This window comes from Rutidosis leptorrhynchoides, chromosome 3 (genome assembly GCF_046630445.1).
Source record: "Rutidosis leptorrhynchoides isolate AG116_Rl617_1_P2 chromosome 3, CSIRO_AGI_Rlap_v1, whole genome shotgun sequence".
NCBI classification, from domain to species: Eukaryota; Viridiplantae; Streptophyta; class Magnoliopsida; order Asterales; family Asteraceae; genus Rutidosis; species Rutidosis leptorrhynchoides.
Window position 1 is genome coordinate 585,794,218 of NC_092335.1, and position 72,089 is coordinate 585,866,306.

The 72,089-nt window shown below is 32.3% G+C and overlaps 1 non-coding gene across 1 annotated transcript; it reads left to right on the plus strand.

The window, feature by feature from the left end:
• The first annotated feature begins 16,619 nt into the window (after positions 1-16,619).
• LOC139903738 (small nucleolar RNA R71) lies at positions 16,620-16,726 on the plus strand. The gene has a single exon (XR_011778533.1). It is a non-coding gene; the product is annotated as a small nucleolar RNA R71 (small nucleolar RNA).
• Positions 16,727-72,089: the final 55,363 nt, after the last annotated feature.

The window sequence follows — 72,089 nt, forward strand, 5'->3', positions numbered from 1 at the left end:
AGTCAACGAGCTTCGAGCTCGAGTAATGGCTCTAGAGAATATGGTGCAAAATCTAAGAGCATCAGCAGCATAACTAGCACCGACAGCACCACCAGTATCAGCAACAGCAACACCACAGCCACCAAGGAATATTAGTAATAATGAGTTAAGACGTATTGACTCATTCTTCCTGAAGAATTATATATGTATACCTTATATATATATATATATATATATATATATATATATATATATATATATATATATATATACATAGTTTACAACAATAATAAAATCTTTTCGTACTAAGCTATTACGTGTGAATCTTAACTAGTATGTACTACTTGGTTAATTCATATCACTAATATGATATGATGTACATCCTTCGTTAATGACTTAACAATCATTAATCACTGCTTCAACACAATAAATTCCATTTCATAATAAACTAAGTTCATTATTCAAATACATGTTTGATTGTATACTTTCATTTTCGATGTACTCGAAACCTTTTTGAAAATATTATTCGTGCCTTGCGAAGTTCAAAAGGATTCCACGAGCACCAACATTATATACCGAGGTATATCAATAACAATGAACGATGAAGTATTGATTCATAACTTCATTAAAGAAATATTCCGCGACGATTATGTAATCTCTAAAGTTTTGGAGATTATATTCTCGTTTCAACCGTAAATCAAATAAGTTTAATATTATATTAACTCATTAAATCCATAATTACATCTGAAGGAAGATATATATGTACGTATATTTTCATAAAGATTGTAATTAAAAATTCTTTTGTACAAAATATTGATTGAGAAAATATTTTAACGGGTAGGTAAAACCCGAGAAATATTTATATCTCACATTAATATGTTACATTGTACATTCTTTAAAATTCTTGAAAACATCTCGGATTGATAACCAATGATTCAGACTCGTTAACCTTAATAATGCTGACGAAGCAGCAAAAGCTATAGATAGTCTTAATGGCCAAAAGCTTGATAATAAAGAATTGTGTGTTGGAAAAGCTCAAAAGAAAATCTGGTATTGAAGAAAGGATTTAGCAAAACATGAAGGAAACTATTGACAAATCACGAAGATTAAACCTATACATAAAGAATCTAGATGATTCGATTTCTGATGGATATCACCAAAGATCTCTTTACGCATTCTAAATTTCTACAGAAGAATTTTTCCTCGATTAATAATTTTAAGAAATCACCGTATCTTTCGTTATAAATATCCTCTATATCTCTGAATATATCTTCATAACGATTCTTGTCCGCAATTAATTATCTCTTTGCGATATCCTTATTACATCATAAAGGAAACTGTTTTAGTTTCTATATTCTGTAAAATTCAAGTTTAAATTATAAATGTTTTGAAGTGGTGTTGGAAATTGAAGCATGAGTTAGTATAATATAATGACGTCAGGCCAACGTGGTTATATTACAGTAAGTCATGCTAAATTTTTAATAGAAGATGATGATTCATAGACTTTATAATCATTATTTACCATGTTACACGAATCTTACATTCTACTTAACCTCTGAACATATCAAGAACATATATTCTTGATAGTTCTATCCTCAGTGATTCTGATAATTTAACAAATCAAATTGTGATATTACATTCCTTTCTGCTTAGAACAATATGTTCATTTGAAACTTCATACCTACGAATTCTGGACCATTACTTGCTTTACAAAAGCATGAAGCTTCGACATAGAAAGGAAAATATAAAGCCCGATAACAACACCGAAATTACAAACCGTGTATATCAATGCGTATAGCAATATAAAGACACGGGAGAACTAAAAACACTATAAATCCAAGAGCATAGTAGAAGTAAACAAACTCTTCCGGCGACAAATGAAAAAAAAGAACGATTGATATAAAAGTCAGGACTATATCCAAAATTAGAACTGGATGAAGCATATTGAAGAATCTTTTGGAAGTATGAATCGAGAAAGAAAGTATAGAAGTGGTGAAGATAATGAAACGGAAGAAGCTAATTTATAGCGAAAATCCCGGCACAACAATCGAGGAAATTCACCGAATTTAATCAAAGAAAACCCTAAATTCCTTAATTATCGGAGAATCAAATCTTATAAAGATTTCGAAGATTTCTTTAAAATCCATGAATTCCGGAAATCAACCGTGACTACGTCAAAAGTAAGACGAATCTTTATCCTCCACATTTCAATCTTTTACGATAGCTTCGTTCATACCCTTCCTGTAATTGAATTGTTTTATCCATATTACCCAATGTTGATAAAACTCTAATTTTCAACTCATATTCATCATGAAAACATATTTATTATCAGACATGACGATCCCAATCAAATTTCGGGACGAAATTTCTTTTAACGGGTAGGTACTGTGACAACCCAGAAATTTCCGACTAAAATTAAACCTAATCTTTATATGAATTTGACACACTAAGCATAGTCTGTTATCCTGCGTATCAAAATTTTAAACTGTTTTCATGAATTCAATTACCTTTCGACCAATTTCGACGATTCACGAACAATTATTCGTAAATAATTATGCACTTCTGTAATATTATAACTATTAATCTATAAGTAATAAATAAAAAGTGACATTTATATAAATAATAAAACAATTGGGAACTAAATAAAAAATAAATACAAGTCATGAATTAGTAAAAAGAAAATAATACTTATCATGTAGTAAATGTAAAAAAATATAATAATAATAATAATAATAATAATAATAATAATAATAATAATAATAATACTAAAAATAAAATATATATATATATATATATATATATATATATATATATATATATATATATATATATATATATATATATATATATATATATATATATATAAAGTATAAACTAGTACCACCTATTGTTGACTAAAAAAATTATAAAATAAAATAAAATCATAAATTAGAACATCCTTATGTTGACTAACACTCTAATACTTGCACTATATAAACACCCCTAGACTCCTAGTTTCTCATTCACAAATCACACCAAAATCTCCTCTCTAAAAACTTGAAGAACTCTTGAGGTAATATTTCCTTTTCATTTTCTTATTTATTTTTATTCATTTTATTCATTTCTTGTATTTTTTACCCAATTATTATTTTAAATTGTTAATAAATATTTACATCAGTAGTATTTGTTTAGAAATTATTTAGAACAGTAGTAGTACTTATAAAAATAATTATGATAAGTTTTGGAATATTATTTGTAGTTAATTACGAATTAAATACTAATTAAACACGAAAACCATATAAAATTCGTAAATAAAATATACACAGTAAATAAAATAAATAAATAATTTTTGTGGGTTCATAAACTTTATCTAGGTCTGAGAAAATTATAAAAATTAATTTATGGGTCAAATTAATAATTATTACATAATTGAACACTATTATTATGTAAACAGGAGTTAAATAAGGAAATAATTGTAAAAATAAAGAAATATTTTTATAAATATTTTTCTACAGGTTATTTAACTGTAAGAAACTTATAAAAATTTTAAAAATAATTATTTATGTTTATTTGGTATTTTATGTATAATTAAACTTTTTTTGTGATTAAATTACGAATAAAAAAAACAAATATAAATACAAAATTGTAATAAAATACTTTCTTAAATTTTTCTACTAATTTTTATAATTAACTAAGACTATAAAAATTATGTATATGATTATTAGGTATTTAATTAATTATTTAGGTATTTATGGATAATATTGGGTTAATAAAGTACTATATTATTAAGTATCTTGTAAATTAAATAACAAATAGTATAACCAATTATATTATATATTGTATGTGTTAGTAATTAGTATATTATAAATATTAAATTAATCTAACTCAATATAGTAATTATAGCTTGAATAATAATGCGTATATAATTATAAAACTATTAACATTTATGTAATACTAATATAAAAAATATATATAATTAACTTAACTATATAATAAAAGTTTATACACCTATAATATGTGAAGGTTATAATTAAGATAATGTGCACTATATATGAACCTCACCGCTACATATGGCCTAGGGTGGTCCTTGTTGCCTTATGGGAACTGCTTGTGGATTTCGAATGCCATGACATAGATTCTAGTCAAGAATCCTGGGCGCCCGGTAACAACTGATCATTCAAGTGACTTGTATGATAGCAACAAGATTTGAGATAGTCGTACAATGTCTTGTTAAAGATTATAACCCGAACTTTCTATAATTGGAAAGTTACTAAAAGTGGAAACTTTCCATAGATAGTAACCTTTCCGAAAATGGAATTTCTTTTAGAAAACCATTATCATTAGTATAGTTACTATACTTATGTCTATTAGACAACATCTGATCGTACATTCTATCTCTAGGTTGAGATTTCTGGTATACCTCAATTACAGCTACTTCCTAGTGAAATCTTTGATGTGCTATTTTAAGGTGAGTTTCATTTGCTCCCTTTTTATCTATATTTTTGGTCTGAGAATAAATGCACTATTTTTATAATTGATAGATACAAGTACAAGCTATTATGCGACCAACATGAGAATTTTTATTGTGTTCATTTGAAACATGCAAATCCCTGCTTTGTAATATCATTAATTGCTAGTTGAACTAAAGAGGAAAACGGAATGATTATAAATATCGCTATTGGGAGTAACGTCCCGCACTGTTAACCTCAGGTCAATTGGTGGTATAATAATGATCTCGACAATTACATGTATTGTTACGAGGTAAAATCGTTTAGTTTTGATATTATACGCTCTTGGCATACTTTTGATATATATATATGATATATCGTCTTTTATTATATTAAACCTTGTGATCTATTACTGAAATCATTATTTATAATAAACCTATGAACTCACTCAACCTCGTGTTGACTTTTTAAAGCATGTTTATTCTCAAGTACTTAAATATTGCTTCCGCTGTATATCTGCTGCTTTGATGATGATTGCTTGCCATGCTTGGAGTCTTCATGCATTACATATCATATCAATTAAAGACATTTAATGCTCTAAATACAATGTAATCTATTTATCTTCCGCTGCAAAACTCAATAAAACGTCTCATATAGAGTCGTTCTCGATTATACAATTGTGATTTGATATAATTAGTCACAAATACCCCAGGCCCTATTTGGGGGTGTGACATAAATCGTTAACCATTTTTGAGAAACATCGAACATGCAATAGCTTCTAGGGATTTTCATAACTTCAAAATTCGTCAACGAGAGGATCTTAATAGAAATAGGGAACTTAATACGTGCATGTAACACTTAAAAGGGTAAAAAGAGGTAAAAAGACTAACATACTGTAACGATCCGCCAAAATCGCCATTGACGCAGTCGTTAACAAACTATTTCACATCACGGTTATGCCCTCTATATGAGACGTTTTAACTAATTAGTGCATTCATTTGTTTTTGCAAATGTTTAACTCTGAAATATTAACCAACAAATTCCAAAATATTAAATATCTAAAATTTATGTGTAAAAATATGAATGATCAAGTTCAGCTTAATGAAAACAGACAAGCATGCGACACATCAACATATCTAAGCTTGACTTCTAAACCACAGTGAAAGCAACAAATAAGTATATGAGAAATACATACTAAAAGACGTCAACATAAAGTTGGTGAGATATAGGTTTTAATATTTTGAATAATAAATAAAAGTAGATCACAAGTTTTGCTTGTTAGAAAACATCACCAAAATAAGTTCATCAAAAAGTTTTCCAGTGTGAGCACCCGGTAAACAAGCGTAACGTAGAAATAATATATCATATGTAATAAAATACACCGAAACAAAATGTACCAGCTCGAATACTATACGTCAGTTAACAATGTTAGCATGACTAACGCATACAGGGATGTGAAACCCTATGGATCCACATATACGAATTCGCGCCCACTAGTTCAAAAACCAGTAGTTAACAATTACCAAGCTAAGAGATTTGCGTTTCAAACTCACAGTAGAATAAATAAGTACGTGTGTCGAAAATGTAAAATAGTTTAAATATGAATGAACTTAAAATAAACTTTGAAAAACAGGACTTGCATGTATTCTCAACCCAAAAATATATATAGTTGAAAAATGGGAACTATAAACTCACTATAACTCACCTCGTAAGCACATCAATTAAATCACAATGATAGCAAGCAAAAGCAAGGCAGACCGTCGTAATCAACCTAGATATATAAGTTGGTAAAACAAAGTCTAATAAACTAGGTCGGATCAAAATGTAATCATAATCCAATAGCTCGAATCCAACTCAAATTTTTTAACAAAATTCCAAAGTTTAACGTGCTTCAGAAAACAATCATGTGATAAACGTCACGTTTATAGTTTAATAAAACCTTTGACACACAAGTGTTGAGCAAAAATAATAGTCAACTGAATTTGGATGTTCACTATACAAGTTCATAGTTACATGTTAACTGCTAAGTACATTTCAGTAATGAGTACTGCTCGGTAGTGTCACTACACGGTTTAAACCAACTAACACTTCAACATTAGACAAGCTTTATATATTTGACCACGAGCCAAGTAATATAACTCATTTTGACTGCATAAAGGTAACTGACTGAAAAATATCCAACCTTTGACTAAATAAAAGTCAAACTCTACAAGTTTTCACACACTACGCGTTTAAACGATACGGTTTTACACGAAAATACCTTTTAAGAAATAAGACACTAAACGATATAACGCCACTTGAAAAACTTTGTTTCAAATACTAAAATCGTACAAAAAGTCTCAAGTCTCAAACCCAAACCATTAATTCATTATCTCAATTTGTTAACAAATGTTCCGGTTTAAATTCAGAAACCCAGCAACAAATTTAATGTAGTACAAAAAAATTACCGCAACTCCGATTCGGTCAAGGACAATTGGAGAAGCGTCGTTTTTTAGTTGACATGCTACTGAAATTTTTTTAGGTCCTAACTCAATATAGAAAAACCGCAACAACATAATACATTAACAGTGGTCAAACCAGTTTTTAGAAATACGTTTTTAATACATTAATTCAACCATATCTTTTGAACCGTTCGTCCACTTGACGCATTTTCTATATGAAACATTATGTACTCTTAATGAATAATCCAAATCTTATATAATATCATACAAAAAATATCTATTAACCCATAAAATTAAATTCAAATTCTGAATTTTCCAAAAACAATCATACGTCAATTTAAACACACATACACATACATACAAGTAATGACTCGATCCATAGACTATATTACACTATAATTATGAGCAAAATCAAATCTTTAAAATGGTAGGTAATGATGCGCATAGCTGCACATCCATTGCGCAACATCAGAATGGTGCGCATCGCCCTATATAATCGCGCAAGACCATGTCCATACGCTTGTTCACGCGCCATTTGATTATGCCTTAATAATATGCCCGCAATGTTGGTCGCACATTTTAAACATGGCGCCATCTAAATGGCATGAACAAGGCTAGAAATGTACTATGGCGACACTGATGTGCTCGATCGTGTCCTTTTATTTTGATCGGATTTAGATTGAATTTATTACACGAATTGGTTGTGATTATATGGTGTTCTTATGATTTTGGATTGATTTCACACATATAGGCAACTTTGTCCTATCCGTATAGTAATAGTTTATTTGGTAAATCCGGTTCGTTCCACAGGGAGATGGAGTTTTCAAGATTTTTTAATTGCTAAAAGTTAATCTATTTAAAAGGGGGATTTTGGATTAGGGTTTACTACTTAATTGAACGAAATTTAAATTTAACTAAAACGAAATAACTAAATTAACGACAATAAAAATACAATTTAACTAATTTGACAAAATAGAAGAAATAAGATTTTTCATGGCAATATAGCAAAATAGTAAAAAGTAATTAAAATTTACTATATGGTAAAAAGTGAAATTGAAGAGATTTAAAATAAGGTTAAGTAGTGGCTACTAAAATATGTCCCCTCTGGATTTATGGATTGTTTTTAAGTCCGATTACGATGTTTTAATATATATCCTTATATTTTATCTTTCGATTTATAAAGATTTAATTAACTAAAACTAAATCTCACTTTCGTTTAGATCTCGTTTTAGCGAATTAAATTATACCCCGACTATTTAAATTGAGATTTAATCCAGTTTTTACTTTCGTTAAAACCAAAATTATAACGATCTTACCCTTTTTATAATTACACGATTATATAAACTGTAATATTACCCAAACCACCAAATCACACTTCTAAATTGTTGTCAATAATTTGTCCATATGTCTGTCTAGATCACCGAGGTGTTGAAGCATAATTTATGTAAATTTAATGCACTTTCGCTTATTAATTTTAATAAATTATGTGATAGGGGTGAAAATATTAAATTATATAACAATGGGTTGGTGATTAAACTTAATATTAAAAATAGTCAAAGTTACATCATAATATTATAATATGGTTCAATCCATTTGTCCAGAGGTTCTACATTTTAGTTACCACTATGGATATTTAGTTGGACATTATAACGGCGTAAAAATATAAATTATATAAAGTGGACATGGTAACAATAATAATAATAATAATAAATGATAACAATAATAAATAATAAATAATGATAATAACGACGATAATAATAAATATTACGATAACAATAAAAATAACAACAATAATAATAATAATAATAATAATAATAATAATAATAATAACAATAGAAATAATAACAACAATAACGATACGTGAAAATAAAGTTAGGACGTGGAGACTTACAGCGAGTTGGAACGGTAAAAAGTGATATAATTAGCGTAGCGGTACCCGGACAGAATTTTAACTTAAAACCCATAAATTAAACGTTACAATAACCTTATTATTAAAATAAACTTAAATTAAAATTATAATTATAAATATAAATATAAGTATGCAGAGAAGAAATGAAAATATTGTGTATAAAACTCTCGATCAAACTGCCTTTTTATAGGATTTTGGCCTGCTACAGTAACCCATGCGATCGCATGGGTTTTATGCCTATTTCCCATGCGATCGCATGGCCGCCAGATCCAGCTCACAATTTTTTGGATTTTTACTTGTCGAAATATTATAAAAATATATATAATATATAAATAATTTATATAATTATTTAAATATTATATTATATTCTTGTGCATAGTTGACTCATAATTTTGGCTCCGATGTCTCGTACATTTACGCCCGGTTTATGTCTCAGTCCCGGTTTCTCGAACGTCTTTTCGTACAATTTAATATCTTGTAATTTGCGTTCCGCGACTTGCATTCTTGTCAATCTTTAGACGTTTTTCTTCGATAATTTAAACCACTTGGAGTGTAACTTGTACGTTTGAGCATTTTGGACGTTTTCGCTTTTTAAATCTTCATTTTTGACTTTAAATCTTCATTTTCGAGCGATCTTCGTCTTTCGTCTTCGCACTTATTTATTTAAAAGATCACAACTAAAAATAAGGAAATTACAATTAAAAACATTACATTTTGGAATGATATTGCGTCTAAATATATGTTCGTTTTAAGCAATATCAAATATCCCTAAACTTGAATGTTGCTTGTCCTCAAGCAATATAGAACTTGAAATAAAACAAACTTCACACTAATCACTTCTTTATTCTTCACAATTTATACATCAGTGATTTTAATACGGTGTAAACAATGATAGTAACGATGTGGTTTACAGTCCCACATGGCTATGAAAATTTAGATCCTTTAAGGAAATTGGATCTTTATGAAAACATTTGATCTTTTGAAAATTCAATCTAGCTTTTACCCTAGATAAGTTTTCCGATTAAACCCTTTATCGGTGTTGCAAATTGTTTTTGTGGTGTTGTGGGTTTCAGATTTTAAAATTTTAGTTCAAAACTTGCGGTTTTGTGTCACCCACTAGCTAACCTTGTATTAGGAAAGCAACACGTCCAATATACTTGTCCCGTATATTATCTTTCAGTAAACTACCGTCCGGTTGTAAAGGAAAGCGATGAACAAGCAACTGTTAAGGCAATGTCTAATGACATGCTTTTGATTATGGTCCACAACTTGTCGGATGCAATTACTATCCTTTGTAGGAGAAATAGCAAAGATCACCCTATAATTTTCGGTCTGCCACAAGGTCCTGTCTTCGACCATGCTATGCAACCACCGTTCTTACGGTTGACACCCGATTTGGTTCAGGTGACCTAATGAATTCTTGATGAATTCTCAGGATTTTACGTTCAATGGTAATGAACGCATTGAAAATAGGTTTTCAGAAAACAAATCGGTTTTAATTTGATCAAAATATTTTCTCGTTCAAGCTCGAGTTTAGATATCATTGAATTCCATGAGTTTGTAATTCTCAATCTTTAAGGTCAATCTCAAGGATTGAGTAATATCAGGCTTAAATGTTGATTTTTAATCTTTAAGGAGATTACCCTTTCTGGGGGTCTGATTCATTAGTCTTATCAAGCTAATTTGCACGGCGCCCTCCCCATTTTACGAGACAGATCCTCTCATGGTTAGGATAAGTCTGACCACTTGACGACCTTGTTTGATGCTGAGGTCCGTGGATTTCTAGCTGATTTTCGAGAAAACTTTTCAAGGTTTTTCGTAGACTCTACAACTGGTTTGGACGACAACTTCCTGACCTAAATCAAGAAGCGCGTTTCTTTTTCCGAAGACTTTACTTCATTTTAATGATGGAATTGATTCATCGTGTAGATCCATCTTTTCTTTAATTTTCACAATTTAATGGGTAAAACAAATTTATACAGCCCAAAGCAAAAGTACCTGCAATAAACTTCGTACAAACATGTGATAACAGTTCATATATATTGACAAATCTCCCCACACTTGACTTTTTTTCATGCGTCTTTTTATTTATAATAAATAAATTCAAGCGTTTTAGTTGTTTCTCAATTTATATCCTTTTTTTAAGGTTAACAATAATTTCGGTACCCGCACCTAGTTTTATCGTTCATAAATATATTAAACAAGATTTGAATTCATTTAGTTAAAATTTTTTTTTAAAATTTTCACAAAATTTAGAAAATAAGTCAAGTGTATAAACCCGAGAGAATTTATAACCCCTCCCCACACTTGAGATCATGCAATGCCCTCACTTGCAATGAAATCAGACTAAATTAAATTCACGAGGGCAATTAGAGTAGAAAGGGAGTTAAAACCTCTTTAGCTAAAAAGCCATAACTTGCGAGTTTTCTGTTTAATCTGTTGATGTTGATTTGTTCGTCATCCCAAAATTTCTGTCATCATTTCATATGTTTTGCCAAAAATTGGTTGCTTTTGCTAAACTGAATTTCAGTCTTTGAAAATGCGTCTTTTACCCTTATTAGTACATAAAATAAACTACAAACATATATACATATTTTTGAAGTTTGGTATATTACCCCACATTCATATAATATTTTTGGCATACTTTAGATCAATAATATTAAAAATAATGATAACAAAATTTTTCGCCCCGTCCTTGGGTAAAGTAATTTCGGTTCTATGACCTAGTGTTTAACTCACGACGAATTTTAGAAATCTTTTTTTTAAACTTAATGAAATAAAGTAAATTTTGTTTTTAAAATCACACAAAACTTAAATTTAAAAAGCATATTAATTTCATACAAAACTAAAAAAATTAAGAATGGAGGGAGAAGACTAGTTCTTTAGTGTCTGCTAGCGGAAAAGACCAATCGGGCTCCACTCTTGAAATAATTTGAAACGTTTTAAGAAGGCGAGTGGTTAGCTAAAATTACCCTGAATTTATTTGTCCTTAGGGTAGAATGTGATGTTATCTCTTTCAGTGTTGTTGAACCCTTCATAATAGAATTTAAGTCTGTGACCATTCACATTGAAAATACCACCATTCTTGTCATATAACTCTACGTATCTGGATGGAAATGCTTGTTTTACTTCATACGGTCCCCTCCATCGGGACTTAAGTTTTCCAGGTGAAAACTTAAAACGTGATTGAAAAATTAGAACTTTGTCTCCTGGTTCAAATGCTTTCTTCTCTTTTAAGCTAGCATCGTGCCATTTCTTAGTTCTCTCTTTGTAAGATCTCGAGTTTTCATATGCTTGAAGTCTTAGCTCGTCTAATTCATGCAATTGTAAGAATCGATTTTCTCCGGCTTCCACAGGGTCTGTATTACATTCTTTTATTGCCCAATATGCCTTGTGTTCAACCTCGACAGGTAGATGACACGCCTTACCATATATTAATCGGAAAGGAGTGGTACCAATGGGCATTTTGAATGCGGTTCTAAATGCCCATATCGCATCATCTAGCTTTCGATGCCAGATTTTTGAATTATTCTTAACTGTTCTTTCTAAAATTTGTTTAAGACCTCGATTTGTGTTTTCAACTTGGCCACTCGTTTGAGGGTGGTAAGAAGTTGAGAAACGATGATTAACTCCATACTTTTTAAGTACTTTCTCGAGTAATTGATTTGTAAAATGAGTTCCACGATCACTGATTAATGCTTTTAGAAGTTCGAATCGTGAGAAAAGGTTTTTGAGAAAGCTGACAACAACTCGAGCATCGTTAGTGGGTAGAGCTTTTGCTTCAGCCCATTTAGAAACATAATCGACTGCTACGAGAATGTATTTGCATTTGTTAGAGGCAGGGAACGGACCCATGAAGTCAATACCCCAAATGTCAAATACTTCGCATATTAGGATGCTTTGTTGTGGCATTTCGTCTCTCTTGGAGATATTTCCAGATCTTTGACAAGCATCACAGGTTTTTACCATATTATGTGCATCTTTGAAAAATTGTAGGCCAGTAAAAACCTGAGTCAAAAACCTTCTTAGCTGTATAGCTTGGTCCGAAATGTCCACCAGCTGGTCCTTGATGACAGTGCTCCAGAATTTGTTGAGCTTCTTTACCGTATACACATCGACGAATAACTTGATCTGCTCCTATACGAAAGAGATTAGGGCTTTCCCAGAAGTAAAACTTTAGATCAGCGAAAAATTTCTTCTTTTGCTGATAAGTTTGATTCTTAACAAGAATTCCTGCGGCAAGATAATTGGCAAAGTCCGCAAACCATGGAATTTCTTCTTCTGTTTTAATTTTCGTAAGGAACTCGTCTGGAAAAGTATCGTGAATAGTAGATTCATCGAGTGTTTCTAAGTTAGGATTTTCAAGACGGGACAAGTGATCTGCAGCGAGATTTTCAGCACCCTTTTTATCCTTGATTTCAATGTCGAATTCTTGTAGGAGAAGAATCCAACGAATTAGTCTAGGCTTAGCATCTTGCTTCTTGAATAAGTACTTTAGTGCTGAATGATCGGTATAAACAATTTTTTTAGATAACACCAGGTAAGATCTAAACTTATCGAAAGCAAAAACTACTGCAAGAAGCTCCTTCTCAGTAGTTGTGTAATTCAACTGAGCTCTTGTAAGTGTTTTACTTGCGTAGTAGATTGGTTGAAATTTGTTATCTTGACGTTGACCTAAAACAGCTCCCAGCGCGAAATCACTAGCATCACACATTAGCTCGAAAGGTTTGGACCAGTCGGGTGATACCATGATGGGTGCATTCGTAAGTTTCTCTTTCAGAATGGAGAAAGCATTTAGACATTCGTCGTTGAAATCGAATGTACTGTCTTTCTCAAGAAGTTTAGTCATGGGTCGAGCGATTTTGGAAAAGTCCTTTATGAATCGTCGATAGAATCCCGCATGACCAAGGAAACTACGAATTCCTTTAACATTGGTTGGAGGAGGAAGTTTTGAAATAACGTCTATCTTAGCTTTGTCTACTTCCATTCTAGCTCGAAAAATCTTGTGTCCTAAAACAATGCCTTCCTTCACCATGAAGTGGCATTTCTTCCAGTTTAAAACAAGATTTGATTCTTCACAACGAATTAGCATTCGTTCAAGGTTTGAGAGACATGAGTTGAAGGAGTCCCCAAAAATAGAGAAATCGTCCATAAAGACTTCTATACTTTCTTCAATCATGTCATGAAAAATTGCCATCATACACCTTTGGAAGGTGCCTGGTGCATTACATAATCCGAATGGCATTCGTCGGTACGCAAAAGTACCAAATGGACAAGTAAAAGTGGTCTTCTCTTGGTCTTTTGGATCAATTGGAATTTGAAAATAACCGGAGAATCCATCAAGGAAACAGTAGTAATCTTTTCCCGCCAAACGTTCTAGCATTTGGTCGATAAATGGTAGCGGGAAATGATCTTTCCTTGTAGCGTCGTTTAGACGACGATAGTCTATACAGACTCTCCACCCAGTGACTGTTCTTGTAGGAACGAGTTCGTTCTTATCATTTAGAATAACAGTCGTACCCCCTTTCTTGGGTACTACTTGTACAGGACTTACCCACGAACTATCAGATATAGGGTAAATTAACCAGGCATCAAGTAATTTGATAACCTCCTTTTTGACAACTTCTTTCATGTTAGGATTTAACCTCCGTTGCCTTTGTACCACGGGTTTAAAATCTTCTTCCATTAGAATTTTGAGAGTACAATAAGCAGGGTTAATCCCTGGAATATCAGTTGTTTTCCAAGCAATTGCCTTTTTGTGGGTTTTTAAAATAGACATTAACCTACCCTTTTCGTCATCGGAAAGTTTTGATGAAATTATGACGGGTAATTGTGACGTTCCTTGGAGATAAGCATACTCCAAATGTTCCGGGAGTTCTTTAAGTTCCAAGGTGGGTGGTTCTTCCAAGGAAGATTTTATCCGGAACCTATTACCATCGGTAATTTCTTCAAAAGGTTCATCTTCCCCGGGAATTTCTTCTTCTTCGTATTCTTCATCAGTGACTACCTTCAACAGCTTGTCTAACTCTATATCGACATTAAAATCTTCACCTTCACCCATCGGGGTGAAATCTGAGGTGTCGACATTTAATAGTTCTTGTAGTTCTTCCTCAATACAACAATCAACAATGTCTATTTGGAAACATTCGTCATCAGGAGACATAGGGTGTTTCATAGCCTTATCTATGTTCAATATAATTCTATCCTCCCCCACCTAAGCTGAGATTTTTCTCTTTTACACGCACAATTGCGTCTGCAGTATTTAGAAAGGGACGCCCTAGAATTAGGGGAACCTTACTATCTTCTTCCATTTCAAGAACAACGAAATCAGCAGGAAAGATTAAGTGATTTACTTTAACCGGTAGGTTTTCAGCAATGCCAATAGGATAGTTGTATGTTCTATCAGCTAATCGTATACACATCCTAGTTGGTTTCAAATCACCTAAGTTCAATTTTAAGTACAAGGAGTGAGGCATAAGGTTAATGCTTGCTCCTAAATCAGCTAATGCATCGTACATTACTGAATCTCCCATCAGACAAGGAATGATGAAACTTCCAGGATCTCCAAGTTTTGGTGGAAAATTTTGCTATTGTAAAATTGCCGAGCATTCCTCATTAAGGAATGTGGCTGAAACTTCTGCATATTTTCCTTTGTCTGCTATAAGATCATTGATAAACCTTCCATAATTCGGCATACCCGCAAGAACATCTACAAGCGGTACATTTATACAAATTTGCTTAATCATGTCAGCAAACTTGTTGTATTGTGCTTGTAATTTATCTTTCTTCAAACGTTGCGGATATGGAATTGGAGGTTTGTATACCTTCAATGGTGGTTGATTTTGAGTCTTTGGTGCACTTGTGGTTGGCACCGTATTTTCTTCCACCACAGGTTCGTTTTCTTGTGAAACATGAATAGGAGTGAGAGGCTTTGGAATCTCTGGGTTAATGGTTAACCCAGTTCGCGTAGTGATTGAATTAACTTGCGAAATATTACTTGAATTTTGAGTTTCCTTACCCTTTGGGTTTGGTTGCGTGTTGGATGGTAAAGTTCCTGATTGCCTTTCAGCAAGCAATTGAGATATTCTTCCCATATCTCTTTCAAGGTTTTGAATTGACGCTTGATGATTCCTTTGGACTTGCTCGTTTTCCGTTTGGGATTGATGTAATTGTCTCTTCACTTGCTCATTCGTTTCTGTTTAACTTTTGACAAAATTCATCATAACTTCTTCAAAGTTAGATTTCTTCTCCACTGGTTGCATGTTATGATTTTGTTGTTGATATGGTAATTGAGGTAACGGTTGTTGTTGAAAATTTTGTTGAGGTGGAAATGGAGGTTGGTTTCTATTGAAAAAGCCAGGTGGTCCATTTCTTTGAAAAGCAAAATTCTTCGGGTTTTGATATCATGGGTTTGCATGTTGATAATTAGAATTTCCTCCTTGAAAATTTCCTTGTCTTTGATTGGCCATAAAATTAACTTGTGCTACTGAGTTCATTGGCCGATCATTGATATCACAATCTTTCGTGAAATGTGGCTGTCCACAGATTTCACATCCTACTTGCAATGCTAAAACTGTTGAATTTAGTTTCTCTATTTCTCTTCCAAACTTTTTGAATTGATTCGACAGTGAAGCTATGGTTGTGTTGTTATCTTCATTTTCTTCAAGGCTTGCCACCATCTGTCTAAGTAGTTGATCTCTAGACGGTGTCCATTCAAAAGTATGAACTGACATGTCTTCTAACATGTCATACGCTTGATTTGGTGATTTGTACATAAATACTCCTCCAGCGGAGGAATCTAATATACCACGAGTATGTTCATCAATACCACAATAAAAAGTTTGAACTATTTGCCCTTTTTGCAATCCGTGTTGCGGACAATTTCGTAACATTCTTTTTAATCTTTCCCATGCATCATAAAGAGTTTCATCCGACTTTTGTTTAAAAGTGGTGATTTCAGTTCTAAGTCTTTCGGCTTTTGCCGGTGGGAAAAATCGGGTAATGAATTTTTCTCTTAATTCGTTAAAAGTTGTGATAGAATCAGGTTTTGATGCTTTCAACCATGCTTTTGCGTCTCTGATTAACGAGTACAGAAAAGTTCTTAACTTAAATGCATCTGAAGAAACATCTTTGTTTTTGTACAGTTCACATAAATCTTCAAAAGCTTCTAAATGTTCTATCGGATTATTATTAAGTCTTCCGTCGAATTGGTTTTCACGAACCATGTGCATAAACTGCCCCTTGACTTCCCAGTTTTCAGCCTCAATTTCAGGTCTTCTTATAGGTGCAAGTGCGAGAGGGGGAACAGTTTGTCTGGTATTCCACATCGGTAGATCATTTGGATCAGGTGTTACTTCAGCCATTTCTTCTTTAATGACGATGGTTTCAGGTTCAGTTTTGATTTCTGGTTGACCACTAGTGTTTCCTACTTGTTTTTTGATATTTTTTGGTGTTTTCGGTTGACTAGTACTACCTAATTTTTTTTGTTTTTCTTGTTTTAATCTTTTGTTCAAGTTTCTTTCAGGTTCTGGATTAAGTGCAACGAGTTTAGGATTTCCTGAACGGGTCATACAATTACAAAATTGTATGTAATCTTGAAGGATTTATTCACTAAGTGTATAAACATTGAACTTTCTTGAAAATGAATTTTTACGAAAGGATCGAATAACATAAAAACAATGATAAAAACCTTTAAACAAACAGATTTTTCTTCTGATTTTGCCCACGTTTTGAATAGCCAAAAGATGCAGCAGAGGGGCAGGATTCGTTTGGTCTCAATATAATTGAGTACTGTTTGGCTCCAATAACCCAGTCCACGTATAAATCCAACTATTACTACGAATCAGAAAAATTATCTATTTATTTAACTGCCAACTTCCCCGGCAGCGGCGCCAAAAAGTTGATGTGCTCGATCGTATCCTTTTATTTTGATCGGATTTAGATTGAATTTATTACACGAATTGGTTGTGATTATATGGTGTTCTTATGATTTCGGATTGATTTCACACATATAGGCAACTTTGTCCTATCCGTATAGTAATAGTTTATTTGGTAAATCCGGTTCGTTTCACAGGGAGATAGAGTTTTCAAGATTTTTTAATTGCTAAAAGTTAATCTATTTAAAAGGGGGATTTTGGATTAGGGTTTACTACTTAATTGAACGGAATATAAATTTAACTAAAACGAAATAACTAAATTAACTACAATAAAAATACAATTTAACTAATTTGACAAAATAGAAGAAATAAGGTTTTTCATGGCAATATAGCAAAATAGTAAAAAGTAATTAAAATTTACTATATGGTAAAAAGTGAAATTGAAGAGATTTAAAATAAGGTGAAGTAGTGACTACTAAAATATGTCCCCTCTGGATTTATGGATTGTTTTAAGTCCGATTACGATGTTTTAATATATATCCTTATATTTTATCTTTCAATTTATAAAGATTTAATTAACTAAAACTAAATCTCACTTTCGTTTAGATCTCGTTTTAGCGAATTAAATTATACCCCGACTATTTAAATTGAGATTTAATCCAGTTTTTACTTTAGTTAAAACCAAAATTATAACGGTCTTACCCTTTTTATAATTACACGATTATATAAACTGTAATATTACCCAAACCACCAAATCACACTTCTAAATTGTTGTCAATAATTTGTCCATATGTCCGTCTAGATCACCGAGGTGTTGAAGCATAATTTATGTAAATTTAATGCACTTTCGCTTATTAATTTTAATAAATTATATGATAGGGGTGAAAATATTAAATTATATAACAATGGGTTGTGATTAAACTTAATATTAAAAATAGTCAAAGTTACATCATAATATTATAATATGGTTCAATCCATTTGTCCAGAGGTACTACATTTTAGTTACCACTATGGATATTTAGTTGGACATTATAACGGCGTAAAAATATAAATTATATAAAGTGGGCATGGTAACAATAATAATAATAATAAACGATAACAATAATAAATAATAAATAACGATAATAACGATGATAATAATAAATATTACAATAACAATAAAAATAACAATAATAATAATAATAATAACAATAGAAATAATAACAACAATAACGATACGTGAAAATAAAGTTAGGACGTGGAGACTTACAGCGAGTTGGAACGGTAAAAAGTGATATAATTAGCGTAGCGGTACCCGGACAGAATTTCAACTTAAAACCCGTAAATTAAACGTTACAATAACCTTATTATTAAAATAAACTTAAATTAAAATTATAATTATAAATATAAATATAAGTATGCAGAGAAGAAATGAAAATATTGTGTATAAAACTCTCGATCAAACTGCCTTTTTATAGGATTTTGGCCTGCTACAGTAACCCATGCGATCGCATGGGTTTTATGCCTATTTCCCATGCGATCGCATGGCCGTCAGATCCAGCTCACAATTTTTTGGATTTTTACTTGTCGACATATTATAAAAATATATATAATATATAAATAATTTATATAATTATTTAAATATTATATTATATTCTTGTGCATAGTTGACTCATAATTTTGGCTCCGATGTCTCGTACATTTACGTCCGGTTTATGTCTCAGTCCTGGTTTCTCGAACGTCTTTTCGTACAATTTAATATCGTGTAATTTGCGTTCTGCAACTTGCATTCTTGTCAATATTTAGACGTTTTTCTTCGATAATTTAAACCACTTGGAGTGTAACTTGTACGTTTGAGCATTTTGGACGTTTTCGCTTTTTAAATCTTCGTTTTTGACTTTATATCTTCATTTTCGAGCGATCTTCGTCTTTCGTCTTCGCACTTATTTATTTAAACGATTACAACTAAAAATAAGGAAATTATAATTAAAAACATTACATTTTGGAATGATATTGCGTCTAAATAAATGTTCGTTTTAAGCAATATCAGACACTAAAGCAGAAAGGACACCTGTGGCAGGACGCTATGATCCTGGCATGGCATAACTGCCAGAAAAGGATAGCATGGTATAAAGGAGACACCACTAAAATAATGGAAGCACTTTTACAACTTTTCGAATAAAAGAACAAGGATAAAACAACGTGGCACTAACATGTCTTTTTGTCCCCTTACGTGGCACTAAGGGACAAAAGCTCACATGTATAAATAGATGTAACTTGAGCCAAAAACACAACAACGATTGGAAATCAACTCCACTTCACCTATAATCACTCTCAATCACATTTACCACTCTAGCTAACCTGCACGACCAGAATAGCTCCTTGATACACTTTGCGATTTCAGGTAACGTTTATACAACATAAATCCTATCATCGCCCTTGAGCCATAAATTCTGGCTAACCCGAATGTTGGTGGGTCATGTTTAACCACCCTTTCTGAGATCATCATCTCGTATGAGGGGTATTCACGATACTCCAGACCGGAGAGTTAAATTCAAGGAACCCTTAAATCCCCCTTAATTGTTGATCTTGCATTAATCGAACCCCTTGGACCATTTTATGCTTGATCAAATGGCGCCATCCGTGGGACTCTAAGTTAAAAGGTTTTGTTAAAATCTTTTTTTCTTAAAGTTCTTTACCTTCAAACATTTCTTTTTTGTGTGTGTGTGTTTTAGTCCCAGGTAATTCAAAGAATAGCGCGAAGGAAATGACGAGTCAACCAGAGGTTTTGAAGGCAGTTCCAGCACAATCGCAAGCACCTCGAGTATCCAAACCAACGGGTACACATGCAAGCAGCAATACGAGTGCACTGCCAACAAGAACTACCCTTCATCCTTTACCAGATACTCCAGTACAAGGCTTCAAAAATCCTGAGACAACGTGACCTATACTGTGGTCAGCAAGCACCACTTACGTGGGAACTATTCCCATCCATGTTAGCGTGTCTGGGTTGTCTGTGCATGGTACTAATGATGAGTTTTCAAGTATCGAATAGCGCACACCCACTACGCCGGCTAGCGCGATAGAAGCTTTGCAAAAAATGAGTTTTGACACGCAAGAGTTGAACATTCAAAGCACTCAGCTGAGCTCGGGGTTGTACCAGATGGCGCCACCAACAGAATCACGCCCAACCCCGATAGTCTATGTATCTTAGCAAACACCTCTCAACGCAGTGTCAAATTCTTTGCCAAGCACCCAAACACTTGAAGAGCGCGCTCAAAACCAAGCTAACGTGATTTACTCGCTAATGAAGGCGGCACCAGATGATATGGTTAAAGAATTTGAGCAACCAGGGAAGGCATAACTAATGGTTAGGAACCTATACGCATGCATGAAGGCGGTCAGTGTTAAGCCAATATTTGAAACCGGGCCCACTTATGAAAAGTTTGCGTCTCACATACTTAACTACATCGCCCTACCTTACCTATAATCCCGCTTACGTTAGGGGTACTATGATTATCATACTTTATTTATATATATATAGATATGTTTTAAATAATAATTATCATAATATCATATTTTTATTTTATTTTACATAATTAATTTTTAATAACAACAACATATAATATTTAATATTATATTTCCAATTATTATTTATATACATATATACACACATATCTATTTACAATTAATTGTTCATGAATCGTCGAAAATGGTCGAAGGGTAAATGAATATATGAAAACAGTTCAAAAATTTTGAGACTCAATATTACAGACTTTGCTTATCGTGTCAGAAAAATTAATTCATATAGAAAAATTGACTTAAAAATAAGTCGAAATTTTCTGGGTCATGACATATCTCACCACTAGCCACAAAACTTTGGTGCTTTTATAACGTCTTGGTTTATTGTTCGAGTATTTTTACCCGCTTTTTTATTTCTCTAGATTCATAATCTTATTTTTGTTTTTGTTTCTACATTTCATATTGAATGCGAATATATGAGAGTGTAGTTTCATTTTAATGATAATTAATAGTCGCAAAACACATATTTAAAGTCACTATATTCCCCATAAAATCGAGCAAAATTTTTTGGAGAATTTTCCAAAAAAAAATTCATCTGGAGATTAGGCCCATTTTCGCAAGATAACCAGAAAACGGCACAACGAGCAAGATTTTCTTAAGGCTTTCCCTTGTTTGAAGCAGTTTAGATGCCGAAAATGACATTTTACTATTGTTAAATGTGAATTTTGCACTTTTAGATCTTATGACAAGTAATACCTTCAAATGTGAATTGTTGTGCCTATTTAAATACCACTATGATATTTGCTTTTCTTTAATATTTTATTTAGGTACAACGAGAATCATGTTGGAGCTACTATCTCACTACTAGTCTCAAAACCTTGGTAATTTTAGAACGTCTTAGTTTTATTGTTCGAGTATTTTCACCCGCTTTTTTATTTCTCTAGATTCATAACCTTATTTTTGTTTTTATTTCTAAATTTCATATTGAACGCGAATATATGAGAGTGTAGTTTCGTTTTGATGATAATTAATAGTCGCAAAACACATATTTGAAATCACTACATTCTCCACAAAAATCGGGCAAAATTTTTTGGAGAATTTAAAAAAAAAATTTAATTGTAGATTACGCCCATTTTCGCAAGATAACTAGAAAACGACGCTATGAGCAAGACCTCCTTTATGCATTCCCCCGTTCGAAGCAGTTTAGATACTAAAAATGACATTTTACTATTTTTAAAGGTGAATTTTGTACTTTTAGATCTTAGGATAAGTAATACCTTCACAAGTGAATTGTTGTGCCTGTTTAAATACCACTATGATACTTGTTTTTCTTTAATTTTGTATTAAGGTACATCGAGAATTATGTTGGGGCTACTATCTCACCAATAGCCAAAAAACCTTGGTAATTTTATAACGTCGTGGTTTTATTGTTCGGTATTTTTACCCTGTTTTTTTGTTTCTCTAGATTCGTAATCTTATTTTTGTTTTTGTTTCTAAATTTCATATTGAATATGAATATATGAGAGTGTAGTTTCATTTTAATGATAATTAATAGTCGCAAAACACATATTTGAAGTCATATCATTCCCAACAAAATCGGGCAAAATTTTGTGGAGAATTTTCAAAAAAATTTCAATTGCAGATTACGCCCATTTTTGCAATATAACTAGAAAACGGCTACGAGCAAGACCTCCTTAAGGCATTCCCCCGTTTAAAGTAGTTTAGATGCCGAAAATGTCATTTTACTATTTTTAAAGGTGAATTTTGTACTTTTAGATCTTATGATAAGTAATACCTTCACATGTGAATTGTTGTGTCTATTTAAATACCACTATGATACTTGTTTTTATTTAATATTTTATTTAGGTACATCGAGAATCATGTTAGGTCTACTATCTCACCACTAGCCACAAAACTTTGGTGCTTTTATAACGTCTTGGTTTTATTGTTAGAGTATTTTTACCCGCTTTTTTATTTCTCTAGATTCATAACCTTATTTTTGTTTTTGTTTCTAATTTCATATTGAACGTGAATATATGAGAGTGTAGTTTTGTTTTGATAATAATTAATAGTCGCAAAACACATATTTGAAATCACTTCATTCCCCACAAAATCGGGCAAAATTTTTTGAAGAATTTTCAAAAAAATTTTAATTGCAGATTACGCCCATTTTCACAAGATAACTAGAAAACGGCGCTACGAGCAAGACCTCCTTTATGCATTCCCCCATTCGAAGCAGATTAGATGCCGAAAATGACATTTTACAATTTTTAAAGGTGAATTTTGTACTTTTAGATCTTAGGATAAGTAATACCTTCACATGTGAATTGTTGTGCCTGTTAAAATACCACTATGATACTTGTTTTTCTTTAATATTGTATTTAGGTACATCGAGAATCATGTTGGGGCTACTATATCACCACTAGCCAAAACCTTGCTGCTTGTATAACGTCTTGGTTTTATTGTTCGAGTATTTTTAGCCGCTTTTTTATTTCTCTAGATTCATAACCTTATTTTTGTTTTTTTTAAACTTCATATTGAATGCTAATATATGAGAATGTAGTTTCATTTTTATGATAACTAATACTCGCAAAACACATGTTTGAAGTCACTACATTCCCCACAAAATCGGGCAATAATTTGTAGAGAATTTTCCAAATTTTTTTCAATTGTAGATTAAGCACATTTTCGCAATATAACTAGAAAAAGGCGCTACGAGCAAGACTTCCTTAAGGCTTTCCCCCGTTCAAAATAGTTTAAATGCCAAAAATAACATTTTACTATTTTTAAAGGTGAATTTTCCACTTTTAGATCTTAGGATAAGTAATACCTTTACATGTAAATTGTTATTCCTATTTAAATACCACTATGATACTTGTTTTTATTTAATATTGTATTTAGGTACATCAAGAATCATGTTGGAGCTATTATCTCACCACTAGCCATAAAACATGGGTGCTTTTATAACGTCTTGGTTTTATTGTTCGAGTACTTTTTGCCGCTTTTTATTTCTCAAAATTCATAGACTTAGTTTTGTTTTTGTTTCTAAACTTGATATTGAATGCGAATATATAAGAGTGTAGTTTCATTTTGATGATAATTAATAGTCGCAAAACACATGTTTGAAGTCACTACATACCCCACAAAATCGGACAAAATTTTGTGGAGAATTTTCCAAAAAACTTTCAATTGCAGATTATGCCCATTTTCGTTAGATAACTAGAAAAAGGCACTACGAGGAAGACTTCCTTAAGGCTTTCCTCTATTCGAAACAGTATAGATGTCGAAAATAACATTTTACTATTTTTAAAGGTGAATTTTGCACTTTTAGATCTTAGGATAAGTAATACCTTCACATGTGAATTATTGTGCCTGTTTAAATACCAATATGATACTTGTTTTTGGTTATAAACTTCATATTGAATGCGAATATATGAGAGTGTAGTTTTATTTTGATGATAATTAATGGTCGCAAAACACATGTTTGAAGTCACTACATTCTCCACAAAATCGGGCAAAATTTTGTAGAGAATTTTCCAAAAAACTTACAATCACAGATTAGGCCCAGATTTGCAAGATAACTAGAAAAAGGCGCTACTAGCAAGACTCCCTTAAGGCTTTCCCCCATTCGAAACAGTTTAGATGCTGAAAATAATATTTTACTATTATTAAAGGTGAATTTTGTACTTTTAAATATTAGGATAAGTAATACCTTCACATGTGAATTGTTGTACCTGTTTAAATACCACTATGATACTTGTTTTTATTTAATATTGTATTTAGGTACATCAAGAATCATGTTGGAGAAACTATCTCACCACTAGCCACAAAATCTTGGTGCTTTTATAACGTCTTGGTTAGTATTTTTACCCGCTTTTTTATTTCTCTAGATTATAACCTTATTTTTGTTTTTGTTTCTACATTTCATATTGAATGCGAATATATGAGAGAGTAGTTTTGTTTTGTTGATAATTAATAGTCGCAAAACACATATTTGAATTCACTACATTCTCCACAAAATCGGGCAAAATTTTGTGGAGAATTTTCCAAAAAAATTTCAATTACAGATTAGACCCATTTTCGCAAGATAACTAGAAAACGGCGCTACAAGCAAGACTTCCTTAAGGCTTTCCCCCCGTTCGTAGCAGTTAAGATGCCGAAAATGACATTTTACCATTTTTAAAGGTGAATTTTGCACTTTTAGCTCTTATGATAAGTAATACTTTCACATGTGAATTGTTGTGCCTGTTTAAATACCACTATGATACTTGTTTTTTATTTAATATTTTATTTAGGTACATCGAAAATCATGTTGGGGCTACTATATCACCACTAGCCACAAAACCTTACTGCTTTTATAATATCTTGTTTTATTGTTCGAGTATTTTTAGGCCCTTGTTTATGTTTTTAGATTCATAACCTTATTTTTGTTTTTGTTTCTAAATTTCATATTGAATGCGAATATATGAGAGTGTAGTTTCATTTTGATGATAATTTATAGTCACAAAACACATATTTGAAGTCACTATATTCCCCACAAAATCGGGCAAAATTTTGTAGAGAATTTTTCAGAAAAATTTCACTTGAAGATTAGACCCATTTTCGCAAGTTAAATAGAAAACGGCGCTACAAGCAAGACTTCCTTAAGGCTTTCCCCCGTTCAAAGCATTTTAGATGCCGAAAATGACATTTTACTATTTTTAAAAGTGAATTTTGCACTTTTAGATCTTATGATATTTAATACCTTCACATGTGAATTGTTGTGCCTATTTAAATACCACTATGATACTTATTTTTATTTAATATTGTATTTAGTTACATCAAGAATCATGTTGGGGCTATTATCTCTCCACTAGTGTGACGACTCGGAAATTTCCGATCAAATTTAAACTTAATCTTTATATGTTTTCAACACGTTAAGCGAAGTCTGTAATGTTGAGTCTCAAAAATTTTGAAACTATATTCATGTAATCAATTACCCTTTGACTGTGCTCGATGATTCACGAACATTTATGTGTATATAGATATGTATAAATGATATATAATTGTATTAATTAAAAACGTTAACAAAGTATTTGATAAATAATACTTTACATAAACGTATTAGTTATCGACAGAGATTAAAAGATAATATCAAATGATTAAATTATCAGATACATTGTGATATGATTTCGGGTCTCTTGTGTGAGGTCCACATTGATTTGAGAATTTTTTTTCCTTTTAACGGTATTAGGAATAAATGGTAAAGTGATTTACAAGTAAGAACAAAGTGTCAATTAACGGTAACTGGACAAAAGTTAGTGGAGATTCCTGCTTAATTTTCAATGAATACTTTACAATAATTTCCTCGTGACTTTTGAAAAGATAGCTGTTTAGCTTCCATATTAATTATTGTGAAAGTGAAATTATGAAATGTAGATGACTTAGAAGATGAATATCGATAGGTTAAGTAAATCGACGCTTTTACATTAAAATAATTTCATGCACTTAACTACCCATTCGACCTTACTCGATGATTCACGAAACTTTGATTGTAAACAGAAATGTAGATATAAAAATTATATATGTAAATAATTATATATAATAATTTAAATATATTAATTAACTATTATGTGATTTGGTTATTATAAAAGATAACTTAAAATAACTAAAGCTTATTATTTTGAATATATAGAGTATATTGATTATTTCGAACATAATTTGTCAACGTCAACAAAATATTTAATATATAATATTATACTTTGAGTTTATTTTTTTCAATATATTAATATATTTATCTACGTAATAAAACTTAATATTTAAAACATAATTATATATATATATATATATATATATATATATATATATATATATATATATATATATATAGTAGAGTATATAAATATTAAATATTGCATAATTAATAATTACAAGTTAAAATATAATTGTTATAGTAATATTATTACTTTCATTATTATTATTAATATTAATATCAATATCAATATTAGTATTATAAATATTAATATTATTATTATTATTATTATTATTATTATTATTATTATTATTATTATTATTATTATTATTATTATTATTATTATTATTATTATAATTATAAATTTTAGGGTTATGATTATCAAAATAAAGATTTTAAATATAGATATTATTATAAGAATAATTGAATATTATAATTTATTTGTAATTTGAATATTATTGATTGTTATCATTATTATTAAAACTATCATCATTAACATGACTACTAAAAATTATCAATTTTAATTAAAATTATTATTAACATTATTTTATTACTTTTATTATTATTAGTATTATTATGATATTATTATTATTATTAATTCTAGTATTATTATTATTATTATTAATATCTTTATATTTATTTATTATTAATATTATATAATATATATAATGCAGATAAAAACGAAATCAGTGGATATCGATATCAGATTTTTTTTTTAGTTTTATTTTCTTTTTCTGTTTGTCTGTGATTCTTGGTCGACTTCCAGCAACTCTACAAAACCAAATCGATCATCTAAAGTTTTCTGCATTCAATTCATTCCATTCTTCTATCATTATTATCAATTATCAATTTTAAATTGCTGCTGTATAAAGAATTAAACATAAAAATTAGAAAACTGCTCCGTTTCCTCTGTTCTTGATAGGCTTTAATCAACAGCTCGATTCGAATCATTTTTCAAAATCTAAAAATGCATAAGAGATCTAAATCATGTCCTGATATATTCTGTAAAGTTTCAATTTCCAATTCCTTCTATCGAGTCTAAATTTTGGAGTCAAACTTTTATTTCAAAAAGTTAACAATTATGTTCATCGTAAAATTCGAACGTGTTGTAACATTTCTGTTGAAATTGATGGTTCATAAAGCTTCCACGAATCATTTAAAACATATTTCATTTTATAATCATCATTTAAACATGTCTGAAACTCAAAATCGAGTTTGGAGTCCTTGTGTTCTTCACGAAAGCTGCTGTTTAATTTTATTCCTTTCTGTTTCTATTGATCATCGATATTACAGAGATTTGTTTATGTTTAGTTTAGGAACCCAAAAACCGCTTCATTTTGTATTTGCTATGGTTGATCCTCTGGCCGAATTAATTGGTTAGGAAGGAGAAGAAATAGGATGACAGAATAATCGGGTTGAGTATATTTAGGGTGGTATAATTTCAGAAAAGTATGGGCAGTGTATTGGTTAGGGTGTGTTTGGGTATTCGAGAGGTCGCGGGTTCGAGCCCGAGGAAGGGCGATTATTTTTTGGAACCTATTCTTGTGAGGTAGAATCTTATTATTTTTATTATTATTATTTCATTTTTATTATTATCATTGTTATTATTATTATTGTTATTTATTATCGTTATTATTAAGTAATATTAGTAATAAGATTTTTAGTATAATTAATATTATTATCATTATTGTTATTACTGATATTATTATTATTAAAAATATAACTTTATCATTAATATAAGTATTAATTATCATTTATTATTATTACTATTATAGTTACCACTATGATTATTATTATTATTAATTATATTATACGTTTATGAACTAAACTTGAAAATTAGGAAAATCTTATGATCTTGAATCAGATTAGTACTAAGATAAATATAAAATTTATATTGATTAGAATATAAATAACATAACATTGGTCGTGCATATTATAAACAAAGTATCTATATATATATATGTACGTATAGATATAAAACCGTTAAGTTCTTAAGATTTTAATAAGTATTATTATTGGTAATGTTATTGATATTATTATTACTAATATTATTATTATCATTATTATTATCAAATTATAAATATTATTATCATTGTTATTAATATATTTATTATTATTACCTTATTTTAATTAGGATATTATTATTACTACCATTATTCTTTTTATCTTTAATCAAGTATTATTACAATTATTATTTATTTGTTTTAAAACAGAAGATATGTATATAAAATTTATTAATTACATAAGTATATTAATAATACATAATATTATGTTTTAATTACTATAATATTATTTATATGGATATGATGTTAATTAAATTATATATCATAAAAACATTAGAATATATCATAAGTATTAATTATATATAAATATTAATCTTAATACATTACTAAATATATAAATTTGTTCGATTACAATTATGTATATTAATTATATACAAATGATATAGGTTTGTGAATCCGAGGCCAACCTTACACTTGTTCAATAACGTCATATGTATTTTTACTACGAAATACAGTATTGTGAGTTTCATTTGCTCCCTTTTTAAATGCTTTTGCAATATATATTTTTGGGACTGAGAATACATACGCTACTTTTATAACTATTTTACGAAATAGACACAAGTAATCGAAACTACATTCTATGGTTGGATTATCGAATCGAATATCACCCCTTTTAGCTTGGTAACCTAAGAATTAGGGAATAGACACCCTAATTGACGCGAATCCTAAAGGTAGATCTAGGGGCCCTAACTCCCCCATACTGGAAAATGGTATGCTTTAGTACTTCGAGTTATTAATATAGATGGATTTCTATTTTGGGGATATTCTATATGCATTATGTTAACGTCGGTTACCAGGTGTTCAATCCATATGAATGATTTTTAAACACTTGCGAGTGTATGATTATTGAATAAAGGAAATCTTGTGGTCTATTAAAATTATGGAAATGATTGATTATGATAAACTAATGAACTCACCAACCTTTTGGTTGACACTTTAAAGCATGTTTATTCTCAGGTTTGAAAGAAATCTTCCGCTGTGCATTTGCTCATTTTAAAGATATTATTGGAGTCATTCATGACATATTTCAAAAGATGTTGCATTCAAGTCGTTGAGTTCAATAAAGATCATTATTAAGTAAATGATAGATTAAGTCATCTGTAGTTTGGATATATTATGAAATGGTATGCATACCTGTCAACTTTCAATGTAATGAAAGGCTGTCTTTTAAAAACGAATGCAATGTTTGTAAAATATATCATATAGAGGTCAAATACCTCGCGATGTAATCATATGTTATTGTATTCGTCCTTATGGATTAGGTTGGGTTGCTTCAACTAGCCACAAAACCTTGCTGCTTTTATAACGTTTTGGTCTTATTGTTCGAGTATTTTTAGCCGCTTTTTTATTTCTCTAGATTCATAACCTTATTTTTTATTTCTCGCGATGTAATCATATGTTATTGTATTCGTCCTTATGGATTAGGATGGGTCGCTTCAACTAGCCACAAAACCTTGCTGCTTTTATAACGTTTTGGTCTTATTGTTCGAGTATTTTTAGCCGCTTTTTTATTTCTCTAGATTCATAACCTTATTTTTGTTTCCGTTTCTAAATTTCTTATTCAATTCGAATATATGAGAGTTTAGTTTCATTTTGATGATAATTTATAGTCGCAAAACACATGTTTGAAGTCACTACATTCTTCACAAAATCGGACAAAATTTTGTGGAGAATTTTCCAAAAAAATTTCAATTGCAGATTAGGTCCATTTTCGCAAGATAACTAGAAAACGGCGCTACGAGCAAGAATTCCTTAAGGCTTTCCCCCGTTCGAAGCAGTTTAGATGCCAAAAATAACATTTTACTATTTTTAAAGATGAATTTTACACTTTTAGATCTTATGATAAGTAATACATTCACATGTGAATTGTTGTGCCTGTTTAAATATCACTATGATACTTTTTTTTATTTAATGTTGTATTTAGGTACATCGAGAATCATGTTGGGGCTACTATCTCACCACTAGCCACAAAACCTTGCTGCTTTTATAACGATTTGTTTAATTGTTCGAGTATTTTTAGCTGTTTTTTTCTATGGATTCATAACCTTGTTTTCGTTTTTGTTTCTAAATTTCATATTGAATGCGAATATATGAGAGTGTAGGTTTGTTTTGATGATAATTTATAGTCGCAAAACACATATTTGAAGTCACTACATTCCCCACAAAATCGGGCAAAATTTTGTGGAGAATTTTCCAAAAATATTTCAATTTCAGATTAGGCCTATTTTCACAAGAAAACTAGAAAACGACACTACGAGCAAGACAACCTCAAGGCTTTCCCCCGTTCGAAGCAGTTTAGATGCCGAAAATGACATTTTACTATTTTTAAAGGTGAATTTTGCACTTTTAAATCTTATGATAAGTAATAATTTTACATGTGAATTGTTGTGCTTGTTTAAATACCACCATGATACTTGTTTTTTATTTAATATTTTATTTAGGTACATCGAAAATCATGTTGGGGCTACTATATCACCACTAACCACAAAACCTTGCTGCTTTTATAAAGTCTTGTTTTATTGTTCGAGTATTTTTAGGCCCTTGTTTATGTTTTTAGATTCATAACCTTAATTTTTTTTTTGTTTCTAAATTTCATATTGAATGCGAATATATGAGAGTGTAGTTTCATTTTGTTAATAATTTATAGTCGCAAAACACATATTTGAAGTCACTATATTCCCCACAAAATTGGGCAAAATTTTGTAGAGAATTTTCCAAAAAAAAATTCACTTGAAGATTAGACCCATTTTCGCAAGTTAACTAGAAAACGGCGTTACGAACAAGACTTCCTTAAGGCTTTCCCCCGTTCAAAGCATTTTAGATGTCGAAAATGACATTTTACTATTTTTAAAGGTGAATTTTACACTTTTAGATCTTATGATATTTAATACCTTCACATGTGAATTTTTGTGCCTATTTAAATACCACTATGATACTTGTTTTTTTATTTAATATCATATTTAGGTACATCGAGAATCATGTTCGGGCTACTATCTCACCACTAGCCACAAAACCTTGCTGCTTTTATAACGTCTTGATTTTATTGTTCGAGTATTTTTAATCGCTTTTTTATTTCTCTAGATTCATAACCTTATTTTTGTTTTTGTTTCTAAATTTCATTTTGAATGCGAATATATGAGAGTGTAGTTTCGTTTTGATGATAATTTATAGTCGCAAAACATATATTTGAAGTCACTACATTTCCTACAAAAATCGGGCAAAATTCTGTGGAGAATTTTCCAAAAAACTTTCAATTTTTAGATTAGGCCCATTTTCGCAAGATAAATATAAAACGGCGCTACAAGTAAGACTTCCTTAAGGCTTTCTGTGATGACCCGACAAAATCGTCATTGACGGCGCCGTCAACTTAGGTCCCGTTACGTGGTCATAAGTCTTTAAAATAAAGTTTGACCAAAATATGTTGCATTCATTTAAAATGTAAGGATGTTTCAAGGTTTACAAAAGTAGTTTAACAACTAGTTACGTTACAACGTTTAAAGTATAAATGAAACCTATGTGACACAATTTAAAGTAAAGTCAAAAGACGCTCCATGTATGCATGTATACTCGACATCCAAGTAAGTATCAAAATAGAGTGCAGAAGCATGTATCACTTAGCATTCAAGGAACTGAGAAAAACATAGAAAAATATGTCAACGAAAACGTTGGTGAAATCATAGGTTTAGTAAGTAAGTTGTATTGAACCACAAGATTTAGTATAAGTTGATTATCCAAATCGTTTGCATTCCAAAGATGTTGTTTGTATCACGAGCACCCAATTATCAAGACTTTACTGAATGGTACCTCTGCATCATAGTGTTAGAACCTACACTATACACGAAAATACGTTTCATCAGCTAACGGTAGCGAACCGTCCCAATGAGGGTTCGTTAAACCCGTATGGCCACACAACATAAGTTCTCGCTTACACCCTATAAGTGTAACTAATGATAATTGGACTTGAGGATTTTTGTTCTAACTCGCACGTAGAATATTTTTTTTCGTACTTGTGTTCACTTTGTAAAATGAAACGTTTATGTTTTCTCATCCCAAGTATAAGTATAAAAGAGTACAAGTGGGACTATGATCTCACCGTAGTTGCATGCCAAAGTATTTGAAATTAAATGCTGTGCAAATGAAAGTTGCTTAGCCTTGACCTAAACAAATAAGTTGTATCAATTACCGGTTACGACACAAGGTCGGGCAAAATGTGTTCAATTAGTCCTATGGCTCATTACGACTCGATTAATATAGCATGTGAATCAAGTTGTCAAGTTTCATGCAAGATATAAGTATAAAAGCACGTTAGAACGATTGTATAAGTGTTTGGTCAAGTTTGACTAAAAGTCAAACTTGGTCAAAGTCAAAGTCAATGGGGTTGGGTCGGGTATTCGACAATTTTTCTTCAATTAGTAATCATATATAAACATGTTGGCCAAGTTTCATGTTAATCGGAGTTGCGAGTAAGCGGGGGTGAAACTGTGAAAACACAAAGTGATTTTGGTCAGCAGGAATCGGAGCCGCGCTCCAAGCCTTTGAGCGGCGCTCAAATAGGCATGTGGGGGCCTTGAACGGAGCTCCAGGGGCCTTGAGTAGCGCTCCAAGGGCCTTGAGTGGCGCTCAGGGTGTCAGATCAGCAATTTGGGCAGTTTTGAACACTTAATGCACGAACCAAACTTCATTTTAACACAACTAATGATCCGTAAACACTCAAAATGCATACCATATGTAACGACCCTGGATTTTCCAACGTTCATTTATTAATAATTATTATTATTAATACGTGTGATTAAACGAATGTACGTTATTACATTTACATGTTGCCATGATTGCCCGAACTTGACTTTAATTGCCCGAAACGTCTTTGTGACACCCGGAACCTTCACGAATAATATTTTCAAGTATTATTTACATTCATGATTAGTTTTATTAATTATTTTAATTAACTAAGGTTGTTGGTTAATTACTTGGGCTTTAAATGGATTAATTTGTTAATTTAGTGAACTTGAGCTTTAGTAGTGAAATGGACTTATGACTTTGGGCTTACAAGCCCACCCTACCTTTTAAGTGAACTAGTTAGCCCACTCTTTCATGTGTAAGTATCATATTTGAATTGAACTAGTTAGTTAAAAGACTTAGAATCTTGTTAGCACCTTATCCCCATGCATGGCCATCCATTAACCACTCTTTTTAGCTTTAACATGCAAGTATCCAACAAACAACTTCCCCCTCCCTTTGTGCAGCTGAAACCGTGGCCTTTTAGGCATGGTTAGGAGTGCTTTTGTTTCATTTCTCATTACTTGTTTACTCTCATTCTCTCACAATTTCAAACACTCTCAAACTTGCTTCATTCTCTCTCACTTTTCTCTCTAGTTCTTGTAAGTAAACTTGAATCATTCTTCCTTTCTTTCCTTTGTAAAACCGTGAAATGTCACTCTTCATCATCATCATTCTTTGTTTGTTAAATCTTTAGTTACTTGTGTTGATTACTAGTTGTTCTTTACTAGTTACAAGATCAAACTTACTAGTTTGATTCTTCATAATATCTTGTATTTATCAAGAACACTCAAGAACATAACTTACTAGTTATGATTCTACATATACTTTCTTAAAAGATTGCAAGTTCATGTGTTGATTAAACTCATACTTGAAGTTCATGAAGTAAACTTTAAAGTTTACTTTCTAAAGATCAAACTTTGGTTTGAATCTTTAAAGTATGAACAACCATGAATAATTTACTTGTTTATTTAGTTACTTGCACTTTAATTTTATGTTTGTTGGTTATTATTGGTCAAGTGTTACTAGTTAACCTTGATCTCATTGATCTTGAACTAAAAGTTAATTTGAAGGTTCAAGAACACACAAATAAGTTTTCTTTAAATATAACTTTGTATACTTATGCTTGATCTAGACTTTTGAGTCTTGGATCTTCAAGATCTAACTAAGAACTATGTTCTACATTTTAAGATCTTGATTAGTTAGTTTACTTTCAAGTTTGTAACTTGTTATTAGCTTTAAAGTTCATTTATGTGTTAGATCTAAGACTTTGATGTAACTTTGGTTCATCAAACTTCATACAACTCTTAAGTGAGTTGTGCTTCATGTCTTAGACTTGCACTAGGGTTATGATGGTCAAGACTTGGTTAAGATGACGTAGATACATCAATGAATTGTACACTTGAAGCTATATGCATCAAGGATGAGAACCATGATGAACATCAAGCACCAAGACCACCGGAACTCACTTAAACTTACTGTTTCTGTCCAAACCCTACTGACCTGCTGTTTCTGTAACAGACCAATAGACCTGGGCTACTGAGACCATGATTTGTAGATAGAAATTTTCGAGTAGATAACTTTTCATATAGGACTCGTCTTAATCCGAGTTACGGTTTAGGAGTTATGGCCCTCCGATCGTCACCATGTCCTTTAACGTTGTGCAGAAATTTCTGACCTACTCGCACTTAGACCGTCGCCACGGTCAAACGAAGATGAGTTTGCTTCTGTAAATTTTACCACACTTAAGGGACTCATATACGGAGCCATGGCCACTGGTTTCACCTTAATTCAGTAAGGGTAGAGGCCGTGGTGACTGATCGAAGTCAGCCTTTGCTTTAAACTACTTTCATAAACGAAACTTACTTTACGCCTTTTGTTTGATGATGAATGATGATGACCATTAAGACCTTATTTACTTACTTTTAAACCTATTAAGATGATTTACTGACTTAGTACTATTTGACTTAGGTTGAGGACCTTCGGACCGATTACTTGCACACCTTTTCCGAACCGACTTTACGACTACATTATCATTGTGAGTTATAGCATTCCCTTTTTACTTTAACTTATTTTGGGAACTGAGAATACATGCGGATTTTATGTTTTACATACTAGGCACGAGTACTTAAACTTATATATGTGTGGGTTATACAATGTGTAATGACCCGGACTTTTACGATTGATCTATACTTATAAGATTAATATTTACATAAATTAAACCTTACCAACATGATAAGCAATCCAAATTGTTGAGACTTATGTTTTTGAAAAGAGTTTTACACAACGTTTGACCGTCTAGTTTGACCGATGATATCACGAACTATATAATATATGATAATTATACGTTTGTGTATATATATGTATATATACATATTTAACATGATCTAAGGATGTTTTAATATCTCATTTTGTATTAATAACAATAAGTTATAAGTATATTTTGAAACTACTAATTTAAGTTTTCAAAACAATAACCATACGTAACGTTATTTGACATAAATACTTATGACCTATAATGTTTATACATATATCGTATATGTAATGTATTTAATCACTTTTTAAGGACTTAAATACATAAAAAAATATAAGTGTATTCACAAAAGATAGCTATATTTGAATCTTCGTTCTGTTTTCACAAGATTTCTATACGTATATCTAGAGTATATGTACTCGTATCATACCTAACTTCTATATGTATTTACTATTGGTATATACACATCAAATCACCACTTAACTAGCCCTTGTTACTGCCCTAAGGTAGAGGTAATTACTTTTGTAAGATAGTATGACTAATTACACAAAATAACAACCTAAAATCTTGTCTTGGTTCCCCTTGATTCACGTTTTTAAGAGCTAGGGGGGATCATCATTTTGATTCATTTTTACCTCAAATCTCTAGCTAAATACACACACACTTATGAACCCTAAACACCTTAACCATCTCAGCCCACCACCATGAAGATCTAGCTTCAAAAACATCACTTAATCACCATAAGAAAACCCTTACAAAAACACTTCAAGAATCCTTCCAAGAACACAAGTTTACTTCCAATCTTTCATCCAACTCCACCACTCTTTTGGTTCTAGGTTTTTACTCCTCTTTTACAGAAATCTTGTCCAAGTAATTTGAGGTAGTAACTTTGTTCATAACCTTATTCGATTCATATATACATAGCTATCTTATTTTATGGGTATACAATTTTAACAACAAGAACATAGTTTGAAAGATTTCAAACTTGTTTGCAAACTAAATAGATCCTTCTAACTTAACTTTTAAAATACTTCAAGACCTGTAATATATCATAAATATATGCTAATTTAACAAGGTATAACTTGGTTTTTCAAAGAACACCTTAAAAACTGAATTTACGACGTCGGAGTGCAACCGGGGGCTGTTTTGGGTTGGATAATTAAAAACTATTTTGAACTTTGAATTGGAGGCTTATTTTCTGGAAAATTGATATTTACTATGAATATGTTAATACATAAAAATTTCATGATTTAACTCAAAGTATAAGTATTTTTAGAAAAATAATAATTTAAGGTTGTTTATATGATGGAAAATGATCAACTTCATGAGTTTCACTAAAGTTTGACCTATGACCTGTAATTTCGAATACAACTAAGGTATTTACAGTTCATATTCTTAAAGAAGGACTCGATCCAAGGAAGTGGCAAGTTGAACCAACGAAAACGGAGTTGTAACGAAGAAACTATGACTAAAACAAGATCGGATATCCAAAACTAGTTTAGCCACGAAAATAATTGGAGAAAAATTAAATAAATCACATCTTTCTAAAATAACATGATATTTTATATATATGTACTCATAATTTAATTTTATATATTTCAGGATCACACTAATGCAAACCTGGTTCGTATGATTAATCTTATGATTAATCTTGGGATCTTATGATTAATCTTCTCGTATTGTTTACGGGTGATCCTGAACCATATAAAATTAAATTATGAGTACATATGTATAAAATATCATGTTACTTTAGGAAGATGTGATTTATTTAATTTTCTCCAATTATTTTCGTGGCTAAACTAGTCTTGGATATCCGATTTTGTTTTGGTCATAATTTCTTCGTTACAACTCCGTTTTCGTTGATTCAACTTTCCACTTCCTTGGATCGAGTCCCTCTTTAAGAATATGAACTGTAAATACCTTAGTTTGTATTCGAAATCATAGGTCATAGGTCAAATTTTGGTGAAACTTATGAAGTTAATCATTTTTGTTACAAAAACATCATTTAATGACCATTTTTCTAAAAATACTTATACTATGAATTAAATCATGAAATTTTTATGTGTTAACATATTCATAAGAAATATCATTTTTCCAGAATATAAACCTCCAATTCAAAGTTCAAGATGGTTTTTAATTATCCAACCCAAAACAGCCCCCGGTTGCACTCCGACGTCATAAAAACAGTTTTTTTAAGGTATTCTTTGAAAAACCAAGTTATACCTTGTTAAATTAGCATATATTTAAGTTATATTACAGGTCTTGAAGTATTTTAAAAGTTAAGTTAGAAGGATCTATTTAGTTTGCAAACAAGTTTGAAATCATTCAAACTATGTTTTTGTTGTTAAAATTGTATACCATACAATAAGATAGCTATATATATATGAATCGAATAAGGTTATGAACAAAGTTACTACCTCAAGTTACTTGGACAAGATTGCTGTAAAAGAGGAGTAAAAACCTAGAACCAAAAGAGTGATGAAATTGGATGAAAGATTGGAAGCAACTTAAGACATAAACTTGAATTGAAAGTTGTATTTTTGTAGTGTTTTTGTTGATCTTTTTATGGTGGTGTTTAAGGTGATTCTTGAGAGGATTTTTGCTGGAGTTCTTAGAGAGACATGAGGCTAGTAAGTGTGTGTGTTTAGCTAGAGAAATGATGTTCCAAAAATTGAAAATGGATGCATGTATTTATGGTGGTGTAAAAGGTGTATAAATTTGTAATTTTGTGAAAAGATCTTTTAATCATGTGAAATTGTCATACTAAATAACAAAAGTAGTTACCTTATACATAAGGCATGAACAAGGGCTGGTTGGTGGTGATTTGATGTGTATATACCAATAGTAAATACGTATAGAAGCTAGGTATGATACGAGTACATATACTCTAGATATACGTATAGAAATCTTGTGAAAAATGGAATGAGGATTCAAATATAGCTATCTTTTGTGAATATACTTATATTGTTTTATGTATTTAAGTCTTTAAAAGTGATTAAATACATTATATATACGATATATGTATAAACATTATAGGTCGTAAGTATTTATGTCAAATAACGTTACGTATAGTTATCGTTTTGAAAGCTTAAGTTAGTAGTTTCAAAATATACTTATAACTTATTGTTATTAATACAAAATGAGATATTTAAACATCCTTAAATCATGTTAAATATGTATATATACATATATATACACAAACGTATAATTAACATATATTGTATAGTTCGTGATATCATCGGTCAAACTAGACGGTTAAACGTTATGTAAAACTCTTTTCAAAATCATAAATCTCAACAATTTAGATTGCTTATCATGTTGGTAAGTTTTAATTTATGTAAATATTAATCTTATAAGTGTAAAACGATCAGAAAAATCCGGGTCGTTACAGTACCCACCCGTTAAAGAAATTTCGTCCCGAAATTTGGTAGAGGTTGTCATAAATAACAATAGGAATGTTTTCATGACAAATATGAGGTATTAATAGAGTTTTATCATTATTGGAAGATATGGATAAAACGATTCGGTCATGTGAAGTGCACGAGTGAAGCTATCACAAAAGAATGAAATGAGTGAATATAGAATTGTTTTAACCGATGTCGAGATTAGGATTGATTTCCAGAATTTAAGGGATTTAAAGAAAATCTTATGTAATAAGATTTGGTTCTTCGATGATTTAGAAAACAGGATCTCCTTTGATTTAATGCGATAATCTGTTTCGATTTCTTTGTCGGATATTTCACTATAAATCCACCTCCTTCCCTTTCTTACTTCCATACCTCACATCTCTTACTCTTCCTCCTCTAATTCATACCTTAAGGTATCCTTTAAAATGCTTCATCCCGTTCTGATTTTTGTTATACTTCTAACTTTCATATCTTTCATTCTTCTCTTTCATCTACCGCTAGAAGAATCTATTCACTTTTATGATTTTCTTGGAATTATAATGTTTCTAATTCTCCCGTGTCTTTACGTCGCCATACGTATTGATACACACGGTTTGTAGTTTCTGGGTGGTTATTGGGTTTGATATCTTTCCTTATATTTCGATGCTCCTGCTTCTGTTTTCCATAATCATTGTCATCCATAGTTAATACTCTCTCCTATTTGCTGTAATCTATACCCCAATTTCTATTTTGGGACTTTGTCCCTTCGTTTCTTCTTCCCGTCCTTGAGTCAAGCGATCAATAGTTCGAAATTCGTAGGTATAAAATTCGGAATGAACATAGCTAATGCTCTAAGAAAGGAATGGTAATGGCACGATTTTGATTTGTCAAATTACCAGAATATCCAGGAAAATAGAACTATCAAGATGATTTGTTCTTAATATGTTTCGGAATTGGATAGAATGTAAAAGTCGTGTAACATGGCACATGATGACGGTACTGTGAATCATCATATTCCATTAGAAACTTAACATGACTTACTGTAATATAATGAAGTTGATCAAGTTTCATTATATTATACTAGTTCATGCATCAGTTCCCAACACTGCTTCAGAACATTCCTATTTTAAACTTGAAGGATTTAGAAACTAACACAGTTTCCTTTATATTGTAATGCAAATATTACAGAGAGATAAATGATTTCAGATAAGGATAGTGGTGAAAATATCTTCAGAAATATTGAGGATATTTATAATGAAAGATATGATAATATCTTGGAATTTCTAATGTCGAAGGATGATGATGAAGATTGACCCGTAAGGGTTTAGATTCAGAAGCAAGGTGTTTGCTACAGAATCGTCATAATTCTTTATGTACAAGTTTAGTCCTTGTAACTTGTTCAGAGTCTCCTTCATGGTTTGTTCAATCCGGTTTTCAGTACCAATTTTCTATCGAGCGTTCCTAACACTTCCTTCTTTTATCATCAACATTTGGTCATTAAGACCTTCTACAACATGCTGCTTCGTCAGTATTTTCAAAGTTATCGGATCTGGGTCATTGGTTATCAAACCAAGATGGTTTAAGGAGAATTGTATTTTTAGATGATTAAACGCTGATGGTAATATGATGGAATATAAAAGGTTCTCCGGTAACGATGGCGAAAGAACAACGTATATATATATATCGAGATTGTAATAAGAGTAGTCTTACTGAGATATCGAAGTGGAGCTGTGACAAAATTAGTTAATTGAAAAGGAATCGCGTGATTGTTTTTGCTAATGGATGATAAGGAATTCGATGCGGATACGTTTTAACTATAACTTCGAGTTCAAAAATTTTTAGGTGCATAACTGTATGCATAAATCTTTATTCCGTAGACGAGGTACGGCTGGTTGAACTTCTCGATCGAGATGTTTTCAAGAATCATGAAAAGTTGTGAATGCGAATTGTAATCGTCAAGATACAAATGAGGTTTAAAATAGAATCAAGTGGCAAACTTGAAGGATTGTTTAGTTTCATATGTAATAATCATCATTTTAACTCATTTTTAATTGTCCAATGGTTCAATAAATTCATATATGAACTAAATATATAATATTCGAATTACTTAATACGTATCGTGACCCGTGTACTGGTCTCGGTGTCGATCACAACTCAAAGTATATATATATATTTTGGAATCAACTCCGACCCTATATAGCCAACTCCCACCTTCACATATAGAGTGTCTATGGTTGTTCCGAAATATATATATAGATGGATCAATATGATAAGTCGAAACCTTGTATACGTGTCCCGTTATTTAAAATGCGTAAAATAAATAAATATATATCATGACCCATTATACAACGTGTTGTCTCAGAATTAATCCGACGTGTTGTTGTACATGTGTCCCGACGGTATGTAAAGTACAGAAATTAAAATTGCAAGAATGTAAATTGCGATAAATTAAATATTAATCAGTTAGCTGGGAACAGTTAGCCGGAACAGTTAGCGTGTAATCCTATCACAATTTCAATTAATTAATTCATCTGTTTCTAACAATTTTTATTTTGCCAATGTTTCTTCATTATGCCACTTGTTGGATTCGGATAGGTAAAAATCCAAATATGAAATTTAAATGGAAATGGTTAATCTGGGGTGAACGGATACGTATATCGGTAATTGTAAGTAGGATAATAAATGATCGTTGAATCAGATTCGAAGAATGTACAGTGTAACTTGTTAATGTGAATTCTAAATATTCCTTGGGTACTACCCACCCGTTAAAATATTTTCATCATTAACAGTTTGTACGAATGAAATTTTTAATTACAATCTTTATGAAAATATATTTGCATATATATTTTCTTCGGAGGTAACTATGAATTTAATGAGTCAATAAAATATTCAACTCATTTGATTTATCGTTATTACTAGATTACATAATCTCCAAAACATTAGAGATTACATAATCGTCATGTCGAACAAAGAACGATACGTAAAGAAGAGGTAATCGGTGTAGAATGATATGTAGAACAAAGATCATATTCGAAGTTCAGATGATGATGTTGAGGTACGTGGTGCGGATGTGATTGTTGGTGGTGGTAATGATACGGTTGGTGTTGATGCTGATGATGTCGTTGACGTCGATGATGCTACTGGTACTGAAGATTGCGAGGTTGATGTTGTTAACGGTACTGGTTATGCTGCTGGTGCTGCTGCTGGTGTTTGTAACCTTCGCACCGTGTTCTCCAAAGCCGTCACACGAGCGCGAAGTTCGTTAATTTCTGCTAGTACACCAGGATGATTGGCGGTTGGAGTGAGCGAATGAACAAGATCCGAAATATGGGATAGGATATAATCGTGACGAGATACTCGAGAAATGAGAGAGAAAATGGTTTCTCGAACAGGTTCGCCGGTAAGTGCTTCAGGTTCGTCGCCAATGGGGCAATTCGGTGGGTAAAAGGGATCACCTTCTTCTTGTCTCCAATAATTTAGTATACTACGAACCCATCCCCAATTCATCCAGAATAGATGATGAGAAATTGGTTGATTCATTCCAGTGACGCTGCCTTCGGAGCCCGAATGGAAATCCATATCAGCGTAGCTGTCGGAGTCGGAGGAATTCGAACTGGACGCGGAGTTCATCTTGTACAGTCGGGGAAATGAATTTTTGGTTTGGAATAGATTATAGGAGTTGGGTTTGGTATTATTCAATACATAATTTACATATGTATTTATAATACTCAAAATCCCGTGAATTACGGAGAATCTTTGAAATTCGTCAGGCAATGTCTATAGCAAAAGATACGCTAGGATACGAATTTTGTCTATACACTATCGATGCACCAAATGCAGTAAGACGTGTCTAGACTTAAGAATACTAAGCAGGCAATTCTTAAGGATGATAAGCAGATGATTTTCGACTAGATATGATAAGCAAAACTTTTGACATGTAGACACGGTCAAAGTCCAGACTCACTAATGCATCCTAACAACTACCAGTTAGACACACTAATGCAAGGCCTGGTTCGCTAAGACCAACGCTCTGATACCACATGAGACGACCCGACCTAATACATAGGGACGAATACAATAACATATGATAACATTGCGAGGTACTTGACCTCTATATGATACATTTTACAAACGTTGCATTTATTCTTAAAAGGCAAACTATCATTACATCAATATTTGACATTTTCGTCTAACATTTCATAATATCCAAATGACCTAACCTGTCATTTACTTATTTATATTCTCTATTGAACTCCAATGACTCGAATGCAACGTCTTTGTATCATGGCTTAAAAGGTCCCAAGTAGTATCCTTAACATGAGCTAATGCACAGCGGAAGACTTAATTCATACCTGAGAATAACATGCTTTAAAACGTCAACATAAAGTTGGTGAGATATATAGGTTTGATGCTAGCAGCGTTATAACAATGGAACACAAGATTTCATATATAAACATTTTAATAAAAATATTCTAAGTGGTTGAGCACTTGGTAACCATACTTAACATTTAATCACGTCGCATATTCCCTTTATTATGAAATCTTACTACACCGTACCAAGGTGTAGTCACGAAACGAAGTACTGTGCAACCGTTGAATACTGGTCGTCCAGTCCGGTTGGGGTTGTCAGGCCCGATAGATCTATCAACAGGATTCGCGTTTACAATACCGCTGTAAATATTAGTTACCAAGCTACAGGGAAGTATGCCAGTGGTACAACTCAACGTAGAATATATTTTTCAGTTACTTGTGTCCATAGCGTAAAACATAAAATACATGTATTCTCATCCCGAAATATTTAGAGTTTAAAAGTGGGACTATATACTCACTTTTGTCTTGAAGATATGTAATTTCGACTTGGTCTCCGATTGATATCACGAACCTATCCATATATAATATATCAATACCTTTTCTTTTTAAACAATCGTCACATATATATACTTATAATACTTTTAATACTTTTAATAATTCCTTAGTCCGTAGTTAGCAGTCCGATGTTAGTAATTCAATTTTAATGGTTCATATTTAGTTGTTTAATAAACCCCCAATGAAATAAATAAAACCCCCATCGTATATGTATTGGTCGAGATTAATCTTGACCCATGGTACCGGTGTTGTCAAATGACGTGTTGCGTACATAAAGTACCGGTGTTGTCAAATGACGTGTTGCGTACAATCATGGGATCTTATGATTAATCTTCTCGTATTGTTTACGGGTGATCCTGAACCATATAAAATTAAATTATGAGTACATATGTATAAAATATCATGTTACTTTAGGAAGATGTGATTTATTTAATTTTCTCCAATTATTTTCGTGGCTAAACTAGTCTTGGATATCCGATTTTGTTTTGGTCATAATTTCTTCGTTACAACTCCGTTTTCGTTGATTCAACTTTCCACTTCCTTGGATCGAGTCCCTCTTTAAGAATATGAACTGTAAATACCTTAGTTTGTATTCGAAATCATAGGTCATAGGTCAAATTTTGGTGAAACTTATGAAGTTAATCATTTTTGTTACAAAAACATCATTTAATGACCATTTTTCTAAAAATACTTATACTATGAATTAAATCATGAAATTTTTATGTGTTAACATATTCATAAGAAATATCATTTTTCCAGAATATAAACCTCCAATTCAAAGTTCAAGATGGTTTTTAATTATCCAACCCAAAACAGCCCCCGGTTGCACTCCGACGTCATAAAAACAGTTTTTTTAAGGTATTCTTTGAAAAACCAAGTTATACCTTGTTAAATTAGCATATATTTAAGTTATATTACAGGTCTTGAAGTATTTTAAAAGTTAAGTTAGAAGGATCTATTTAGTTTGCAAACAAGTTTGAAATCATTCAAACTATGTTTTTGTTGTTAAAATTGTATACCATACAATAAGATAGCTATATATATATGAATCGAATAAGGTTATGAACAAAGTTACTACCTCAAGTTACTTGGACAAGATTGCTGTAAAAGAGGAGTAAAAACCTAGAACCAAAAGAGTGATGAATTTGGATGAAAGATTGGAAGCAACTTAAGACATAAACTTGAATTGAAAGTTGTATTTTTGTAGTGTTTTTGTTGATCTTTTTATGGTGGTGTTTAAGGTGATTCTTGAGAGGATTTTTGCTGGAGTTCTTAGAGAGACATGAGGCTAGTAAGTGTGTGTGTTTAGCTAGAGAAATGATGTTCCAAAAATTGAAAATGGATGCATGTATTTATGGTGGTGTAAAAGGTGTATAAATTTGTAATTTTGTGAAAAGATCTTTTAATCATGTGAAATTGTCATACTAAATAACAAAAGTAGTTACCTTATACATAAGGCATGAACAAGGGCTGGTTGGTGGTGATTTGATGTGTATATACCAATAGTAAATACGTATAGAAGCTAGGTATGATACGAGTACATATACTCTAGATATACGTATAGAAATCTTGTGAAAAATGGAATGAGGATTCAAATATAGCTATCTTTTGTGAATATACTTATATTGTTTTATGTATTTAAGTCTTTAAAAGTGATTAAATACATTATATATACGATATATGTATAAACATTATAGGTCGTAAGTATTTATGTCAAATAACGTTACGTATAGTTATCGTTTTGAAAGCTTAAGTTAGTAGTTTCAAAATATACTTATAACTTATTGTTATTAATACAAAATGAGATATTTAAACATCCTTAAATCATGTTAAATATGTATATATACATATATATACACAAACGTATAATTAACATATATTGTATAGTTCGTGATATCATCGGTCAAACTAGACGGTTAACCGTTATGTAAAACTCTTTTCAAAATCATAAATCTCAACAATTTAGATTGCTTATCATGTTGGTAAGTTTTAATTTATGTAAATATTAATCTTATAAGTGTAAAACGATCGGAAAAATCCGGGTCGTTACAGAATTCTCGTATAATAATAGTTATCATGCGAGCATTAAAGCTGCGCCATTCGAAGCATTGTACGGAAGGAAGTGTAGATCTCCTATTTGTTGGAATGAAGTAGGAGATCGACAATTAACTGGTCCCGAGATCATACACGAAATGACTGAGAAGATAGTACAAATCAAGGAGAGATTGAAAACAGCCCGTAGTCGCCAAAAGAGCTACGCCGATGTCCGAAGGAAACCATTAGAGTTTCAGATTGGTGACATGGTTATGTTAAAGGTGTCACCTTGGAAAGGTGTAATACGTTTTGGAAAAAGGGGTAAACTAAACCCAAGGTATGTAGGCCCGTTCAAAATTATCGAACGCATCGGACCGGTAGCTTATCGACTCGAGTTACCGCAACAACTCACCGGAGTACATAATACATTTCACGTCTCGAACCTTAAAAAGTGTCTTGCAAAGGAAGACCTCACCATTCCTCTTGAAGAAATTCAAGTTGACGAGAAACTACAATTCATAGAAGAACCAATCGAGATCATGGACCGTGAAGTTAAACGGCTCAAGCAGAGCAACATACCGATCGTTAAAGTTTGTTGGAATGCACGAAGAGGTCCCGAGTTTACTTGGGAGCGAGAGGATCAAATGAAACAAAAATACCCGCATTTGTTTCCCGACGACGCAAAATAGGTACAATTTTAAAATTTCGGGACGAAATTTATTTAACGGGTAGGTACTGTAATGACCCGGACTTTTACGATTGATCTATACTTATAAGATTAATATTTACATAAATTAAACCTTACCAACATGATAAGCAATCCAAATTGTTGAGACTTATGTTTTTGAAAAGAGTTTTACACAACGTTTGACCGTCTAGTTTGACCGATGATATCACGAACTATATAATATATGATAATTATACGTTTGTGTATACATATGTATATATACATATTTAACATGATCTAAGGATGTTTTAATATCTCATTTTGTATTAATAACAATAAGTTATAAGTATATTTTGAAACTACTAATTTAAGTTTTCAAAACAATAACCATACGTAACGTTATTTGACATAAATACTTATGACCTATAATGTTTATACATATATCGTATATGTAATTTATTTAATCACTTTTTAAGGACTTAAATACATAAAAAAATATAAGTGTATTCACAAAAGATAGCTATATTTGAATCTTCGTTCTGTTTTCACAAGATTTCTATACGTATATCTAGAGTATATGTACTCGTATCATACCTAACTTCTATACGTATTTACTATTGGTATATACACATCAAATCACCACCTAACTAGCCCTGGTTACTGCCCTAAGGTAGAGGTAATTACTTTTGTAAGATAGTATGACTAATTACACAAAATAACAACCTAAAATATTGTCTTGGTTCCCCTTGATTCACGTTTTTAAGAGCTAGGGGGGATCATCATTTTGATTCATTTTTACCTCAAATCTCTAGCTAAATACACACACACTTATGAACCCTAAACACCTTAACCATCTCAGCCCACCACCATGAAGATCTAGCTTCAAAAACATCACTTAATCACCATAAGAAAACCCTTACAAAAACACTTCAAGAATCCTTCCAAGAACACAAGTTTACTTCCAATCTTTCATCCAACTCCACCACTCTTTTGGTTCTAGGTTTTTACTCCTCTTTTACAGCAATCTTGTCCAAGTAACTTGAGGTAGTAACTTTGTTCATAACCTTATTCGATTCATATATACATAGCTATCTTATTTTATGGGTATACAATTTTAACAACAAGAACATAGTTTGAAAGATTTCAAACTTGTTTGCAACCTAAATAGATCCTTCTAACTTAACTTTTAAAATACTTCAAGACCTGTAATATATCATAAATATATGTTAATTTAACAAGGTATAACTTGGTTTTTCAAAGAACACCTTAAAAACTGAATTTACGACGTCGGAGTGCAACCGGGGGCTGTTTTGGGTTGGATAATTAAAAACTATTTTGAACTTTGAATTGGAGGCTTATTTTCTGGAAAATTGATATTTACTATGAATATGTTAATACATAAAAATTTCATGATTTAACTCAAAGTATAAGTATTTTTAGAAAAATAATCATTTAAGGTTGTTTATATGATGGAAAATGATCAACTTCATGAGTTTCACTAAAGTTTGACCTATGACCTGTAATTTCGAATACAAACTAAGGTATTTATAGTTCATATTCTTAAAGAAGGACTCGATCCAAGGAAGTGGCAAGTTGAACCAACGAAAACGGAGTTGTAACGAAGAAACTATGACTAAAACAAGATCGGATATCCAAAACTAGTTTAGCCACGAAAATAATTGGAGAAAAATTAAATAAATCACATCTTTCTAAAATAACATGATATTTTATATATATGTATTCATAATTTAATTTTATATATTTCAGGATCACCCGTAAACAATACGAGAAGATTAATCATAAGATCCCATGATTGTACGCAATACGTCTTCTAGACAATATAGGTACCATGGGTCAAGATTAATCCCGACCAATACAAATACGATGAAGGTTTTATTTATTACGATGGGGGTTTTATTTATTTCGATGGGGGGTTTTATTTATTTATTGAACACCTAAATATGAACCATTAAAATTGAATTGCTAACTACGGACTAAGAAGACATTAAAAGTATTATAAGTATATATATGTGACGATTGTTTAAAATGAAAATATATTGATATATTATATATGGATAGGTTCGTGATATCAACCGGAGACCAAGTCAAAATATATATATATCTTCAAGGCAAAAGTGAGTATATAGTCCCACTTTTAAACTCTAAATATTTCGGGATGAGAATACATGTATTTTATGTTTTACGATATGGACACAAGTAACTGAAAAATATATTCTACGTTGAGTTGTACCACTGGCATACTTCCCTGTAGCTTGGTAACTACTATTTACAGCGGTATTGTAAACGCGAATCCTGTTGATAGATCTATCGGGCCTGACAATCCCAACCGGACTGGACGACCAGTATTCAACGGTTGCACAGTACTTCGTTTCGTGACTACACTTGGTACGGTGTAGTAAGATTTCATAATAAAGGGAATATGCGACGTGATTAAATGTTAAGTATGGTTACCAAGTGCTCAACCACTTAGAATATTTTTATTAAAATGTTTATATATGAAATCTTGTGGTCTATATATATATATATATTGCTGCCGGCATTAAACCTATATCTCACCAACTTTATGTTGACGTTTTAAGCATGTTCATTCTCAGGTGATAATTAGAAGCTTCCACTGCAACATGTTGAATTTAAGCAAGATCTTGAGTATGCATATTTGTGTCAAAAATAAAACTGCATATCGGAGGATTTGTAATGTAAAATATGTTGGAGGTCGTATTGTTATTATCACATGTAAAGTTTGTAAGTCTAAGATTATCGCTAAATGATAATCCTTATTAAGTTGTTTAAACCTTGTATTTGTAATAAAAGCTATGGTTTGTATTGTAAAAACAAATGCAGTTTTTGAAAAATGTCGCATATAGAGGTCAATACCTCGCGATGAAATCATATGTTATTGTATTCATCCTTATGGTTAAGGTCAGGTTTTGACACAATGGCATAAACATTCCCTTTAGCTCGGTAACGTTTAATCATTGGTTTTTGAACCGTGAACGCGAATCTTAGATATGGATCCATAGGGTTTGACATCCCCACTCGGGCTAGTAGCGCTAGCATTTAACGAGTGTTTAATACTTCGTAGACATACGCACTTTCCAAGTGTACTTTCAGGGGGTATAAATGTTAAATTAGTTACCAAGTGCCCACGGTTAACATATACTTTATCATACTGTTTTGAAACGCTCTTTGTAGCACTGAAATCTCGTGGCCTACCTTACATACTGTTATACTTAAACTATAGCTCACCAACCTTTGTGTTGACATTTTTAAGCATGTTTTTCTCAGGTGCTTGAGGTTAGCTTCCGCTGTGTACTAGTCGTGCTGTAGACACCCGCTGCTTAGAGTTGTCATCGCATGAACTACTTTACCTTGCATTCAAACTTTAGTACTTTTGAACTATGACTTGTAACGACCATTGTGGTCACATACACTTATTATTTGCTTCTACTTAGTGAAGCATGCTTTTGAAATGTAAAACATTTGATGTCGGTTATGACATCACCTTTTTATCGTGAATGCAACTTCTTTAATTACAGCATATAGTACTTAACCTTGTAATGATCCTGTTGTTGATGATTCGTACACGATGGTTTTGTACGGGGCATCACATTTGGTATCAGAGCCAGGCCCCGGACCAAACGTGCACAGCGAGGACGCTGTATCCCATTAGGGGGAGGATTGTAACATTCGTGTTATATCCGTCCCACATCGGTTGGAGAGGGGAACGAAGCATGCCTTATAAGGGTGTGGAGACCTTTCCTAGCATGACGCATTTTGGGACCACAAGCGCAGCAGATACCATTAGAACACAGCAGTTAAGCGTGCTCGGGTGAGAGCACTACAAGGATGGGTGACCTCCTGGGAAAGTGATTCTCGTGTGTGGTCTCCAAGAAAAAGTCGTGCGCCTACGGGCAAAGCGGACAATATTGTGGTCATGTTAAGTTGGGGTGTTACAGAATGGTATCTCCAAGACTAGCTCAATTATACATCAAGGAGGTTGTATCACGACACAGTGTACCTTTATCGATCATCTCCGATCGCAATCCCCGTTTTGCTTCTAGATTTTGGCGTTCCTTGCAAGAAGCCATGGGAACATGTCTTGACATGAGTACCGTTTATCATCCTCAGACTGAAGGGAAAAGTGAGCGAACGATTCAGACCTTGGAGGACATGCTGCGTACATGTGTCATTGATTTCGGAAAGGCCTGGGAAAGGCATTTGCCACTCGCCGAATTCTCGTACAACAACAGTTATCACTCTAGCATTAATGCTGCACCTTTCGAAGCATTGTATGGCCGTAAGTGCCGATCTCCTATTTGTTGGGCCGAAGTAGGCGAAAAGCAAATCACCGGACCCGAGGTAGTCCACAAAACGACGGAGAAGATTGCTCAGATTCAAGCTAGACTTAAGACTGCCCGCGATCGTCAAAAGAGTTATGCCGATCTTAAACATAAAGACTTTGAATTCATCGTCGGCGACCGTGTAATGTTAAAGGTTGCACCTTGGAAAGGTGTGATCCATTTTGGAAAACGTGGGAAGTTAAACCCACGATACATTGGTCCTTTTGAAATCTTGGAACGTGTTGGACCCGTTGCTTACCGTTTGGACTTACCAGCACAATTGAGCTCAGTTCATCCTACCTTCCATGTTTCGAACTTGAAGAAGTGTCTTGCTGCACCCGAACTTATCATACCACTTGAGGAGCTTACGATTGATGACAAACTCCACTTTGTGGAAGAACCAGTTGAAATTATGGATCGTGAGATCAAAATTTTGAAATGCAACAAGATTCCGATCGTCCGAGTACGGTGGAATGCCAAACGAGGACCTGAGTTTACTTGGGAGCGAGAGGATCAAATGATGCGGAAGTATCCTCACCTTTTCCCGACTCCTCCATCTACCTCAGCTTAAATTTCGGGACGAAATTTTCTTTAACAGGTGGGTAATGTAACGACCCTGGATTTTCCAACGTTCATTTATTAATAATTATTATTATTAATACGCGTGATTAAACGAATGTACGTTATTACATTTACATGTTGCCATGATTGCCCGAACTTGACTTTAATTGCCCGAAACGTCTTTGTGAAACCCGGAACTTTCACGAATAATATTTTCAAGTATTATTTACATTCATGATTAGTTTTATTAATCATTTTAATTAACTAAGGTTGTTGGTTAATTACTTGAGCTTTAAATGGATTAATTTGTTAATTTAGTGAACTTGGGCTTTAGTAGTGAAATGGACTTATGACTTTGGGCTTACAAGAACACCCTACCTTTTAAGTGAACTAGTTAGCCCACTCCTTCATGTGTAAGTATCATATTTGAATTGAACTAGTTAGTTAAAAGACTTAGAATCTTGTTAGCACCTTATCCCCATGCATGGCCATCCATTAACCACTCTTTTTAGCTTTAACATGCAAGTATCCAACAAACAACTTCCCCCTCCCTTTGTGCACCTGAAACCGTGGCCTTTTAGGCATGGTTATGAGTGCTTTTGTTTCATTTCTCATTACTTGTTTACTCTCATTCTCTCACAATTTCAAACACTCTCAAACTTGCTTCATTCTCTCTCACTTTTCTCTCTAGTTCTTGTAAGTAAACTTGAATCATTCTTCCTTTCTTTCCTTTGTAAAACCGTGACATGTCACTCTTCATCATCATCATTCTTTGTTTGTTAAATCTTTAGTTACTTGTGTTGATTACTAGTTGTTCTTTACTAGTTACAAGATCAAACTTACTAGTTTGATTCTTCATAATATCTTGTATTTATCAAGAACACTCAAGAACATAACTTACTAATTATGATTCTACATATACTTTCTTAAAAGATTGCAAGTTCATGTGTTGATTAAACTCATACTTGAAGTTCATGATGTAAACTTTAAAGTTTACTTTCTAAAGATCAAACTTTGGTTTGAATCTTTAAAGTATGAACAACCATGAATAATTTACTTGTTTATTTAGTTACTTGCACTTTAATTTTATGTTTGTTGGTTATTATTGGTCAAGTGTTACTAGTTAACCTTGATCTCATTGATCTTGAACTAAAAGTTAATTTGAAGGTTCAAGAACACACAAATAAGTTTTCTTTAAATATAACTTTGTATACTTATGCTTGATCTAGACTTTTGAGTCTTGGATCTTCAAGATCTTACTAAGAACTATGTTCTACATTTTAAGATCTTGATTAGTTAGTTTACTTTCAAGTTTGTAACTTGTTATTAGCTTTAAAGTTCATGTATGTGTTAGATCTAAGACTTTGATGTAACTTTGGTTCATCAAACTTCATACAACTCTTAAGTGAGTTGTGCTTCATGTCTTAGACTTGCACTAGGGTTATGATGGTCAAGACTTGGTTAAGATGATGTAGATACATCAATGAGTTGTACACTTGAAGCTATATGCATCAAGGATGAGAACCATGATGAACATCAAGCACCAAGACCACCGGAACTCACTTAAACTTACTGTTTCTGTCCAAACCCTACTGACCTGCTGTTTCTGTAACAGACCAATAGACCTGGGCTACTGAGACCATGATTTTTAGATAGAAATTTTCGAGTAGATAACTTTTCATATAGGACTCGTCTTAATCCGAGTTACGGTTTAGGATTTATGGCCCTCCGATCGTCACCATGTCCTTTAACGTTGTGCAGAAATTTCTGACCTACTCGCACTTAGACCGTCGTCACAGTCAAACGAAGATGAGTTTGCTTCTGTAAATTTTACCACACTTAAGGGACTCATATACGGAGCCATGGCCACTGGTTTCACCTTAATTCAGTAAGGGTAGAGGCCGTGGTGACTGATCGAAGTCAGCCTTTGCTTTAAACTACTTTCATAAACGAAACTTACTTTACGCCTTTTGTTTGATGATGAATGATGATGAATGATGATGACCCTTAAGACCTTATTTACTTACTTTTAAACCTATTAAGATGATTTACTGACTTAGTACTATTTGACTTAGGTTGAGGACCTTCGGACCGATTACTTGCACACCTTTTCCGAACCGACTTTACGACTACATTATCATTGTTTGTGAGTTATAGCATTCCCTTTTTACTTTAACTTATTTTGGGAACTGAGAATACATGCGGATTTTATGTTTTATATACTAGGCACGAGTACTTAAACTTATATATGTGTGGGTTATACAACGCCATAAACATTCCCTTTAGCTCGGTAACGTTTAATCATTGGTTTTTGAACCGTGAACGCGAATCTTAGATATGGATCCATAGGGTTTGACATCCCCACTCGGGCTAGTAGCGCTAGAATTTAATGAGTGTTTAATACTTCGTAGACATACGCACATACCAAGTGTACTTTCAGGGGGTATAAATGTTAAGTTAGTTACCAAGTGCCCACGGTTAACATATACTTTATCATACTGTTTTGAAACGCTCTTTGTAGCACTGAAATCTCGTGGCCTACCTTACATACTGTTATACTTAAACTATAGCTCACCAACCTTTGTGTTGACATTTTTAAGCATGTTTTTCTCAGGTGCTTGAGGTTAGCTTCCGCTGTGTACTAGTTGTGCTGTAGACACTCGCTGCTTAGAGTGGTCATCGCATGAACTACTTTACCTTGCATTCAAACTTTAGTACTTTTGAACTATGACTTGTAACGACCATTTTGGTCACATACACTTATTATTTGTTTCTACTTAGTGAAGCATGCTTTTGAAATGTAAAACATTTGATGTCGGTTATGACATCACCTTTTTATCGTGAATGCAACTTCTTTAATTACAGCATATAGTACTTAACTTTGTAATGATCCTGTTGTTGATGATTCGTACACGATGGTTTTGTACGGGGCATCACACCATACATCGTTGGAAAAGTATTTTAATGAGGAATATAAGTAAACACATATCATCAATCAAATTCATCATTAACAACAACGAAAACCTCGTCGAATGATCATTATTTAACGTTTCAAGCTCAAAATGCAAATGGTGATTCGGGAATCCAATTTACACATACGATATGCCGTTTCGAAGGTAATTAAACATACATTGCAACTAAACACTTAATAACAACATTTCATAGCATTCAATGCATCAAAATTCATATTCAAGGTTACTAAACCATAACCAAAAATCACAAAATCATTAATCATGTTAATGAAGTTTTTCCAAGTCAACCTACATACCAAAACGAAGCTAATGATGCTAGTAACACTTTTAATACATGCACTTTAACATTTAATCAACATTTAATCAACCAAAAACAAAGATTAAACTAACCCATTTTTCATATTCAAGCTAGTTACTCATACAAGCAAATCAAGCAATCAAATTACATATTTATCAACCTAATGAGCCATAGACACTAACTAACACCATTTCAAATTTACAAATCGAATTAGAGAAATTTGAGTTTTAGAAAAACCTTACCCCAAGTTATGAAATTAGTATCAAAACGTAGAGGATGAAGAGAGGATTCCAAATGTACAATTTATTTTGATGTTTGCTTCCTTGAAGTGATTTAGATGATGATTTAATGAATTGGGTGGAAGTGGGTGTTCTTGAACTAGAGAGAAAAAGGGAGATGGAAGATGAAGTGAATGAGTGGAGGAGGTGAGTGAAATGTCCCGTTCTTATTGATTAAAAACGTTCCATATTAATTGATTTCGTTGCGAGATTTTGACCTCTATATGAGACATTTTTCAAAGACTGCATTCATTTTTAAAGCAAACCATAACCTTTATTTCATAAATAAAGGTTTAAAAGCTTTACGTAGATTATCAAATAATGATAATCTAAAATATCCTGTTTACACACGACCATTACATAATGGTTTACAATACAAATATGTTACATCGAAATCAGTTTCTTGAATGCAGTTTTTACACAATATCATACAAACATGGACTCCAAATCTTGTCCTTATTTTAGTATGCAACAGCGGAAGCTCTTAGTATTCACCTGAGAATAAACATGCTTTAAACGTCAACAAAAATGTTGGTGAGTTATAGGTTTAACCTATGTGTATCAAATCGTAACAAAAGACCACAAGATTTCATATTTCAATAAACATCCCACACATAGAGATAAAAATCATTCATATGGTGAACACCTGGTAACCGACATTAACAAGATGCATATATATAAGAATATCCCCATCAATCCGGGACACCCTTCGGATATGATATAAATTTCGAAGTACTAAAGCATCCGGTTCTTTGGATGGGGTTTGTTAGGCCCAATAGATCTATCTTTAGGATTCGTGTCAATTAGGGTGTCTGTTCCCTAATTCTTAGATTACCAGACTTAATAAAAAGGGGCATATTCGATTTCGATAATTCAACCATAGAATGTAGTTTCACGTACTTGTGTCTATTTTGTAAATCATTTATAAAACCTGCATGTATTCTCATCCCAAAAATATTAGATTTTAAAAGTGGGACTATAACTCACTTTCACAGATTTTTACTTCGTCGGGAAGTAAGACTTGGCCACTGGTTGATTCACGAACCTATAACAATATATACATATATATCAAAGTATGTTTAAAATATATTTACAACACTTTTAATATATTTTGATGTTTTAAGTTTATTAAGTCAGCTGTCCTCGTTAGTAACCTACAACTAGTTGTCCACAGTTAGATGTACAGAAATAAATCGATAAATATTATCTTGAATCAATCCACGACCCAGTGTATATGTATCTCAGTATTGATCACAACTCAAACTATATATATTTTGGAATCAACCTCAACCCTGTATAGCTAACTCCAACATTCACATATAGAGTGTCTATGGTTGTTCCGAAATATATATAGATGTGTCGACATGATAGGTCGAAACATTGTATACGTGTCTATGGTATCTCAAGATTACATAATATACAATACAAGTTGATTAAGTTTTAGTTGGAATAGATTTGTTACCAATTTTCACGTAGCTAAAATGAGAAAAATTATCCAATCTTGTTTTACCCATAACTTCTTCATTTTAAATCCGTTTTGAGTGAATCAAATTGCTATGGTTTCATATTGAACTCTATTTTATGAATCTAAACAGAAAAGTATAGGTTTATAGTGGGAAAAATAAGTTACAAGTCGTTTTTGTAAAGGTAGTCATTTCAGTCGAAAGAACGACGTCTAGATGACCATTTTAGAAAACATACTTCCACTTTGAGTTTAACCATAATTTTTGGATATAGTTTCATGTTCATAATAAAAATTATTTTCTCAGAATAACAACTTTTAAATCAAAGTTTATCATAGTTTTTAATTAACTAACCCAAAACAGCCCGCGGTGTTACTACGACGGCGTAAATCCGGTTTTACGGTGTTTTTCGTGTTTCCAGGTTTTAAATCAATAAGTTAGCATATCATATAGATATAGAACATGTGTGTAGTTAATTTTAAAAGTCAAGTTAGAAGGATTAACTATTGTTTGCGAACAAGTTTAGAATTAACTAAACTATGTTCTAGTGATTACGAGTTTAAACCTCCGAATAAGATAGTTTTATATATATGAATCGAATGATGTTATGAACATCATTACTACCTCAAGTTTAGTAGGTAAACCTACTGGAAGTGACAAGAAATGATCTAGCTTCAAAGGATCTTGGATGGCTTGAAAGTTCTTGAAGTAGGATCATGACACAAAAACAAGTTCAAGTAAGATTTTTACTCTAATTAAGATAGTTTATAGTTATAGAAATTGAATCAAAGTTTGAATATGAATATTACCTTGAATAAGAAAGATAACTTACTGTATATAACAAAGGTTTCTTGATCTTAGATGATTACTTGGAATGGATTAGAAAGCTTGGAAGTAAATTAGTAAACTTGAAGGGATTTTTGAAGTGTTCTTGAAGTGTTCTTCCTATGATGATTATAGCTTGATTCTTGAAGTGATTTTTGATGAAGATGATGATTAACTACTGGAAAAATACATTCATAATAGTGTGTGTGTGTGTTGAGAGAGAATTAGAAAGAGAATTGGAAGTGAAATGGAGTGAATGATGAGTGGTAATTGGTGAGTGGTGAGTGGGGTTAAAAGGAGTTCTAGTTAGTTGACTAGCTCATGGTAGAAGTTAAAATTGATTAGTCATACATGACATAATCAAGAGTGGAATCCCATGCTAGTTCCTATTGGTATATACTCATAGTAAGTACGTTTTGAAGCTGTGTATAATACGGGTAAGAATACGACTAGAATTCTTGATGAAAGAAAAGAATGGAAAAGTAACTGTAACCATTTTCGTTAAGTATGAGTGTTTTGATATATGTCTTGAAGTCTTCCAAAAGTATTTTAATACATCTAAATACACTACATGTATATACATTTTAACTGAGTCGTTAAGTCATCGTTAGTCGTTAGATGTAGGTGTTGTTTTGAAACCTTTAAGTTAACGATCTCAATTAATGTTGTTAACCCATTGTTTATTATATCTAATGAGATGTTAAATTATTATATTATCATGATATTATGATATATTAATATATCTTAATATGATATATATACATTTAAATGTCGTTACAACGATAATCGTTACATATATGTCTCGTTTCGAAATCCTTAAGTTAGTAGTCTTGTTTATATGTATATAACTCATTGTTAATATAATTATGGAGATACTTACTTATCATAATCTCATGTTAACCATATGTATATCCATATATATATCGTCATGTCGTTTTTACAAGTTTTAACGTTCGTGAATCGCCGGTCAACTTGGGTGGTCAATTGTCTATATGAAACATATTTCAATTAATCAAGTCTTAACAAGTTTGATTGCTTAACATGTTGGAAACATTTAATCATGTAAATATCAATCTCAATTAATATATATAAACATGGAAAAGTTCGGGTCACTACAGTACCTACCCGTTAAATAAATTTCGTCCCGAAATTTTAAGCTGTTGAAGGTGTTGACGAATCTTCTGGAAATAGATGCGGGTATTTCTTCTTCATCTGATCTTCACGCTCCCAGGTGAACTCGGGTCCTCTACGAGCATTCCATCGAACCTTAACAATTGGTATCTTGTTTTGCTTAAGTCTTTTAACCTCACGATCCATTATTTCGACGGGTTCTTCGATGAATTGGAGTTTTTCGTTGATTTGGATTTCATCTAACAGAATAGTGAGATCTTCTTTAGCAAAACATTTCTTCAAATTCGAGACGTGGAAAGTGTTATGTACAGCCGCGATTTGTTGAGGTAACTCAAGTCGGTAAGCTACTGGTCCGACACGATCAATAATCTTGAATGGTCCAATATACCTTGGATTTAATTTCCCTCGTTTACCAAATCGAACAACGCCTTTCCAAGGTGCAACTTTAAGCATGACCATCTCTCCAATTTCAAATTCTATATCTTTTCTTTTAATGTCAGCGTAGCTCTTTTTCGACTTTGGGCGGTTTTCAACCGTTGTTGAATTTGGATGATCTTCTCGGTAGTTTCTTGTATAATCTCCGGACCCGTAATCTGTCTATCCCCCACTTCACTCCAACAAATCGGAGACCTGCACTTTCTACCATAAAGTGCTTCAAACGGCGCCATCTCAATGCTTGAATGGTAGCTGTTGTTGTAGGAAAATTCTGCTAATGGTAGATGTCGATCCCAACTGTTTCTGAAATCAATAACACATGCTCGTAGCATGTCTTCAAGCGTTTGTATCATCCTTTCGCTCTACCCATCAGTTTGTGGATAATAGGCAGTACTCATGTCTAGACGAATTCCTAATGCTTGCTGTAATGTTTGCCAGAATCTTGAAATAAATCTGCCATCCCTATCAGAGATAATAGAGATTGGTATTTCATGTCTGGAGACGACTTCCTTCAAATACAGTCGTGCTAACTTCTCCATCTTGTCATCTTCTCTTATTGGCAGGAAATGCGCTGATTTGGTGAGACGATCAACTATTACCCAAATAGTATCAAAACCACTTGCAGTCCTTGGCAATTTAGTGATGAAATCCATGGTAATGTTTTCCCATTTCCATTCCGGGATTTCGGGTTGTTGAAGTAGACCTGATGGTTTCTGATGCTTAGCTTTGACCTTAGAACACGTCAAACATTCTCCTACGTATTTAGCAACATCGGCTTTCATACCCGGCCACCAAAAATATTTCCTAAGATCCTTGTACATCTTCCCCGTTCCAGGATGTATTGAGTATCTGGTTTTATGAGCTTCTCTAAGTACCATTTCTCTCATATCTCCAAATTTTGGTACCCAAATCCTTTCAGCCCTATACCGGGTTCCGTCTTCCCGAATATTAAGATGTTTCTCCGATCCTTTGGGTATTTCATCCTTTAAATTTCCCTCTTTTAAAACTCCTTGTTGCGCCTCCTTTATTTGAGTAGTAAGGTTATTATGAATCATTATATTCATAGATTTTACTCGAATGGGTTCTCTGTCCTTCCTGCTCAAGGCATCGGCTACCACATTTGCCTTCCCCGGGTGGTAACGAATCTCAAAGTCGTAATCATTCAATAATTCAATCCACCTACGCTGCCTCATATTCAGTTGTTTCTGATTAAATATGTGTTGAAGACTTTTGTGGTCGGTATATATAATACTTTTGACCCCATATAAGTAGTGCCTCCAAGTCTTTAATGCAAAAACAACCGCGCCTAATTCCAAATCATGCGTCGTATAATTTTGTTCGTGAATCTTCAATTGTCTAGACGCATAAGCAATCACCTTCGTTCGTTGCATTATTACACAACCGAGACCTTGCTTTGATGCGTCACAATAAATCACAAAATCATCATTCCCTTCAGGCAATGACAATATAGGTGCCGTAGTTAGCTTTTTCTACAATAACTGAAACTCTTTCTCTTGTTCATCATTCCATTCAAATTTCTTCCCTTTATGCGTTAATGCAGTCAAGGGTTTTGATATTCTGGAAAAGTCTTGGATGAACCTTCTGTAGTAACCAGCTAGTCCTAAAAACTGGCGTATGTGTTTCAGAGTTTTCGGGGTTTCCCACTTTTCAACAGTTTCTATCTTTGCCGGATCCACCTTAATACCTTATTTGTTCACTATGTGACCGAGGAATTGAACTTCTTCCAACAAAAATGCACACTTTGAAAACTTAGCGTACAATTCTTCCTTCCTCAATACTTCTAACACCTTTCTCAAATGTTCACCGTGTTCTTGGTCATTCTTTGAGTAAATAAGTATGTCATCAATGAAAACAATGACAAACTTGTCAAGGTATGGTCCACACACTCAGTTCATAAGGTCCATGAACACAGCTGGTGCATTAGTTAAACTAAATGGCATGACCATAAACTCGTAATGACCGTAACGTGTTCTGAAAGCAGTCTTTGGAATATCATCTTCTTTCACCCGCATTTGATGATACCCGGAACGTAAGTCAATCTTTGAATAAACAGACGAGCCTTGTAGTTGATCAAATAAGTCATCGATTCTCGGTAGTGGGTAGCGGTTCTTGATGGTAAGTTTGTTCAACTCTCGGTAGTCGATACACAACCTGAATGTACCATCTTTCTTCTTGACAAACAAAACAGGAGCTCCCCACGGTGATGTGCTTGGTCGAATGAAACCACGCTCTAAAAGTTCTTGTAATTGGCTTTGCAGTTCTTTCATCTCGCTGGGTGCGAGTCTGTAAGGAGCACGAGCTATTGGTGCAGCTCCTGGTACAAGATCTATTTGAAATTCAACGGATCGCTGTGGGGGTAATCCCGGTAATTCTTTCGGAAATACATCGGGAAATTCTTTTGCAATGGGAACATCATTGATGCTCTTTTCTTCAGTTTATACTTTCTCGACGTGTGCTAGAACAGCATAGCAACCTTTTCTTATTAGTTTTTGTGCCTTCAAATTACTAATAATATGTAGCTTCGTGTTGCCCTTTTCTCTGTACACCATTAAGGGTTTTCCTTTTTCTCGTATAATGCGAATTGCATTTTTGTAACAAACGATCTCTGCTTTCACTTCTTTCAACCAGTCCATACCGATTATCACATCAAAACTCCCTAACTCTACTGGTATCAAATCAATCTTAAATGTTTCGCTAACCAGTTTAATTTCTCGATTCCGACATATATTATCTGCTGAAATTAATTTACCATTTGCTAATTCGAGTAAAAATTTACTATCCAAAGGCGTCAATGGACAACTTAATTTAGCACAAAAATCTCTACTCATATAGCTTCTATCCGCACCCGAATCAAATAAAACGTAAGTAGATTTATTGTCAATAAGAAACGTACCCGTAACAAGCTCCGGGTCTTCCTGTGCCTCTGCCGCATTAATATTGAAAACTCTTCCGCGGCCTTGTCCATTCGTGTTCTCCTGGTTCGGGCAATTTCTAATAATGTGGCCCGGTTTTCCACATTTATAACAAACTACATTGGCATAACTTGCTCCGACACTACTTGCTCCGCCATTACTCGTTCCGACACCATTTGTTCCTTTCGTTCTATTAACCCCTGGTCCGTAGACCTCACACTTTGTCGCGCTATGACCATTTCTTTTACACTTGTTGCAAAATTTGGTGCAGAACCCCGAGTGATACTTTTCACACCTTTGGCATAGCTGCTTCTGATTGTTGTTGTTGTTGCGGTTATTATTGTTGTTTGGATGATTGTTGTAGTTGCTGCTGTTGTTGTTGTTGTTGTTGTTGTTGTTGTTGTTGGGCCGTTTGTTGTAGTTGCGATTGATGTTGCGATTGTTGGGATAATTGTTGCGATTATTGTTGTAATTGCTGTTGTTGTTGTATTGGTGATTCTTATCACCGTTTTCCTCCCACTTTCTTTTGACTTGCTTCACATTGGCCTCTTCAGCAGTCTGTTCTTTAATTCTTTCTTCAATCTGGTTCACTAGTTTGTGAGCCATTCTACATGCCTGTTGTATGGAGGCGGGCTCGTGTGAACTTATATCTTCTTAGATTCTTTCCGGTAATCCTTTCACAAACACGTCGATCTTTTCTTCCTCATCTTCGAATGCTCCCGGACACAATAGGCACAATTCTGTGAATCGTCTTTCGTACGTGGTAATATCAAATCCTTTGGTTCGTAACCCTCTAAGTTCTGTCTTGAGCTTATTGACCTCGGTTCTGGGACAGTACTTCTCGTTCATCAAGTGCTTGAATGCTGACCACGGTAGTGCGTACGCATCATCTTGTCCCACTTGCTCTAGATAGGTATTCCACCATGTTAACGCAGAACCTGTGAAGGTATGCGTAGCGTACTTCACTTTGTCCTCTTCAGTACACTTACTTATGGCAAACACCGATTCGACCTTCTCGGTCCACCGTTTCAATCCGATCGGTCCTTCGGTTCCATCAAATTCCAAAGGTTTGCAGGCAGTGAATTCTTTGTAGGTGCATCCTACATGATTTCCTGTACTGCCAGATCCAAGGTTATTATTAGTATGTAGCGCGAAGCTAGAAAAGTACGGAATTCCTCTTCATTCATATTCACAGTGTGTCGAGTAGTCGGTGCCATTTCCTTCAAAATAGTCAAATGGAACAAGTTAATCATACAGAATATTAAGAGTAGTTAATAGTATTTCGTAGCATAATATGAACTCATTTATAAAAGCTTTTTCTTCATATTAGCATTTTATAAGTTTAAATTCGGGTAGTACCTACCTGTTAAGTTCATACTTAGTAGCTAATATACAATTCAACTACTACAATTCTATATGAAAAACTGATTGTAATAATATTTCGCGTTCAAACTTTTATACAATATTTTACAAACTTACAATACCGCTTATTTTACATAAAGCATGAAATATAGCACACAATAACTTTGATACAAGATAGTTGTGAAGATAATTCTAGCTAGTACACAAGTCGTTCAGCAAAGGCAATAAAGATACGTAATTCATACGTCCAGAAACAAGTCATGCATTCTGGTTTTACTAGGACTACTTCCCATCCTTGGTCTTGTGGAACATAACCGTTATGGCCGTTGATAAGACAGCATGTTGTAACGTCGTCAAAGGGACGAGGGTTACGTAATGACCAACAGTCTCGTAATAACCTAAAAACCTCATTTCTTACCCCAATTACCGACTCCGTCACTTGTGGGAACGTTTTGTTTAATAGTTGTAGCCCGATGTTCTTGTTCTCACTTTGGTGAGAAGCGAACATTACTAACCCGTAAGCATAACATGCTTCTTTATGTTGCATGTTAGCCGCTTTTTCTAAATCACGAAGTCCTATATTCGGATATACTGAGTCAAAATAATTTCTTAACCCGTTGCGTAAAATAGCATTTGGGTTCCCCGCAATATATGCGTCAAAGTAAACACATCGTAACTTATGGATTTCCCAATGTGATATCCCCCATCTTTCGAACGAAAGCCTTTTATAAACCAATGCATTCTTGGAACGTTCTTTGAATGTCTTACAAACTGATCACGCCTTAAATAGTTGTGCTGAGGAATTCTGACCGACTCTAGACAAGATTTCATCAATCATGTCTCCGGGTAGGTCTCTTAAAATATTGGGTTGTCTATCCATTTTGTGTTTTTATACTGTAAAATAGACAAGAGTTAGATTCATAAAAAAAATACTTATTAATACAAGCAATTTTTACATATATCATAAAGCATAAGCACACTATATTACATATATTACACCACACGAATACAACTATCTTATTCCGACTCGCTCATTTCTTCTTGTTCGGTTTTGGTTCATTTTGCCAAGTTTTTAGGGATATATGATGTTCCCCTAATACGAGCCGTCGTTGTCCACATTGGTTTAGAAAAACCTGGTGGTTTAGAGGTTCCCGGGTCATTGTTACAACTTAAGGACTTCGGGGGTTGACGATACATATAAAGTTCATCGGGGTTGGAATTAGATTTCTCTATTTTTATGCCCTTTCCCTTATTATTTTCTTTTGCCTTTTTAAATTCAGTTGGGGTAATTTCTATAACATCATCGGAATTCTCGTCGGAATCCGATTCATCGGAGAATTGGTAATCCTCCCAATATTTTGCTTCCTTGGCGAAAACACCATTGACCATAATTAACCTTGGTCGGTTAGTTGAGGATTCTCTTTTACTTAACCGTTTTATTATTTCCCCCACCGGTTCTATTTCTTCTTCCGGTTCCGATTCTTCTTCCGGTTCCGATTCTTCTTCCGGTTCCGACTCTTCTTCCGGTTCCTCTTCGGGAACTTGTGAATCAGTCCACGAATCATTCCAATTTACATTTGACTCTTCATTATTATTAGGTGAGTCAATGGGACTTGTTCTAGAGGTAGACATCTATCACATAATATCAAACACGTTAAGAGATTAATATATCACATAATATTCATATGTTAAAAATATATAGTTTCCAACAAAAATGTTAAGCAATCATTTTTAAAGAAAACACGATCGAAGTCCAGACTCACTAATGCATCCTAACAAACTCGATAAGACACACTAATGCAAATTTTCTGGTTCTTTAAGACCAACGCTCGGATACCAACTGAAATGTCCCGTTCTTATTGATTAAAAACGTTCCATATTAATTGATTTTGTTGCGAGGTTTTGACCTCTATATGAGACGTTTTTCAAAGACTGCATTCATTTTTAAAGCAAACCATAACCTTTATTTCATAAATAAAGGTTTAAAAGCTTTACGTAGATTATCAAATAATGATAATCTAAAATATCCTGTTTACACACGACCATTACATAATGGTTTACAATACAAATATGTTACATCGAAATCAGTTTCTTGAATGCAGTTTTTACACAATATCATACAAACATGGACTCCAAATCTTGTCTTTATTTTAGTATGCAACAGCGAAAGCTCTTAGTATTCACCTGAGAATAAACATGCTTTAAACGTCAACAAAAATATTGGTGAGTTATAGGTTTAACCTATATGTATCAAATCGTAACAATAGACCACAAGATTTCATATTTCAATACACATCCCATACATAGAGATAAAAATCATTCATATGGTGAACACCTGGTAATCGATATTAACAAGATGCATATATATAAGAATATCCCCATCATTCCAGGACACCCTTCGGATATGATATAAATTTCGAAGTACTAAAGCATCCGGTTCTTTGGATGGGGTTTGTTAGGCCCAATAGATCTATCTTTAGGATTCGCGTCAATTAGGGTGTCTGTTCCCTAATTCTTAGATTACCAGACTTAATAAAAAGGGGCATATTCGATTTCATAATTCAACCATAGAATGTAGTTTCACGTACTTGTGTCTATTTTGTAAATCATTTATAAAACCTGCATGTATTCTCATCCCAAAAATATTAGATTTTAAAAGTGGGACTATAACTCACTTTCACAGATTTTTACTTCGTCGGGAAGTAAGACTTGGCCACTGGTTGATTCACGAACCTATAACAATATATACATATATATCAAAGTATGTTTAAAATATATTTACAACACTTTTAATATATTTTGATGTTTTAAGTTTATTAAGTCAGCTGTCCTCGTTAGTAACCTACAACTAGTTGTCCACAGTTAGATGTACAGAAATAAATCGATAAATATTATCTTGAATCAATCCACGACCCAGTGTATACGTATCTCAGTATTGATCACAACTCAAACTATATATATTTTGGAATCAACCTCAACCCTGTATAGCTAACTCCAACATTCACATATAGAGTGTCTATGGTTGTTCCGAAATATATATAGATGTGTCGACATGATAGGTCGAAACATTGTATACGTGTCTATGGTATCTCAAGATTACATAATATACAATACAAGTTGATTAAGTTATGGTTGGAATAGATTTGTTACCAATTTTCACGTAGCTAAAATGAGAAAAATTATCCAATCTTGTTTTACCCATAACTTCTTCATTTTAAATCCGTTTTGAGTGAATCAAATTGCTATGGTTTCATATTGAACTCTATTTTATGAATCTAAACAGAAAAGTATAGGTTTATAGTGGGAAAAATAAGTTACAAGTCGTTTTTGTAAAGGTAGTCATTTCAGTCGAAAGAACGACGTCTAGATGACCATTTTAGAAAACATACTTCCACTTTGAGTTTAACCATAATTTTTGGATATAGTTTCATGTTCATAATAAAAATCATTTTCTCAGAATAAAAACTTTTAAATCAAAGTTTATCATAGTTTTTAATTAACTAACCCAAAACAGCCCGCGGTGTTACTACGACGGCGTAAATCCGGTTTTACGGTGTTTTTCGTGTTTCCAGGTTTTAAATCATTAAGTTAGCATATCATATAGATATAGAACATGTGTGTAGTTAATTTTAAAAGTCAAGTTAGAAGGATTAACTTTTGTTTGCGAACAAGTTTAGAATTAACTAAACTATGTTCTAGTGATTACGAGTTTAAACCTTCGAATAAGATAGTTTTATATATATGAATCGAATGATGTTATGAACATCATTACTACCTCAAGTTTAGTAGGTAAACCTACTAGAAGTGACAAGAAATGATCTAGCTTCAAAGGATCTTGGATTTCTTGAAGTAGGATCATGACACAAAAACAAGTTCAAGTAAGATTTTTACACGAATTAAGATAGTTTATAGTTATAGAAATTGAATCAAAGTTTGAATATGAATATTACCTTGAATAAGAACGATAACCTACTATATATAACAAAGGTTTCTTGATCTTAGATGATTACTTGGAATGGATTAGAAAGATTGGAAGTAAATTAGTAAACTTGAAGGGATTTTTGAAGTGTTCTTGAAGTGTTCTTCCTATGATGATTATAGCTTGATTCTTGAAGTGATTTTTGATGAAGATGATGATTAACTACTGGAAAAATACATTCATAATAGTGTGTGTGTGTGTGTTGAGAGAGAATTAGAAAGAGAATTGGAAGTGAAATGGAGTGAATAATGAGTGGTAATTGGTGAGTGGTGAGTGGGGTTAAAAGGAGTTATAGTTAGTTGACTAGCTCATGGTAGAAGTTAAAATTGATTAGTCATACATGACATAATCAAGAGTGTAATCCCATGCTAGTTCCTATTGGTATATACTCATAGTAAGTACGTTTTGAAGCTGTGTATAATACGGGTAAGAATACGACTAGAATTCTTGATGAAAGAAAAGAATGGAAAAGTAACTGTAACCATTTTCGTTAAGTATGAGTGTTTTGATATATGTCTTGAAGTCTTCCAAAAGTATTTTAATACATCTAAATACACTACATGTATATAAATTTTAACTGAGTCGTTAAGTCATCATTAGTCGTTACATGTAAGTGTTGTTTTGAAACCTTTAAGTTAACGATCTCAATTAATGTTGTTAACCCATTGTTTATTATATCTAATGAGATGTCAAATTATTATATTATCATGATATTATGATATATTAATATATCTTAATATGATATATATACATTTAAATGTCGTTACAACGATAATCGTTACATATATGTCTCGTTTCGAAATCCTTAAGTTAGTAGTCTTGTTTATATGTATATAACTCATTGTTAATATACTTATGGAGATACTTACTTATCATAATCTCATGTTAACCATATGTATATCCATATATATATCGTCATGTCGTTTTTACAAGTTTTAACGTTCGTGAATCGCCGGTCAACTTGGGTGGTCAATTGTCTATATGAAACATATTTCAATTAATCAAGTCTTAACAAGTTTGATTGCTTAATATGTTGGAAACATTTAATCATGTAAATATCAATCTCAATTAATATATATAAACATGGAAAAGTTCGGGTCACTACAGTGAGGTGGTTGACTAGTTGACCTAGTTGTGACGACTCGGAAAAATTTCGACTAATTTTGAACCAAACTCTCGATACGATTTAAAATTTTTGACATGATAAGAAATGTCTGTTAGGTTGAGTCTCAAAAATTTTGAACTGTTTCATATATTCAGTTGATCTCGAGCAGTTTCGACGATTCACGAACAATTATTTGTTAATAGATATGTGTGTATATATTTATATAAATAATAATTAGAAATGAAATTTGAAATATTATATGTTGTTGTTATAAGTAATTATGTGAAATAAAATAAAAAAATAAGGATATTACAATAATTAATAATTATTTAAAACATATATATATATATATATATATATATATATATATATATATATATATATATATATATATATATATATAAAGTATATTAAAAATAAATATTAAATTATTGTAATACTCGTTTGATGTTCCGATTGATATTAAAAAAGTTAAATTCAAACTTATATAATTTTAAAATAAACGGTGATCCGAAAATGAGTTTTATAAATTATAGGTTATTAAAAATGTATTTAGAAACTATTTGTCAAATTTTAAAACTTTTTATATTTTACTTGGGGTTGGGAGTGAATAATTAATGTAATTTTTATTTAATAGTTAATGACTGAATTTTATACCATAATGACTGAAAAAAATAAAAGAAGTTAATTTAAAATTTTGAGAATTTTCCGAAGACTTTTATCCGCCACTGATTTCAAATAGTGCCTGATACACAGTCCGTGAAAACTGTCGGTAGGATGCATATAAATATAATTCACGAGAACTTGATTTATTACTATTTTGTTTACTGTGTTTCTGTTCCAATTCATGACTTATATACAATATAATATATTATACATATCACTCACTGTTATTGATTGATTATCATTTACGTTACTGGTTAACATGATTAAACTACTTTATCTCTGTGTCTTGACTTTATATGTAATATACACAAACATATCCAAGGTACCACAATAAACAAAACCCACCACTTTCATTCCTTCCTTGAATCAAACTCCAATACAACCGGGAAAACCAACTCAAAACCATCATTGCTATTGTATTCAAAGACGACACACATCATCACCCATCATTGACAACAACCCATCTAAACCCGCCATCCCAACACCACTTAAATCATCACCATCGTTATCCTTGATATTTTTTTAACCGAGGTTATCATCATCAAAAATCCAATGTCATCACTACCGACCACCATCCAAACAACTTCTATTTGCTACTACTACGATTCCGTTTCCTGTTTCCATTCAAGAATCATCCTACAACCACAATGAAACCTTCGGCCACCTTCACATTCACCTTCTCTCTCTTTCTTAATCTCAATTGAACGAAACACCACCCACCACTTTGAACCCACCACTCTTCTTCTATTTTTTTACTTCTATGCAATCAAGTTCATATATGTAGATATATATATATATATATATATATATATATATATATATATATATATATATATATATATATATATATATATATATACATACATATGGTTTGCATATAAATGAAAGATATAGATAGACAGTTACACCATTTAAAGAAGTCACAAACCAAACACCACAACCACCACCACCATGATTTGCAACCAAGAACCACCCTTACCATCGTAATCATGTACCTACTGCTGCAGCTAGGTTCGATTATAATTAATTGATCACCACCATACACCCCGAAACCACCATTTAAACTGCTGCTATGATTTGATGATCGATTGTAGCTGCAATTGCATGGTTTCTAATATGAGAACCTGCAAACGGATGAGATAATGATGATGAACGGAGAAGATACAGTTTGTTACTGCTACTCGTTGCTGTACAGGATATAAAAAAATATATATATAAAGAATGAAATGACTAATATTTCTTTTTCTTTTGAGCCGACACAATTTTTTTTTATCTAATATTGGAATGTACAGCTGGACATTCCTTTCTATGTGAAGGCTGCTACACCAGACATGCTTTTAGTCGATTAGGTTACGTTTTAAGGGAGCCTTACCAGCCTCATGAAACTGTCGAAGCCCAACAGAAATCTTTAAACCCAAATAATTACTTTTAACCCAACAGGCTGTTTCATTACTTCCCACCCAATCATATTGCAGCCCACTCCATGCAAACCCAATACTTTTACTTGTTACTGCTTTCATTTTATGTTGTTATTTGAACAAACGCCACCCTCCTACTGCTCCTGGTACCGTTCAAGAATGAGGTTATTTAATTGATGTTATCCTGTTTTGGTTGTTGAATGATCGATCATGAGTAACGTAGAATGATGTTATTAAGATAAATGACGACTGTGATGATTAAGTTGTGATAGCGAGAAGATAAGTGATGAAGTTTAATGATGATATGTTACAACGAATGAAGATGATGCCGCATTGCTATTCGAACGACAACATAAGCTGTAACTTGTCTTCTGTTGATTTGTTATTGTGACTAGTCGAGAACACCACCACCATCGACAGCACATATTCGATTTACCTTGCTTGATCACTCTAAAGGGTATAACCAAAGCTTAACCCTTTTAAATCCTTAGCTAAGATTATGTTTAAACATAAAAATGATTTTTATTATCCTTATAATTATTGTTATGGTATTATCATATTATTATAAGTATTATTACTAATTACAGTGATGTTATTATTAGCAATATTATTATCATTAGAATTATAATGATTGTGAAAATAAAAATTTTACTAGTGTTGTTAAGGTGGTGATTATAAATATAAATATAAATGTTATTACGAAAATGATTAAAATTATAATTAAGATTCAAATGAGATATTATTTTATTATTATTATTATTATTATTATTATTATTATTATTATTATTAATAAAATAAGTATTATTATTAAATGATAGTATTAGTATTATTATTAAAATTATTATCATTATAATTAGTGTTATCATTTTTATTATTACAAGAATCATTAATATTATTATTAATAGTATTTTTTTTATAACAAATTATTGATTTTTGATATAATACCAATTACAAATAGATATATATATATATATATATATATATTAATATAACTATAAGTATGAATATTAATTATTTTACAAAATAACCATATATAAAATATAACTGAAGATATAAAACATAAATAAAGTATATATATTTATATAACTACAACACCTAATATACATAAATATTATATAGAAGGAATTATGTGATTATATGTGTTAATATATATACTTGTTATAGGTTCGTGAATCCAAGGCCAACCTTACACTTGTTCAATGTCGTCATATGTATTTTTACTACAAAATACAGTATTGTGAGTTTCATTACTCCCCTTTTAAATGCTTTTACAATATATATTTTTGGGACTGAGAATACGTGCGCTGCTTTTATAAATGTTTGACGAAATAGACACAAGTAATTGAAACTACATTCTATGGTTGAATGATCAAAATCGAATATGCCCCTTTT